We start from the raw sequence: 72,089 nt of genomic DNA on the forward strand, positions 1-72,089 counted from the left end.
TAAATTGCGTCTTCATGAACGAATCGTTGATAGCCAGTGGGTTTGCAAAGTGCCATCGTCTTAGAGAAATCAATTTCGTGTGAGCCAACCGCATTAAAGTAATGATCAGCCACGGCTGAAGTGTTGGTCCTACCGTGTTTCAAATCTGCATTATGCTCACGAACACGGTCCCAGACATGTCGTTTGGTTTCCCCAATGTAACTGCTGCCGCAGATACAGCTTAGTTTGTAGACGCCGTGATATTGCATGTCAGGGATCTTGTCCTTCACAGAATGGATCAGATCACGAATTTTACACAGTACATACAATTCGTGATCTGATCTGCTGACACTTGGGCTACGCCCATTTTAAACATTTATAAACAGTTTGCCTTTAGAGGCTAACCCCTATTTTTTCCTCCACCTGATGACCGCTTGTGTTGCGATCGAAACGTCATAGTTTTTGCCATTTTTTGGAACTTATCTACGTGACTTTACCGAAAGACCCAAAGAATATGAATTCCTGCGGTCACGAAAGCCAAGATTTGTTCCAGGTTGTTTTGTGTTCAATTTGAGCGTGAAGACACCGGGGATTTCAATAATATATCGTCTCTACAATCCAAGGCTGCTGACGTGTCTATCCATTGCACAGTGCTGCAGGCTCTCGGGTTTCAACACCCGATGGAAGTCGAGCACATTAGTTCATTAGAAGTGGGCTATGCCTTGTAATTGTTTAACAAGGGATCGCCTGATCAATTGTCTAAGTGGATGTGTTGGACAAAGGGCTAATCCGCTCATGCATACAGGTTGCAGGGAATTCAGAATAATATTTAATGCTGGAGGAATCCGATGAACTATAAAGCTCTTTTTCGCAGATGTTCAGTAGGGGCGGATCAGAACGTCACAATGTTCTGGTGAGCATCACAGCTTTCACACAAATCATATTTACAACTTTATCAAAATCCTAGGCTCCATTCTCAAACACAAATGTCAAGAATAAACACAATGTAAAGTTATAACATTCAATAAAATCCTTCATTACTTTGGTTGCCAGCATCAGTGGCAAGGTCAAGAGGCATACTACACATCTCCCCATTTTCCAACATGCCTTAGAATTCAACTCGGTCATCTGCGATTTCTTTTTCGTGTGTATGTAGAACTTATTTCGCATCGTACGTAGCCAACCGTGCTAATGGGAGGTGCGGTGGAAGGACAACAAACTAAACACAAAAAGTAAAAAAAAAGTTTTATACATTTTTAAAGCATGGTTAAGCTTGTACATTTTGTACCTGTTGGCCAACGTTAAACCCTCAAAACAGCTGCACTTATAGCAGGACAGACACATGCAGTGCTTCCATACTACAAGCTGCTGACAAGTATCGTCTTAAGCTCCATCTGCCTAACAACTAAATTCAACATTTCTATCAATGCCAGGTTAATCTGTTTAAACAGCAGCAGCAATAATGAGATTGGTCATGTGTGGTCACATTAACAATCACATTAGGGTTCGATTCCTCAACACAACCATTCTCTAGCTTCACCAACTGGAATTGGTGCTCTCCAATGCAGCCGCTTGACTTCTCTGGCTCGTAGTCCACCGTATAAAAACAAATCTACTGCCGGCTACGTGCTCCGTAAATGGATGGCATGTACGGCTTTCTTGCTCCTCCACCTCCGTGTCCTTGCTCTCCCGATAAGAGGCGTGGGTCGTGTGAACGCATGCAGAAAAGTCACATCGTCTCCACGAGTCAGGGGGGCACCAAAATGAATTAAACAAAACGCGAACGAAAGAAAACCTTCTGTTTTTCAAGTACTCCGCACATTGACGACCGCTTGTGTTGCGATCGAAACGTCGTGATATTTTTTATTCACTTTATTTTAATTTTTATTTGAATTATTTTTTTTATCTACGTGACTTTACCGAAAGAACCATAGAATATACATCGATTGGGTTGGAGTTTTAGGCACGAAATTAAATCACGAATTAAATACCACAGATGCCCTTCAATAGTAAAGTAGGGTGGTTATTTTTGTTGAAGCCTTATTGTTAAACGCATGAACAAAACACATTAAAGCAAATGATCGGTTTACTTAACTACCCACACTGACCAGCGTGGTGAAATACGGTCACACAAGCATAGCGAGGCCTTCATCTAGAACTGGCATTAACAAAGGGCCAATTGTATTTATATTTATATATTTTTTAGGTAATGGGTTGTCACTTGACCAATCACATCTCAACCAGCCATGGGGTCTTGAACGATCACGCGCGCCTCCGTTCGATCGTTACTGAAAACTACACCGGATTCAATTATTGATGCTGCGACTTTTCTGGAATCGACGATAAGATTGTGACGTTCCACTACAATAAACCATTCATGGACTTCTCCGCGATCCACTTCCACGAAACATTTTTCTTGCAAAGAGGGCGAGACCCTCAAACGAATGTGCACACGCAGTGAAGACAGAGCTAAGTAAACCCTGATGCTACGTTTAAAACTCTTGACCTGGTTACCAATGACTATCGAATACGTTGTGCATCAGAAACTTTCAATTCAAAACTGCTTTGACCAAGAGAAATCCCATTGAGGTGTATTCCTACGAGGCAATTATCGCTCATCATCAGCCATTGTCAGTCCACTGCTGGATGAAGGCCTTCCCTCCCCAAGCCACTTCCCTTCCATCTCTCACGAACCTGCGATGTAAGGTATAGCCATGTAGGTGTTTTATATAGTCAATTATTTTAAACTGCAGCCAGTTCCAAAATGTAGTATTGGACCAACACGATGAGCTCAGTGTTTTTCTGAAAATCCCAGCCGCTGGCTGATTTACTGTCCACTTCACATCAGACGGTGCGCTCTGAAATGGTAGAAACTGCGCCAACTGCACACGATGGGGAAAACCACCAACCACTTGGTAAGTATTCCTAGACGACAAATGGCAAGCGATGTTCTTAGGTTTTTTCGGTACCTACGCGACTTTACCGAAAAAACCTAAGAATATGAATCCTTGCAGTCACGAAAGCTTCAAATCTAGAATTAATGGCAAGCGATGTTTGCTTGCTACTTGTATTAAGAACTTTTTGTAATCATGTTGAACTTCTATCGCACCGTACGTAGCCAATCGTGCCAATCGTAGGTGCTTTTGCCTATCACCCCCTGCAAAGCAACCGATTTACTAACCTTAACCAAATGCTAGCGGCAACTTTAACAGGAAGAACCCCAGAACTTAAACCAGACCCTCCAGTCTATCACCAGTGACAAATTACGCAATAATTGGAACTTACATAAAAGTTTTATTTTTAGAACACATTCTTTATATATTCTTGCACTGCAAAGATATAACTGATTTTGTAATGCAACTAAACGGCAATCTGCATGCGTGACGGCGCGTACAACAGCACGGATTCCTCAGCTTTGGGACTTTGCCCCGGTGTGGAGGGATGCCTGCTTAGCCTCACATAAAGGCATGTGCGGAACTCAGCAGGGCTGGACTGCAGCGATGGTTCCGAATATAACAAAAGCAATAAATGTCACGTTCATTTAATTGCGCAAAATTAAAATTAATAGAGGCCCCCAACCGTAGTGTAATTACAATCACTACTGGTTTATATGGTATAGCATTATAGGGTTTTTGTTGTTGTTGTTGTGGTCTAAATGTCATATATTTGACATGCAACTTGTTTGCGATGCACGTTTTGGATGGTGCACTCATTATTTTAGGCTTTCCCATGAGTTGCAGTGGCCTTACGTTTTGTAAAAAAAAAAAGTGAGGCTATTTGTTCATTGTTAGTTTATTTTGTCGCCTATAAACTGGAGGGTTTGCTTCATGTTATTACTCTACAGAAGTGATAAAAAAACGGAAAAAGGAGCAATAATAAAGGTTCACTTCTGTTCCTTAAACAAAAACACAATGCACACTAATACTTGGCAGACTTTAAGGTTAATTGTTCATTTTTTTCTCTCTCTCCATTGTTCTATAAAGTTAATATTTACAACAAAAAAGGTAAATTTTTGCTTTGAACGTAGCAGATTCTGACGATTCTATGCGCAGACGTGCGTCTTCCCCTTGGTAAGCGCCCCTTGAACAAATCACAGACATCGCATTGGACGTTCATCCATGACTGGCAACTCAGTAATTTTGACGTCTCAAAAATGCATTTCTATATTAATATCACAAACTCCAGGGATGAACGACTTGGCCACGCTATCTTAGGATGGAAGAGTCATAAATTGTTTAAACGAAAATAACTCGTTAATTAAAATATAGTTAATTCCCACCCCCTCCCCCCCCCAATTCTCCTTGAGCAGGAAAACATTGCAAATATTGAAATCGAACGTAATTATTGTACGGTAATTCTCTTGTTTTCCATTTATATCTGTATATGGACAGGCAGTCAGCATTATTGGACAATGAGACAACAATATTATACCATCCCAATATTAGGCTTATCAATGAGTCAGTTTTCAACTACCAATAATCGATGCGACATCACGACGAAGATCAGACAAAAATATAATCACTTTGGTTATTTTTTTTTTTAGACCAGATAGCATAAATGCAGAGAATGTTTTAACAGACGTGCTGCTTACCTCATATGTTTTTATTGTATTTAAATGTTTTTATTTTAGAACACTTAAGGGTCAGCCATGCAAGAGGCAATTTCCAATCACATTTAAACTCCGGTCACCGAGCTAAACACTCCGTTGCATAATAATGCCTGGGAAATGGTTCATCTGCACCACAGTCGAGACACGAATCACTCTTTACTTTGCCTCGTTTTCTTTTTAAACCGTGACGTTACATCGAGTTTTTACCCACCATGGTGGTGGTGGGTGTGACACGAGGCTAAATCCAGAATCGGAAAGTCCGGTATTACCACGGCGATTAAAACAAGTACTGTCGAAAGGCAACAGTACTTGTACCATTCTGGAAAGAAAAAAAACCAGTATAACTTATTTACCTACCCTTGCATTGATAACGGGGATAATACACGTAGACACGTTGTTGTCAAAAAAAAAGTTGCATCTCACCGTCTCCTGGTCAGACTCAAAACAAGTAACTGTGCCTCGATTACTTAGCGTTATATATTACACGAAAAACCATAAACCCATGACTTAAGGACACGCGCGACCTCTCAATAGGTCACACTGGTCCAATATGCACATATCGCCATCCTTCAATGCATTTCTGTGTTTTTTGTTTTTGTACATCACACAAATCTATTCCACTTTATTATAAACGGTCACTCCGGTTGAACAAATGCCATGTCCAGAGGTGCCAGGTTGCATGCTTCCGAGAAGGGATGCAAAGGAGGAGAAAAAAAAAACTGGAAATGCAGAGACGCACGTGTACATTTAATTTCCCAAATTGTCTCACTCAATCAAGAGCAGAATTGTAGAAACCGTTCAGGTGTTTTTTTGTAACCAGCCGCAAGCCATTATTAGTGACCTGCTTTGTAATATAATGCCGTACAAAAACACTTGCGTTTGTATTGGATTACTCGATTAAAGCTGTGTGATTTGTTATCGCGTCAACGCCACGTGTGTCCTAGAATACACACGCGCACACACACTGGCTCTCAATGTGGCAAGTGCGTGAACATCTCGTATTTCTACCCAAGCAGCACATTCAACGTTGACCATTCAAAAGTGGCCAATACGATTCTGTTAATTAAAAAGGAAGCGTTGCTGCACACGTGATGGAAATTACAAATTCAGACGTACTTAAAAAAACATTAAATGACTAGTACCCAGGATGTGCGCACTGGTGGGGACATTTTGTTATCGGTCAGCTCTGCGTTGAATATTATTGCAATTATTGAGAGCCGACTTGTGTGTTTAAAAACAAGCTCATGGAAGGATGCACATGGAGCATACACCGAGAAGCAAACGTCTTGGTGTGATGTGCAAATGCAAAACTGATGTGCAACAATAGCTGCAACCAGGTCTGACCATTACGAGGGATAATGCGGGTGGACCATGAGAGTACACACAAGACCATCAGGAGTGGCATCAACAATTGGACGAACCACACATCTCTTGTTCCGAGGTGCTGTGATCCACGAAACCTGACCCTCTTTTTTGTTTCAAACTCCGTTCACGTGGATATTTATTTACTTCTTACAACAGTAACTACAATTAAATAAATTAAACTCAAAATATGTTAAGCAGCTAAATCTTCAAATAAAATCAACTTAATAACATCGCCTCCCATAAAGAAGAGGAGGGGGGGGGGGCTCAAAAACACTGTCTTCGCTTTCCGTCGAGGAAATAGAAATGAGGGCAAGAAAGGGGGCAAAAGCATAAACGTTGACGAAGCACCGTCGTAGTCACCGCCGTAACCGCGCCGTGTCCTGCGCGATTATCATATCGTCGGCAAAGTGCATAGACATCACACACAGCCCATATGACAAACCACTGTGGGGACACGGCACCAACTTTGCAGATCCTGGAGAGGAGTTTCATGGCCACTTCTGCTACCCCCCCCCCCTCCCTTTGCCCACTGACACGTTCCCGAGTAGCGCCATTTCGAGTGCAGAAACCTCGCGGGTGCCGTGACGTTCCGCCGGCAATTTCCCGCTTCGAGGTCCTGAATTGCATCGCTGGCCTAACAGCAACACATTCGGGTGGGTGAGGGGCTATAACGACGCATTCCGTCGCATGCGACGTCGGTCGGTAAAAACTCAGTAAGCGTCATCCCGTCATTGACACACGTTTCACGTTATGAATGACATTGTGTGTGACACATACTTAAAATCAGTGAGAGACTTCAACGGCACGGCTCGGATTCTGCTGCTGTGAAAACAAAAAAAAACAATCTGGTGCCTCCTGACCTGCGACGGCCTGGCTTGGCCTGGCCCCGCTGTGGTTTGGATGTTCCAGTGGAAAAGGAATACATGTACGAGTAGGTACCTGGAGGGGTAAGGGAGATATTTTGGTTTTACCCCCGCCAATTAAAAACGAGTTGTGTCACGCATTAGTGTGAGTAATGGAGCAGTGAGTAAAACATTGATGGCATGCAGAGTTTGAAGCTTCGATTTAAGAAGTCCTCTCATTCCACATTTTAGCTTGAGAGCAAATGAAAATCACATAATTCCCCAATATAGCCATTCAGCTTATCATTTACAAGAACATATCTTGGGTACCAAGGTTTATGACACGGATGGATTTTTGTCCATTCACCACAACAGATATGCGATTAGTTCCAGCCATGACATTGCACTGCAACAGAAGCTGAAACTCGTTTCAGATGTATTTTAAAAAGTGGCCTCAAAAACGCGTCTCCTGAAACTGTTCAAAACTGCAGTTCAAGTAAAAGTGGCACCGTGTTCCCAGGGCTTCGATTTAATACGACATAAAAAAAAACTTTCAGTGCTTAAACCATTAAAACATTCGCTAAACACACTCAAGTCTGCAATGCGTTTAGAGAAAATAGCTACAAAACAATTATGGAAGAAAAAAATAAACACACGCGGAAACCACCATCTCAATGTTGGTCTGGTTATGAAAATGGACAGTTTTTTTTGCCGTCGGTATTCAGCACCCATTTCCATGCTGCTAAATAGGATTAAAACAGTGAATTTTGTTGAAATTAAATAACATTCCTTTCCAGCTCACCACTCAAGTTGGCCAGAAGAGTTCCAAAAAGCGGGCTGGTTTGGGAACAGCAGAACGATGAAAAGAAACCACGTCTATTGAAATAGTGTGGAGGTTTTTGTTCCTCCCATTTTTGGGATCCAAAGAGTTAAGGTGTGACCCACTAATACCGCAGACCAGAGATACAAACCAAACACATTGGTGCCACTAAGCCCATTTTCCCGCTAGGGGCTTTAGCACTTTTTGCTTCATTTGAATTTGTTTTTGGAACGTTTTTAAGCCAATTACATGTTATCGTTCTTAACACATCATACATTTTCATGAGGGTAGCAGCAGTTGTTCCTTATCACGTAAGCCATCTGATCATCTGACACCGAGCAATGTGGATTTTCAAGCCAATCCATAGCTTAGTTGAAATGACTTGAATAAACACATCCTTGCTGACAGACTCCTGCAGCCGTATCTTGCTGTGCAGATGAATTCAAATACTTCCTTACAGTAAAAGTGAGAGCACGTGCCTCCTAGAAAACATGTAGAGGTCTTGTGTCCCGATGTTTCGAGGCCTTATTACAAAGCTGCAGGCTTTGGCGGAGCACTCAAAAAGCTGTCCGTCTTAATCATTTTCGGCATCTTCATTTCTTCATGCCAATGCCCAAGAGGGACACCTCTGATCAAACAATATGAACGGGTCGCAGAATAAGGAGCGCCAGGAGCAAGAAGACCATCGGCCGCATCGAAGGTGGTGAAAAGTAGGAGAGATGCGTGCAAGTTGCTGCTTGTCAGCAGTAGCGTCGTAAGGGGTGGGGGGGCAAACAAGAAAGCTCATATTTGTCGCGTTACATCCCCCTCCGTCGAGTCCTCGGACAGCATTCACGGCCCCAGGATCTTGATGTTGTCATCATGCAAGTGGTGAAAGCCCATCATTTTCAGGGGAGGAGGGGGGGGTGCCCTTACGACAGTTAATAAAAGCTCTTGCAACTCATTGCTATACCTTAGCTTCTGATAAATGATGCCCGATCTGACAAAAGACCCCGCCGCCCACCCCCCTTCTGATGCACGGAAGGGAAATAGGTGGAAACTTTATAAAGTTCTGCACAGAGAACCCCCCCTCAACCCCCCCCCAAGAGATTGCAGTTTTGCACTGAAAACTGAAGCAATAAAAAAAATTTAAATAGAAATGATCCCACTTAAGATGCCACTGTTTGAAAGGGCGGTGGAGTAGGGCGTGGAGGGGGGGGGGCAGGCGGAGGGGATCAGGGCTGGGCGGCCGTGGCAGCTGGGACCGGTGCTCCGATGGGGTTCCCCGCTGGGGACAGCACAGGCGAGGCCGCCATGGGCCCCATCGGAGACGACACGGCTACCGACGTCATTCCTGCGCGCACACGAACAAGAGGCAAAGGAATCCACCATCTACCCATGTAGCCGTACAGATTTTGTGACAGGGCAAGTGCTGTTATCAAGCGCCTGTCAATGCCACCGAAAAGCAACCAGGTGGTGACGTGGCCAGCACCATGCCCCGACCGCCTTTGTTTTCCCCAGTGCTCCCAGTAGTGCTTTTGTTTACGTATTGCACCACGCGCTCACTGAAGGTCGAATAGACATGTAAAGGCAAGCGACTTTCTAGGAATGTAAATTATGCGCCCACCGCTGCACATATTACCGATTGAGACTTGCTGTTTGTTGCTCGTTAAATAATTGCATATTCTTCTTGGTTCTTTCGGTAAAGTCACGTAGAATGGAAATAATAAAATAATAAAACATAATAAAATAATTCTCACGACGTTTCGGCCACAACGCAAGCAGCCGTCCTCAGGTGGAGAGCAGGTCTGTCTACGTGACTTTACCGAAAGAACCAAGAAGATGAATCCCTGCAGTCACGAAAGCTTTAAATCGAAATTTAATTGCATATTGTTCACAGGCTTTTCTCAACCCCCCCCTACTGCTGAATGAAGGCCTTCCCCTCGCCGTGCCTGTCACAGGGGTTGCTCGACTTCACCACGCTGGTCAGGGCGGGTTCGTGAAAGGGTGGCCCAGAAGGCCGTTTCAGATTATTACAAGTGAAGCTAGCCATGGCCTGAAATCAAACAAGCCACCAGGTTTGTAGAGCAATGCAATAATATGCCACAGCTCAAATATGCCTGACACGCAAGAACACATAAACACACGCATATGACATCTACCGTATGCCACGAGATGGCAGTGGTTTCACTATTATGATTGTGCCAGGCTAGGTGCAAGTTAAGACCAATTGCAGTAAGTGAAATCTTGCTGCCAGAAATTGTGGGCCAGAGCCAGGTAAGAAATCTATTAAAAAAAATGAACGAATTGTTTGTGGTAATTATTTCCTTGCATACATTTCCAATATGATATCCACGCACAACGCAAAACATTTTTCAACTCCGAAACGCACAATGAAATTAACAGCAAGTATCGCTGACAACCATCACATCACATGCCCGTCAAATTTTATCTGAAGGCATAAAACTCACTACAACATTAGAACGATAAAAGGAAGACCTCTCGACTCACCGGAGATCATGTTGGAACTGTTCACCGGTGCGGTGGAGTTGTTAGGAAGACTATTTGTGCCTATACGGCCTTGCTCCTTCACAATTGGGTCTAAACAACAAAACACAAAGACATTCAATTAAGTCTGAGTAATCACAACAGCTCTTTGTCAAAACCATGTTCTCCAGTCTTCACCACGGCAGTCACTGTGTGCCATTGATGAAGGTTCAGATACCGCACGCCACGAATGTCAGCCATGGCGGGGAATCCGACTCGGGTCGCTGAGTATTTAGCGCACTGTGCCAACCACTGTACCGCCGCTCCACCCAGTTGGTACAGGTGTTATGCAAATTGCACTGTGTACAGAATTTCTTTGACAAACGGATGCCTTAAATACAGTTTTAGGATCTCTTACAGATGGCTTGCTCGTTGGGAAACTTTGAGCATCTTATATAATTTTACTTTTCACGACTCTTAAAGGATTTGACTATATATATAACATAAATTCGCTGCTTTACTACGTGACGACACCTTGTAATGTGCATTTTGATTGGCTGGGATTGAGGTCACATGAACTCCGTTGTGCAGCCCCAAATTTAACGTACTTGCGATGTGTAGCTACATGCTGCCTCTGACGAGCTATTGTGACGTGAGCGGCTGGATATGGGAGGCTGCACATTTGCTTCTCTCGTGTTAAATAAATCAAGAACTGAAGAACATACGCCACCACCTGTCATACAAGTTCCATTTACAGTGCCTAATTTTAATGGGGATGCAGTTGGGGGACAAGCCGGCTAGTGGCCGAGGTAGCCAAGGGAGACAACGGTAAGGCAGAGTGTGACCGAAGACGTTTCAAAGGTATGCAGAGGAGAAAAGGAACCTCTCTAGCCTGAAATGGCTGTGGAGAAGCAGCGACCTCCTATTGAGCGGAGGTTAATTGGTGGTTGACGGAAAACGTTGATTGCTGGAGCAGACAGCATGTCAAAGGGAGTGGAGCAAGATGACACGGAGGGGGGGGGGGGCAAGAGGAAGGCCAGCTGTGTCCATGAATCATTGACACAGTAAGGGAAATCTTATAGTAAATCTAGATTTGGAGCTAGCGGAGGGGATCCAAGCAGCGGGGTGATGCGGTCTCATGTACGGGTACAAGGTGTGAAGTCTGCACTTCCTAGTGCACTGCCGAGCGCTTGGGCGCTGGAGGCGGCTCACAGAAGTAGGGGTGCTCCATGGCCTCGCGAGCCGTGAGCCGCGTCTGGTGGTCGTAGCGGAGCAGCTTGTCCAGGAAGTCGAGCGCCTCGGGGCTCACCAGGTGCTGGTTCTCGCTGTGCACGAACCGCTCCCAGCGCTTGCGCGAGTGCCTGCAGGTTCACGGCGTACACACACACACACACACGCGCACGGACGCAAGCCAGCACAGAACCACGCAGGGGGGAAAACAAAGGAGATGCACAGCTGCACTTAGCGAACACACGCACACGCGTAAAAATGTATGTGCGCATATCCACATACATGCAGCCAGGTGCCAACTACGTGCATGCATGTATGGTATAAACATCCCCTGTATAGCCTTTAACAGACTATTGGGGAAAGAGCTTTTTGTGGGCAATTATTAAGGCCAGCATGGCGCATAGAGGGGGTGGTGTGGCAAAAAACACCTGGTCGAAGTTTGTCCTTTTCAAGCGCTGTAGCTTAAAACACACCGCACCGGGTACTCACTGAAGGGCGAGTCGACATGTGCACGCATCCCGCTCACACATGCAGGTACGGTGTCTGATTACATTAAGCAATACACAGGCAATTACCAAGGATGGCAGGCAGCACACGTGCACAATCGTTGAAGGCAAATATGCTTGTAACCATAAATATGCACATAACACCCAAACATACGTGGGGGAAATGCATGCACGCACAATTGAGACGAGCACACGTGAACGAACACAAGGTGGTTACGAAAGAGACCGAGACTGATCCTGCAACCGAACTTTACCGCAATCATCTCTGCCATTAAGTCCGGTGATGATGACTAATTATTTCGACATCTTATTGAGATTTATATAGTGCCTTATTCCAAAGTGCAACAGAATAGATGCACTGCCTCATTGTTTAAAATTGATTCTTAAGTTCATGATCCATACATGGATTCACGAAGCACAAGAACGACATTATTCGTGATTTCGGAAAACTGTATGTAAATGATATGGGCCTATGTATGTTGAACTTCTTTCGCACTGTACCGTACTAATTAGAGGTGCTCATACTACATTCAGGCTAGGCAAAAGAGAAAACAGGAACCGAGCCAGAAAAGATTAGGTGAAAAAAAATCTAATCGCAACCCTGAATTGTCAGAAATCATTGCACCACTGCTTTTGGAGGGTGGCAGGCGTGGATTTCTGGATGCCGAAACAATCCACGTCGACTTGTGTCACAAATTCATCCCAGCTGTGTTGTCAGTCAGGGCGTCAAGAAGTTAAATTGCATCTATTAAAACTCACCACATTCAGCAAGTGCGTTATTACTACGTCCGATAGCTCCTGCAATGGGTCTATTTTCTCCGTACCAACAGATGGCAAGAAAGAAACTTGGTTTGAGCAGTTACAAGAATAGTTTGAAGTATTTTGTTTTCGAATATTCTTTTTTTCTCACCAAATTATTCCATTTGTGCCATCGGTATCAAGTCATGTGATGAAGGGTCCATTTTAGACATCGTGCAGAGCAGTAGACTTTATGTTTTGTGGACAATGGATGCGCAAGATATTTTTCATAGCAAATTTTTAATAATCGAGGTGGTACAATTATCTTTTACACAAAAAGCAAGGAGTTAAATTTCCTCACACACTCCGCTATGAGATCGTCGCATGATAGTCCAGTGGTTATTTCACAGTTGGGAGTTTCACCAAATGTAATAAACAAAAAAGATGTTTTCGTGCAGTTATTTGTGACCACACAGAGACCATGAACTCACTCCACCTGAGAAGCCAGTTTAATCAACAGGCAGCAACACAAATTTGAACCCAGAGTCTCAATGGCACCGCCTCAGTGCTCTGACCTCTGAATGACCCCCCGGCGACCCAAGTATGTTTATTTATTTTCTTCTACACATTCTTTGAATGGTCAATTTTGACATTCATTCAATAAATTCAGAGCGGAAAATTAAAAATCATCATACAAAAAAGGTTTCAGCTCATGGCGTTGCCGTGACAATGAGACGAAAGCAAAAAAATGTTATTAAACCAGCCCACACAGGGAACATACAAAGAAACTATGGGGGAAGCCAAAGAAATTCAGGATGTTAAATCGTTCTGAGATTTTTACATAAATGAAAGGCGATGTCATTTTTTGTTTACGTTTCATTTTAAAAAACACGAACTCCCACACATTTCGGGTGTGTTCAAATGAGGAAATGGAAAATTCAATTATTGAGCTCAACCTGACCCCTCCCGTGACCTTAAACAATGACATTCAAGATATCCAGCACCAAACTCTAGCAAAGGTCAGATGTTGTATTTAAAATGAACATGCCAAATATTCAAGAAACCCACACCGTGTAACCCACCTAGACCCCTCGGTCCCAAACAATTCGTAATAAACACACTGCACCTCTGCAGTAAATTAAAAACTACAAGTAAGAGCAATCAATATTTATTTCATAATAATAATAATCTGTAACCATTTGTCAATCCACGACTGAATGAAGAACTCCCCATGCTGTCTGCCACAGGGAATGCTGGACCATACTTCACCATGCTGGTCAGTGTGTTTTAGTGAAGGAAGGGCTCAGAACAAATTCAGATATCAATTGGCACAATCTGGCTGTCACCTGATGCTAGTTGTAATTACTTGCGAAACGTCGTTCTCGAATTGTAAATGTTGTGGGTTTACTCTCCAACACACCGATGTGCTGTAATCGGAACGAATTGGCATGTTTTGTTCACATGACAAACATTACTCATTGGCTGTGTCGGGTGGTGGTGGGTTTAATGACACATTTATATTTACGCGATCCAACCCAAAAACCTCTATTATGGATATGAATTGCCACATATTAGATTTGACCAGGACATTAACTAATATTGCAGTGCACAAACTAGGGCATCTCCATGAACCGTCAAACACAGCGAGTTGGGAACGGATGCTCCACTCCAGATATGACAGCTTTCCAACTTTAGCGAAATTTGTGCTTTGCATTGTAGTATTAACTGTTCAGAGCGAAAGATGGCTTTGGTGTGCAAAAAAACAAGCTTTTTCGATGCCTGCTTAAGCAAGATGATTAGTAATAGTCAGTCTATGACAGCTCAGATGAGATTGTCATTGTCTAAGATTAATGGTTTAACTGTGGCCGAGAATAATATTGTTAAATATTATGAGAATCCTCTATTCACAAAGCTAAAACGGCTGAAATTAGTGTGGTGCCAATGTATTTGGCGATCTGAACAAACCATGTGGGGAAAGAGGTACAAGTGTGGACAGTGCCTCATTGACGATGAAAAATGAAAAATGCACATCGACGACTTAAACAAAGATCAACATCAACGAATCAACAGATCATTGCAGCTCTAACAGTCAGCACATGTAAACATAAGAGGGTGTTTCAAGAAGTAAAAAGATTTATATTAACTCTGTGATTTTTGTAAACACCGATTGGTGCGACAGGACATAACACTGGGTACTTAAGCACAACAATTATTATCTGCATATTTTTCCACTGGACTGCTGTGGTGAGATGTTAACGACCTGACCTGGTATACAGGAGGTCGTGGGTTCGATCCCGACCCTAACACCTGCTGTATATTTGGAGTTTGCGGTGTCTCTCATCATCATCACGGTGGCTCTCTCATCATCATCATCATCACAGTGGCGAGGAGATGTTGACCACCTCGCCTGGTATACAGGAGGTCGTGGGTTCGATCCCGACCCTGACACCTGCTGTATACTTGGAGTTTGCGGTGTCTCTCTCATCATCATCACGGTGGCTCTCTCATCATCATCATCACGGTGGCAAGATGTTGACCACCTCGCCTGGTATACAGGAGGTCGTGGGTTCGATCCCGACCCTGACACCTGCTGTATATTTGGAGTTTGCGGTGTCTCTCTCATCATCATCACGGTGGCTCTCTCATTATCATCACGGTGGCTAGGAGATGTTGACCACCTCGCCTGGTATACAGGAAGACGTGGCTTGGATCCCGACCCTGGGTCCTCCAATTTTTCCCTCCACATTTAGAAACAACACGCGTTTAGAGTATTTGGCTGCTATAAATTTCCACATGATAGGTCACTTCGTAGAACTATCATTTGTGGCCAGGTCGCTTCTGAAAAAGAGCTATATAGCTCAGTGGGCCTTACCTGGTAAAATAAAAATAGTTCAGTATATCAAGTGACAAATGCCGGCAGGACCCTTCGACAACTACACATTCCAGTGAGACGTTTCCTTTTGTTCCCTAAGGACGAGTGGAATTTACAGAAGAATGCCGTGAAAGTATTTTGACAATTCTATGAATCGTGGAAATGTTTACAATTGGGTGGAACGGCTGCATCCAGGGAGTGACCATGCTGACAATGGCAATAGAAGTATTATTCATGTTGAGACAATTAATTTGGATGAGAGGTGAGTAGCAATCATGAAAGTTCTCAAGTGCAGAAAAAAATCAAGATCTAACCTGCCAGCAGAAAGGAAATGAAGAATCTACCACAAGGCTTTGTGGATAATATGCACAAGAATGGTGATGTCATCATGACATGCAACGCATGCTGGGACTCCTATTTTGGTTTTTGAAGACTCACTTTTGCACACATCTCATCACTGTCCAAATAATCACATTCATCCCACCGTTCACCTCCTAAACGATTGAAAAAATCTCCACGTGGTGGTTACCCTATTAACACCCCAATGAGACTATCGGGCAACCATTGCTAATCTCATTGTTAACTTTCGTCTCTTTTCTTATTGAAACACCTTCCAAACACAAACGACAAACGCACGAGAACACAACAAAAAAGACAAAACGAACGCACACACACACACACACCCTCGCTTACACACACCCTCGCTCACACACATGAGTACAATCAATGAGCCGTATCGTTGAAGCCCTGCTCACTTCCCACTGCAGGCCGGGACTACAAGAGGCTGCGGTTTTGGAGGCCCACACCTGCCGAGGATGTCGTTGAACCGGGGGTCGAGCTCTATGTTGTACTTGTCAATGTAATCGTACAGGTCTTCCGTCCCCAGTACTTTGGCAATCCGCACCAGCTGCACGCATTGAACAGAACGGGTCCTTTCCACATCACCGGCGGTCATCACACTTACAGAGACCGACCGCAGGACATGCTTTGTTTTCCAATACTCTCCTCGTGCTTGGCTTATATCTGTGTGTGTGAAGTCTGAGTGTTCTCCTCCCGTATGTAGTTTTTTTTTTTAAATGGGTAATCAAGTTTTCTCCCTTACACAAGGATACTTACCTTCCTGTAAGATTTTAAAATGTTATTTGTATTACATCACTGTTTTTAAAGTTGATATTTGCTTTTGACTTGTTGGACCTCAAACTGTTGGAATACTGGCACATAATAACGTTTTTTTTATTATTATGGAACCTTCTTTGATAACAAATCGACTGCAAAATGCCTGATCTGATCAGTTCCCGCTAACTGGGGATGTGCATGGATAGTGCTTGGATGGGCAAACCACCACGCACAAAACAGGTTGTTATAGGCTGCTGTGATGCTACGTCGTCAGTAGAGGGTAGTGCAGAAAAACAATGTTGTACTGTACTATGTCCCAACGTCTATGTTCCCCACTTTCACGCTGGCTAGCGTGTTGAATAATGTTCAAATAATGTTCAAATAACCCCCTTGTTTGACATGGCATGGAGAGGCCCTTATCCAGCGCTTAATGAAAGAAAGAAAACCAGGCTATACATGGTGTGATTACAGAAGAGCTGTAAGTCACATCAACCACATGGAAACACCAGGATGAGGGAGGGTCAGACAGGGTAAAAAAACTGGAGTATCTATATGTGTACATACAACCCACGACAACGATAATGAACATTTTAGTAATTAAGTTGTGTGTGTGTATTTTAAACATGGTCCAGAACACTTGTAAATTACGTCAAAAGCTTTTAGCATGGAATTTTTTCAAATGATGGTACGCTTTGACAGTCTTAAATAAATTACAGTGCAGCTGCCAGAATCAAACTTATTCAGCTCCCTGTAAGCAAGACTCGTACTTTACAATATCTCATTAGGAGGACCAATGTTTACGAGCACCATTTGCTTAAACTTGCAAACTCTCAGCTGGTTTTACCTCCTCGGCTTGATCAGCAAAGGCAGGAATAATATAAAATTTTTACATGGACATATGGAAAAGGAAGATAATTTATTTAGTACGTTAAGAGCTCTATTCAATATACCCATGTCATCTTGTCAGGACCCCATTGTAAATTAGATATGAATCTCCAGGGCCAATGTTGATTAAATATTCATAAATAAATACAACTACAAAGGAATACCAAATGTATCTGTTCTTTTTCCGCCAATTGTAGATGCTTTATATTTGGCAAGTCAAAAAAAAGTTTAACCGGTATGTCACGTTTCTGTGCATCACAGCGAGACATACTAGACTGCACTAAATCACACCACTCTGAACTACAGCACACAATCTTAACCTAATCGACACTAGAAGTAGCCATATAACTCTAGACTGCACGCTGCAAGCACACCACACGGGACTACACCACAGTAGGCCACAATAGGCTAATACACGCCACTACATGGCCATCACCTGGTCATAGTTGTCATGTCCGTGGAAGAAAGGTTCCTTGCGGAAGATCATGGAAGCCAGCATGCAGCCAAGACTCCACAGGTCGAGGCTGTAGTCGTACATCTGCTTGGCGACAACACGGCAATCACTGCACAATCCAGACACACAGCGCGCAGGCCGCACGAGCGTAGGGCATGCCTAGAATTGTGTGGCTGTTTAATAATGATAATAATTTACACTTATAAAGTGCCTTGCACTTGGAGGTGACGAGGTACCGTACAACACACACACACACATGAAGGATTACACCGAACAACTAAGTGATTTCATTCCCTAAGCTGAACACTGCTTTTTATGACAAAATAGGGTCAAAATTCTTCACAAGTTGTTTTATGTGTAAATGGATCGCAGAATTCAGGGTGTCTGGTGTTGGCCAAGTATTCATATGCGGTATCCTCAAAACTGTCTTCAGCCCAAGTGAGGCTTTCCTGGATCAATAAAATAGTTTTCATTACAAGCTTTCACACCACTTAGCCCCATTGGCCGACACAGCCGATCAACGAAACGACGGGTCACGACCCCGTTTAACGAAACATGTGTCCCTAAAACGAATATTCCACGATTGCATTTGTCTCAAATGCACACAAGCAGAGCTTTAAAAACTAAAATTCAGCAGAACCAAAGGATAGAACGATCAATGTGGTTTAAATTAAAAGATACGATCACTTGATAAGATGCCATACAGTAATAGGTTTCTACCCTTTCAACTGGTACAAAACTGACACCTTTATACAAGGCATCATGTTTGCAATAACCACAACACAAGCAGTCAAAATGCAAACAAAAAGAAACAACTCTGATGATGATGATATGCACTGTCCTTGAAGTTGATTGGTTCACACCAGAGACAGCTCATAGTGTAAATGCTTACCCCGAGCTCTCAATACTCTGATAGTGCGTTGTCTTTGAGTTGTACGCCTTTTGGCGTCATCTGGTCCAACACGAATGGAGACTAGGCTCTAAGAAAAGCTGTCTCGGGTGTGGACCAATCAACTTCAAGGACAGTGCATATCATTATCATCATCAGAGTTGTTTCTTTTTGTTTGCATTTTGACTACTTGTGTTGTGGTTATTGCAAACATGATCCCTTGTATAAAGGTGTCAGTTTTCGTACCAGTTGAAAGGGTAAAAACCTATTACTATATTTTGCCACTGGTAAAGGGGGGTCTCATAGTGTAAGATGCCGTACGTTCAGCCCGTCAAACCGCGCCAGCGTGGAGCACTCCACCTGATAGTCGACGAGCAGCTCGGGGCCCTTGAAGTAGCGAGAGGCGACGCGCACGTTGTACTCCTGCCCCGGGTGGTAGAACTCAGCCAGGCCCCAGTCTATGAGCCGCAGCTGTCGGTGCAATCGGAGAAAGCTAACATTAAGCATGACTGGTGAATTATTGCGCATTTCTAATTTACCCCCCCCCCCGGCAGCATAACAAAAGGCTGATCTTCTTGGTTCTTTCGGTAAAGTCACGTAGAAGGGAAGTAATAAAATAATAAAAATAAAACATAACAAAGTAATTCTCACGACGTTTCGGCCACAACGCAAGCAGCCGTCTTCAGGTGGAAAACAGGTCTGTCGAGAAGGCAGAGTCTGAATGGCACACCCCAGGCTTGGAGCGACTATTTATGCTGGGATGGAGGGGGGGAGAGCGCCTTGACAAAATAATTTGCATATCTTATCTTCTTCCGCCCCCTGCATCACAAAGCTTCAGTTTGAACTCCATGCGTTGCCTCCCAGCGCCCCCCCCCCCGTGCCTCACTACGTTGCCTCTTCGGTCCACAGCCCACCCACACACTCACCATGGCCCCTCCCCTCCCTCAATCCCCCGCGACTATATAATTCGTCACAGCCAGCTCTTAGACACACTTAAGCGGTTGTGCTTTCGCTACGTTGTCCCCACCTGAAGGACGCTTGTGTTGCGCCCGAAACGTCGTGATTTAATGTAGTTGTTTAAATTTTTTTTATTTAATTTTTTACCTACGTGACTTTACCGAAAAAACCAAAGAGCATGAATCCTTGCAGTCACGAAAGCTTCAAATCTAGAATTATGGTGAATTATTGGCCAGCACCAACTGCTGATCTGGAGTTCAATCCCATGGAAAAACATCACTCTCACTGTCAATAAGGCAATCATCATCATCACTTAACATTCATACTCCACCTACCACCCAGCACATCTCAAAGTAGGGCACCCCCGGTGGCAGCTATCCCTGTGAGGCAGGTCAACGCAGCACTGTCCATAAATTGGGCATATGTCTACGGGTAGTAGTTTACGAGTAATTTATCTATTTCGATTTATTTATCTAATTTGGCATAATTGGTCTATGACTTCGGCACCCTTTGCCTACTCTTTTTTTAAATAATGCCATGGGATCTTCATCGTTCACTGTTGAGTAGGTGGCGTGTACCTACTTTTTATCATGAATATAATCACGATATTAACCAGGATGGCTGCTGGGCTTGCACCGAGAACCTCTGCAACAGGCGGCTAAGACGCTACTGCTGGACAATGTCATCGCCCATGAATATAGCTCCATTTGGTTTCTTACAGCATAAACAAATAGAGTGGAATCTTCCATAATACAATGGTTTTCCAATGTTATCTTGTAAGCTTACAATGAATCATCACCTCCACAACAAAGAAATTTCACAATTCAGGGTCAGAATTAAATCCCACAATCGATTCTACTTTGTGCTTGTGGTGCCATGTGGAATCCATACAAACTATAGGGTTTTAACAACCCCGTAGGGTGTTTATGAATCAATAATATATAAATATATGACGTTGAAATAATTCATGTTCACACACACACAATTTCATACATATATTTATAACATACGAATTGTTTTTAATTGATGAATCATTCCATTACTCAGAACAGAGTACTTTCCCAAAAGCCACTATTTCCTCAGTCAATTTCACACAACTGCCAAGTCATACCTACAGCGCATGCATCACCACCAACATCATTATCATCATCATAATAAACGTCCACTGTTTATCCACTGCTGCATTAAGGCTTCCCCACAATGTCACTTACGGTCCTGTGATACCATAATAACCATCATACATAGTGACTCACACCTGCCTGCCAGGCACTACATAGGTTTTGAGGGTTTTGACATTGAAACCCCACACACGGGAAACAGCAAAACCCAACATCACAAAAAGCATCAACAAACATTCAATACATAACTGAAAGATCTTTCATCAAAGACAGATTTAACAGGTTTGTCATTTAAAGGCAAGTCTGAATTGTGACACCATTCAGACAGAAACCAAACGTTCTGGAAATGAATTACACAGTTGAGAACAAATGCTCAAAAACTCTATCGTCATCAGCCATGGTGGTCACTCCGTTGCTGGAACTCCGACCACCACCCAAAGCTGCCCGACACCGCTCACAATCCTGCGATGCAACGATCCATCTATCACCTGCACACAAACCGATTTAATTGCTCCATCTCCTTGGTTATCGTACATTCTTCAACTTCTACAATGAGGCTACAAAGGGGTGAGTTTTTCTATTTTTCTGGAGTATAAACATTAAATGAATCTGTCAAGACAGCCAGGCATCATGTTATTAAGGCCCTTATCGGTAAACAAATTCACGTCTCTTACAGATAGGAAGCCAATGCAAATCCTTCAGAAGTGGCTTGGAGACATTATCCTGTTATTTGCATAAAAAAGTTGAGATTCTGAGTTTTGCATTTGGAACGCAGACAAACCAGTGTCGAGTGCATTACTGCTATCGATTAGTGATAATACCAAACTATGAATAAGATAGTTGAGAGAAAAGTCCTTGGTTCAATTCCCGACTGGGGTGACTTTCTGTGTGGAATTTGTAATTACTTCCCCCGGCCTGCATGGGTTTCCTCTGGGTTCTCCGCTTTCCTCCCATAGCTAGAAACAAAAATGTAATTTAACTGGAAATGGGCAAACATCCCAGTGATTCAACATTACCTGCAAATTGCTCAATTAGGATTACATATAACAACATCGTCCTCTACTGGGAAAACTTGTCGACACCCTCCTGGATAGTCTTGAGACTCAGCGAGGCTTTCCTGGGTAAACGTGCGGAACAAACAATTAAGCGTGACGTTACATTTTTTTTTAGAGGTTCAACTGCATTTGCAGTATTGTTCTTGAAAACACCTTTGCACCAAGTTCCACCAATCGAACTGTAAAGACTTTGCAAATGCACTAATGTGCTGCTGACCACTTGGGATAGCCATTCACCTTAAAGTAATGCACTCCGAACAAAAATTATATGAAAGCACAATATAATACGACACGCTGAATATTTAACAGCTGCAGCGTCTCGCACGGCCCACCCAATTGGAATGGTTACCTTTCTGTTCTCGTGGTCGATCATGACGTTGTGTGGTTTTACGTCTCTGTGCATGATGCCCATGCTGTGGCAGTAATCCAGGGCCTATGGGAGTGACACAGTGATACACAGGAAATTCCATACGTGTGCGCGCAAGTAGTCCTCATGAAAACTTTCTTCACATCCTATCGAACGCCAAGTGCATGCATCTCTCTCCAAAACATCCCATCAGGGATAGCAGTCGGTCAAAAGGTATACCCTGCTCCACAAAAGATGATCTTAATAAGCAATGCAATCTAAAACACTAAAATTAGCATTTTTGCTCCCAAACACATTCAAAGTTCTCAAAGTGTGCAATGTCAAAGAACTGCCCTGGAAGACGTCATAGCTAATTCTGACATCACTTTAACATGTTTCCCTTTTTCAACATCATAAGCACACCTTGTACATGCCATGCCATACAATACAATTTGAACTTGTAAAGCATATCAATGTGGCTGCATTTCAACATACTGTATAAAAACGTTGATCTTTGCATTTCACACGTTACCGCAGTAAGTAAACCACGTGTTTTACCAATGATTTGTGTGGTGGGTTTGCGTTTTCACACTCTCATATGCTAAAATGTCTGAACGCCACCTAACTAATGTGCCTTCATACACCGTTAATGTGAAAAGTACAACATATATGGAAGTGATAAGGACTAGAAAAAAAAAATCCCAGGCCTATTTAAAGCCCCATTGAATTACTCAGCTGTGTTTGTCCATGCAACCTTTAAGTCATTCAAGGTTGAAATGAGCAATGAAATTTGTAATATTTTCATTATGAATGACATCTAAGGCCATGGAACAATAGATATACATCAGTAGCTAGAGGAGTATGTTACTGCTATGTGCGCTTGTTATGTTGGAGTCCTAAGTGGCCCTTTGAATCATTTGTGGATAGTTGGAAAATGCATGACTGGCTGCTTGCTATCATGCAACAAGATTTCTCACATTCCTTAACAGATTGAAAATGCAATAGTTTGTTTAAACCACACAGCACACTCTTCCGTAATGGGTTGTCTATTCTTGCCCTTGCAGATTACTGTGGCCATCCAAAGCTTACAGATGAATATTAAAACAGTCTCACAAGATATACGGTTGTAGAGTAACCTAAATATTATTATAATTGTATGGTTTTGAAGTTTTACTGGAGAATAATAACTTGTGTACAGGGACCTTGGTTGAAGAAACATGCCTCTAAAGAAGTAAAGTCGATTGATTGATGTGTTTTATTTGATACTTTTATGCTGTGTACACCAAGAAAGCATGCAAAACATGGCCACAAATGCAGAGCAGGTAGGACTGAATGTGTTCAGAACTCACTATTAAAAGTACATAAAAAAATGTAAGTCCCATTACACAATAAGAATATCTAATTTTAAACTCTGAATTTTCGTTTTTTATTAATATTATGGTACTATGGTCTATAACAGTTGATTCCCACTTGAAATTAATGAGAACCATTTAATTGTAATGCACAACATAATTGCCTAATGTGTGCAATTAAGACACATGAATAAATAAACGTGTCCTGTTTGACCTAGTAATGCAAATATTGATTGAATCCCAAATATCCATTATTGCATAAGGATACTGTTCAACGTATGATTTTGTTGGTCTTTATTAAGAGTTAAATGGCAATCGTAAAAAAAAACACAACCTTGTAACTCACCCGTAAGATTTCGTACATGTAGAACCGAATGTCGTAGTCTGTGAGGGTTTGGTAGAGTTGCTGTCACAGGAGTAAAATACAAGCACAAAGGGACCATTTATATTGTTGTGAAATAAAAAAAAAACGTACATGAAGATGCAAAAAAAAGAGCACTTTTTATCAGATCCCAAATATTGTTAAGTTGATGGTATATTTATTTTAAGAATATATAAACATACTCTTTGGTTCTTTCGGTAAAGTCACGTAGGTATAAAATAAAATAGATCACGACGTTTCGGGCGCAACACAAGCGTCCGTCATCAGGTGGGAAAGCATGACGGACGTTTGTGTTGCACCCAAAACGTCGTGATCTATTTTATTTTATACCTACGTGACTTTACCGAAAGAACCAAAGAGTATAGATTCCTGCAGTCACGAAAGCTTCAAATCAATATATAAACAGCCCAGTGCTTGCACGATTTGTGTGACGAATTAACAAAGCTAACCAGATGGTGTGAAGGAGATATTTAAAGACCCACTGACAATTTGAAAATGTAGGCCACTATGTGGCATGGTACAGTTTTGGAACATTCTGCAACATTTACCCAATTAGTAGATCACGACGTTTCGATCGTAACACAAGCAACCGTCATCAGGTGAAACAAACAGCAGGATAACTGCTGATGACGGTTGTTTGTGTTGCGATCGAAACGTCGTGATATATTTTCTACCTACGTGACTTTACCGAAAAAACCTAAGAGTATGAATCTTTGCAGTCACGAAAGCTTCAAATCTAGAACTAAGAGTATTGCCCACATTTATTCCATATTGTAGCACTCACTGCCCTTGCTGGGAATGCATGCCGCCGAAGTGATGAGACATCTTAATAGAGCTATCCAGTTTAACACGTGGCAGGCTTTCGCGACCAATATTATTCATAATCAACGTTTTTGGGTTTAGATCGCGTTATTTATAAATGTGTCGTAACCCTCCACCACCCGACACGGCCAATCAGTAAAAAAAGTGTGACGTTGACAAAAGACCAATAGTTCACTGATTTAGCCCACCGGTGTGTTGAAGCGTGAAACCACAACATTTACAATTTGAGTACGACGTTTCGCTGGTAATTGCATCCAGCATCATCGGGCAATTCGCCAGAATGGTGCTATCCAGCAGTAGGAGAATGTTTGAAAGTACTCCATATTAAACCTCCACATCCTTTGGACATGATTGTCTGTTCATAAATCCCTCCCCTCCCGCCAGCCAGCCAGTCAGACAGTAAAACTTTTACCAGGTAAGGCCCATCGAGCTATAGAGCTCTGTTTCAGAAGTGACCTGGCCACAAATGATAGCTCAACGAAGTGGCTTACAATGTGGAAATTTATAGCAGCCAAATACTCTTAAGAGCATGTTTTTTAAATGTGGCAGGAAAAACCAGAGGGCCTGGAGAAAAATCCATGCAACCACGGGGAGAGAGACAGAGAGCACGGAACATGCAGACTCCAAATATACAGGCGTCAGGGTCGGGATCGAACCCACGACCTTCTGTATACCAGACTAGGTAGTTAACATCTCGCCACTGCTCCAACCAGGCATTTAAACATCATAACTTAATTATACTGAACTATTCAGGTTAAGCTCCAGCCAAACACAAATGTATGTACTCATCCACAGAACAGAATGTGCTAGCACTTCAAATCCAGTTAAATAGCACATATTAATTAACACATGACAGTTAACACATTTTATATTTGCATGCATATGCACACGGAGAGATATTGAAAGTGCAACATCTTCCGACCCCCTCCCCTGCCCCACGCTCCACTTATAGATAGCAATGCTTAATTACTTAAGGAACGAGTTGTTAACCGTGCGTCACCCACCTTGAAGTCTGTGTTGTTAACATGTTCAAAGACGAGTGCAGGAGTTCTCGACTGCAGAAAGAGAAAAACAAATGTCAAGGATATAAACACACCATAATCATAGGCTATTACAGTGGTCCTCAACATTTTTTGTGAATGAAGTCCCCTTATCAAGGTTAAATTAAAATTAAACAAGCTGATGCATTAGTGTTGTAACACATCGACGAGAATCACGAAACTATTTTCTTAAGTCGCAAGGGCAAGGAGATGTGTTGTTGCTATTACGTGGATTGCAATTCAAGACCAAATCAAGGACTGAACATCCACCAGAAATGCCAATAATAAAGTTGGCATTTCTATCAAATCCACACTACACATCAATTTATGTGCTTCACCATAAATGGCCAACTTGACATTCTTAGCTCAGTGTCATGTTCCCATGACACTGAGCTAAGAAATAATGCCTCAAATATCACGTGAAGCAGTGACAGATTCACACTGGAAGGTGGGAGCGGAGCCTATGCATGTCACCATCATCAGTGATGTCTACATGCTGACCTCAAGACTACAAGGAGGAAAAGGTAGATGATGTTTACAACCACCTAGAGGAAGTGAGAGGGAAAGAAAGGGAATCCACATTCATATCCAGGTCTCCCATTCCATTACCTCCAAATATCACATTTGCCAAATACTTAATGTGCCTCCATATCTTGCAAGCTCCATGTTCATGTCTCGATCACAACATGCCCCATGTCTTGTCCGCCCCATATCGATCTCTCCCCATGCCTTGTGTCTCACTCGACCCCCTTGCTTCCATGGCACTGTGCCCCCGTCTCACCATCCCCATGCCCCATCAGCTGCCTCCCTTTCTGTCCTTCGTGCTGTTGAGCCGGGTGCTAAATAATTAATAATCAACTCTTTGATAGCAAAAAATGGGGCATCTTGGCACCATTACCATAAGACCCCCCCCCCCACGGCTTTAGTGTTCCTGAGATTCTAAATGTCAATCCCAACGTAAAAACAGGTGCTCTCAGCAGCCTCAACCTCCTCATCAATAACTGCACTTAATTGTTCATTCTGTCTCATTTGTTTAGAACTGCTTTTATGTCTTTAGTATGTTGGCCCTTCCTCCGCACCTCCGATTAGCACGGATGGCTATGTACTTACGAAAGTAGTTCAACATACATAAGTACGTGCATGTAGCTCCGTAACGAAGACTAAACTCGCAGCACAACGCAGGGGAGGGCGTGTGGCACGCGTGTGGCACGCGTGTGGCACGCGTGTGGCACGCGTGTGGCACGCGTGTGGCACGCGTGTGCGCTTCCACCCGCTCAGCGCATACGCGTGCCCCGTGGCCAGGGTGGCGCATGTGAAGCTCGCACTCCCACATGCACCCCCCCCCTGCACTATGCGCCGCGAGCAACGCGATAGCCATGCAGCAATGTTTTCTGCGGAAATCAGAACAAATTCACCCCATCGACTCTTATAATCTGCAAAAATGTGAATAAGATCCTGTTCTGCAATGAACTAGAGGGGGGGAGGGGTGAAGGACTTTTAGCCTGTTCCACCAACTAGTATGTTTAGTATGTATAAAAAAAAGCTTCCTGAACATGCAGAATGGAGGGCATTATTTATTTGTGTTGTTCTTTCCAAAACAATTTTCTTACGTGACAGTGTTTAGAGTGTTTACGTGATGGATATGGAGTTTTTCTTCGAGCCTAGACACCACTAACTCAATTGGGATATAATTGGTGATAAAATATCCCCTACCCCCCCAAACACATACAAACGGTAGCCTATAAAGTACCTAAACAAGAAAGAAAAATCGTGCACACTTGTTGATTCTGTACCGCTTACAAAAATAGGGTTTTACCGTAAGTACGTCATGAACGTGTGACATCATTGCATTGGCCAAAAAGGCTTACTCGCTATCGATGGATTTTTCAAGTTTTGTGAAACCCTTTGACCATTTTGCCCAGTTTTCTCTCGGGTAATTCAATAACAGCAACAAAACTTTCTACAAACATTGAATTTACATTCGCTTATCTTCACGAGCGTCATCGCGACCCCGTGTTTCAGAGACAGACGGACACGGCTAATGCATGAATGCTTCCAACATTACTTTAAAATGTAGCGTTACAAACATAGCCATCGATCATTTGGAGGTTTTTAACATACGTAACACTGTGTAACACGATTTTTGTCCATGGGTAGTAAGTGTTATTTTTTAATTGCTTATGCCTAAAAAGTATAGAAAGTAGCTATTATTCCCCACAAACTTTGCTTTTGTGACCTGGATATTATGTGATGGAATGACACAAACGCACACGTTTTCTCATTGAAAAAAGGTACATTTCAAAATATCACTGTCCTGGTCACAAAAGCAAAGTTTGTGGGGAATAATAGCCATTTTCTGTACTTTTGAGGCATAAGCAATTAGGAAATAAGACTTACTACCCAGGGACAATTTTTTTTGTTACACAGTGTAATAACCTTATCCACGGCCTTGGCAACCTTTAGAATCAATGATAAACAATTAGCGCAGATAAGCAGCCAATGCATTAAGCCTCGCATGCTCTGAATGATGCACATGTTCTTAATTGGTTGTGGTGATGGCAGGGCCAAGGTTCATGCAGATCAATCGCAGTGCAGCAAACCAAGCATGGGTGCTATTATTTAACATCCGTGAAGCGATCACTCTGAAAGCTGCCAGTTCACCCTTACAATTAACCTATGATCAAAATATTTATGTACATTGTTTCCATACATTTATATTTTCGTCAGATTATGAAAATGTGCAACCAGTGGGTTGACAGCATGGACGCATTACAAAAAGCGAAAATTGTTCCACGTTGCCCCACGCCCACAGCGCACTCCCCCCAACATGTGAAACGCCACATTTCCAGAGACGCAATCAAAAGCTAAAGGTGCAGCCCCCGCAATGGTTTGCTCACGCGACTACCGACAGGAACGCCTGCCACAACGCGGAGCTCGGGACAGAGGGTACTTCTGCCTACTCTTTTACGCTGGCCAAACATCTTGATACTTTGATACTGGCAAAAAGGTCCCATTAATATAGCCGCTCACCCAAAGCTATTAATGCTCTGATACATGCATTGTCCTTGTTCACCTTTTGGCATTCTTTGGTCCGACACTGGTGAGACGAGGCCATAAAGAAGGCTGTCTCTGGTGCAGGCCAACCAGTTTCAAGGACAATGCATATATTTCGAATTAAAGCTTTCGTGACTGCACTGATTCATCTTCTTGGTTCTTTCGGTAAAGTCACGTAGAAGGAAAATAATAAAAAAAAATTCTCACGACGTTTCGGCCACAACGCAAGCAGCCGTCCTCAGGTGGAGAACAGGTCTGTCGAGAAGGCAGAGTCTGACTCTGACAGCATGGAGTCTGACTCTGCCATCTCGACAGACCTGTTCTCCACCTGAAGACGGCTGCTTGCGTTGTGGCCGAAATGTCGTGAGAATTATTTTATTATGTTTTATTTTTATTATTTTCCTTCTACGTGACTTTACCGAAAGAACCAAGAAGATGAATGCATATATTGTGAGAGTATGCTTGTTTGCATGTTTAACCATGTGGTTAGTGCAAACTTGATCCCTTGCAATGTGTATATCTATTTGGTGTTTGAACATATTAATACCAGTTTTATTGCCAAAAATGGTAAAACCTATTATTATTTTTCATGTCTTGAAAGAGGTTGGAACATTCAAACTTTTCCCCACCAAATGTGGTCTTCTGATCGACTAACTGTGGTGTACCCATTTAGACTGCCGAGTGAAAAGAGATTTTAAGAAACTTGTCCATTGCTTTGACTCAATTGCACATCTTGAATTCTGGGCCATACCCTAGTTCCGTACTAGCCTGCCTCTCCTATTGTGGACCACTCCACTATGCGAACATCAGCTGTGATGAAACGTGCTCCCCCTCTGGATGGAATGCATTTGGACAAACAGCCAGAAAAACTTCTGCCCTATTTTCCACAAACAAGCTGACATTTCACCTCCAATACGTTACATACACGATTTGTTCTTACTTGTAAAATAAAATACATTCTGACAATCTTAAAATATAAATAATACTGCAAACTGTAAAACCCAATGCAATAGTTGCATTCCTGGACATCTGTGAAAAAAAAGCTTTATAACTCATCAGATTTGTCCAGGATAAATAAAGATCCTGATACTCACATCATACTGTCGATACCATTTTTACTTAACAGAAGGCAAGTAACGATTTACACACTCTCCCCCTTCCCCAATCAAGATGAGTTTGCGATTCGATTCAAGAATTGATCCTTGTCTTATTTCTACCATCTTGGTTGTATTTTATTTCCTTTTTAAGGCTCCGTTAGCCTAAATGTAACATTGGCACAATTTGCACATTGTGATTTAAAGTATAAATAACTGATTCTCACACAGGTGATTAGATGTATGCATTGAGCATTGAAATGTATAAAGTGAGGCATAGTTTCATGCCTACATAATGTCCAAACAAATTAATTTCAGAGATAAAATCTTGAAGCTTCATTGCCTGAAACACAGGTTTTCAGGACACATCACTAAAACCCACATTAAAACATTCCTTGAAGAAAGTGTGAAAAAGCATCCTTCTCTTTCCTGGGTTTTATTTATCTCAACTACCCTTAAGCTAAGCCAATAGTCTTAAAAGTCGTGGCTAAAATGTGAAAACAGCGATGGAAATTGGTTCGGAACTCACCACAGGGTCTTTTACTACATCAAGCAGGGTGATGATATTGGGTCCGCCGCGTAAGTTTTCTAATATTTTTATTTCTCTCTTGATTTTCTTCTTTTTAACAGGCTGTTAAGGGAAACAAAAACGCAGCAACACGTACAACAAACAGTTAAAATGAATTAATCAAGCAACCCTTTATGTACAACCAGATGATAGGCTGATGAGATGTCTCTAACGAGATACATCAGTTTTAAAACCGGCCATTACAATTACAGCACAGGTCCATCATTAGTTTAAATGACACAACGAAAAATTAACACGACGCATTCACATGTGTGTCAGAATCTGAATATTTCTTTATACTGGAGGAATCAGATGAGCTATACAGCACTTTTCCACAGATGTCCAGTAGGGGCAGGATCAGAATGATACAACAAACAATGCAAAAATACAATAGGAGTGCAAAGTATAGGAAAGGTAAGCAAATCACTTTAAAAAAATGTACAAATAAAACTAAACTATTTTTTTATCTTACCAGGTAACACTCATTGAGCTATGAGCTTCTTTTTCAGAAGCGACCTCGCCACAAAATGATACCATGAGCAAAATAAAGAGCAAACGTGCGCAAAGGAATAGCATATGAAAGGGAAGTACTAAAACAAAATAAATGAAAAGTAAAGAAGATAGTTTTTTATTAAAAAAAACATTTTTATGGGAAGGCAAGTCTTGCACAGACCACGGAATTCAGAGACACCTGACGCATTTTGTATGTCTGGCGGCAGGGTGTTCCAGATTTTTTTTAAACTAAACTCATTTTTATTTTACCAGGTAAGGCCCACTGAGCTATACAGCTCTTTTTCAGAAGCGACCTGGCCACAAATGATAGCTAAATGAAGTGGCTTTATCACGTGGAAATGTACAGCAGCCAAACATCTAAATGCATGTTGATTCTAAATGAGGAGGGGAAAACCGGAGGACCCAGAGAAAAACCCACGCAACCATCGGGAGAACATGCAAACTCCAAATATAGTTAATGTTTGAAACTGTGCTCAAGAAGGATCGTCGCTCCAGCGTCGTATGATGGACTCGGTGAGATACAGAAGTGGGCGGTACAAGATAAAAAAAGACTCTCTCTTTCCGACATCACTTTTGCACACCATCATGTGCAAATGAATTAGACTGAACACTCAGCCAGAAGCGATGCTGGTTGTCACATGGCCAAGATTGGAGGCAAAGTCATTGTCCTCTCATGTGAATGGACAAAAACGGGAGGTGATATTGGCCCCTGACCAGGGTCAATGTAGCCGACATTAACTTCATCAACCATACTTTATCATTTATGCTGTGCGCCCCTAATGCCGTACACCTCTCGGCATCAGGTAGAGACTACCAACGAAATACAATGTCAAAAAACAACACTGCCAACAACCAAACAAGAAAAAATAAAACTGTAAATTGAGGTCCCATGATGTGGTTGAGACTAATGTCTTTTTTGTCCACTTTATTCGAGTTATTCATACGCTATCTAAAATGTATTGTATTTAATTTAGTCTTAAAATTATTATGGGTGCGTTAATTATATTTTCGGGTAAGCTGTTCCGCAACTTTGGTGCAAAAATACGAACTGCTCATTCAGCAATGCATAATTTTATCTGCCATTATTTTAATACAAAAGATGCACCACTGGATAGTAATTTGTTTGAAACGTAACTTGGCAATGTTTCTGCTAAATACAGTGGCCCAAGCTTGTTTGACAACTTGAAAGTGATCGTTAAAAGATAAATTTACACCTTCCAGTTCCTGGCAGTCTACGTAGTTCGGGTAGTCGAGGAGTGAATTTATGAGTAATTTTTATTGTAAGACAAGTCTGGCTGCAGCATATTGAACACTATACTAAGCCCTATGAGAAAGTGCACAGTGTTTTGAAATGCATGAAAAGCTTGAAAACACAGATTGATAAAAAAAAATTATAGATTTGAAGTTTTCGTGACTGCAAGGATCCATACTCTTTGTTTTTTTTTGGTAAAGTCACTTGATACAGTAATTTTGCTGTGACGGTTCCACCTGAAGACGGAAGCTTGTGTTGCCTCCGAAACGTCGTGATTAGATTTATTTGTTTTCTTTTTTAACCTACGTGACTTTACCGAAAAAACCAAAGAGTATAAAAAATGTATCATAAAATTTCTCCAACATCTATTAATCTAAATTTTAAAGACCCCAGCAGTAACACCGTACTCACCGGCTGCCTTATGCATGAAGGTGGTTGGAAGGTAGTGCTATAATTTTTAGAGGGATAGGTTTATTATGCAAGCCAGGGAACGTGTTTACCAGAATTCTAAAAGGCTAAACAACCGTTGTAAAGTGTGCTTAACAAAAATTCGTTGTCAGTTCAGAGGATTTTCAGTGATTGGATGTTGACTCTGTAAGGCAGTTAAGAGAAGAACTGAGAATATCAGTAAGATCTTTGGATGTTTAAATAGATCTTAAACGCATGTTTCTGTTTAGAACAAGATATATCGGAACTTCTAGGTTTGGAGGGTATGAGAGATAAAATAATCTGAACATTTAAACACTCATATGGTGGACTCTGTAAGATACGTACGAATAGTGAGGTAATAACCAGTGGCTGGTATTAGGTGATTTTTGTCACACACGTTGTTTAAAAACATTCAAATTTTGTTTACTACCCAATGTGTTTTCACGTTGTACCAAAGGTTCCAGTACAATCCGAAAACACATCGGAGCACAATGGAAAAAAATACTTTTTGAATTTCAGTCTTGATTTGAAATTTTCACCACGCCCGACCACCTTTGTCTCCCAAGTGGCGATGTTCACACACCACACCAGTTACTCGTTTGAGGATGAGTCGACCTAGAGGAGGCCCAGGACCGGTTGAAATAATCGTCACCGGTGGTGGCCGTGAGCGGGAATCGAACTCGGGTCGCCGGGTTCATAGAGCGGCGCGCTAAGCACTACGCATGCGCGGGTGACATGACAGATGTGACGTCACAGCTCACTTGCCGTGCAAAAAATATGAATTAATGCGCCCCACCCCCCCCCCCCAAAATGACCAAAGTCATTTATAATTTTATAATTTAGAATTTTTGCATGGTGTACAGTCTGGAAAGAACCCACATGGCAAATTTCAAGTTTGTTGCATGTCGGGAAGTACACTAAACATTTTGAACAGACACAAATATTCACAAATTTCCCTTTTATAGAGAAGAAAAGGTGTAATATTAGTGACAAATTTATGCAAAATACTTAGAATTTGTAATACTAATTCAATCGAAAACGTGTTTAAATTGGAAAAAGACCTGTAAGTCCTAACTTTAAATCTACTCTGAAAAAATCCCAAGAAATGTGTCGCCTAAGGTTTACAATGCAAACCTTAGGCGACACATTTTGTTTCACAGTTGCATAGAGAATGAGTTCATTTTACATTGTTGTTGCTGTATTTTATCAACAAAGTTAACCAATATGCTGGAATTGGTGCAATTTTTTATATATATATAGGACAATTCATTTTGTTGGTGAATGGCTTTCGCTTCATTGATGTGCCCCTAGCTATTTAGACCTCAACCAATTCCATTTAATCTATGCTGATTTTATTTAATTAATCTCTTAAACCTTTTTTATGTATGTCCTGGAGGCCTATTGACTGAAATGCCAACTTTCCCCTCTCTTGCTATACCTTCCTCATTCCCAAAGTATTTTAAAGATTCTCTGTTTGGGTTGATATCGATTTGTGTGCATGTTTGCATGGGGGAGCAAACGTTTGGTATTAAGCGCACTGCTCTGCAATGTCTGTGACCAGGATTTGATTCCTGGCCATGCGCATAAGTGGCAAGTTGGTATCTAAACCTGTTCTAGGTCAACTGGGCCTTAAACGAATACCCGTTGAATAAACTAAACCTCAGCATTGGAGACAACAAGGCGACCGGGCGTGGTCATGGCCACACGACCCCCTTGTGTGGTGTGCCAGCCATAACGGATGCTCATGATCAGATCATGTCCCTGTGGCGTGTAATGCTAAACGGGGATCTTTTTTTTATTAGTGCATTTGTTCATGCTCATAAATAACACCAATGGAAATTGGTATTTGAAACTGGTCTGGGCTTTTCCTAGGCCAAACTTGACTAAAAAACAAGTCCCTATCATATAATTATCTTTTAAACTGAAGACCAAAATACAGATCGACACTTCTGCTGACAAAAGAGAACGGATACGCAAGTATAAAAATATGTAACAACAATAATACTAATTGGGCCTATTGGTGAATGAGTTAATACTGGTAGGAACCCACTGGTTCCACCAGCCCACAGGGGATTATTGTGTCCGTCCGTCCGTCGTGCAGGGAGGGGCTGGGTGGGGAGGGGCTGGGTGGGGAGGGGCTGGGTGGGGAGGGTGGGGCTGGGTGGGGGGTGGGAGGGGTGGGGCTGGGTGGGGAGGGGCTGGTCACCCCGTGGTGCCCTTATAAAACTCAACGTTTAACCTACTCACGCCGGCTTGTGCCCGCCCTCACAGTCGGGCATATTTGCGGAATACACCACGCCGCCGTTGACCCTGGCCATTGACTGAGCAACCCAACGTTCCTACCAGCTCCCTCCACAGGAATGTGTAACTGTGCTACTCAAAGTCCTGAGCCAGCACCACTGAAATCCTCAGTTTACTTTCTGAGGTTTCAACAAAGATAAAACAAGGTTTATGAAATGTAGTGAGATTGATAGTTTCCAACTCAATTATAAACCACAAAAGCCATGTAAACAAAAGGCCAAATTAATCAGTTAATTTGCTCATTTGGCATAGTTAATGCCTGAGGGATGAAGTGTTCCTTTATGGCCTGAGGATGATAATTAAGGTAAAATGTGGAGATAATGGGAAAGTGACGATGCAGTGATTGAATAGTGCATTGGCTACCTGAGTACAATTTCTGGACATGACTATTATAACATGAATAAACACATAAATATGCATACATGCATGCATGGAACGCACAAGCCACACAGAACAACAACAGCCGCCACTCGCTACATAGTGGTAGTGGTCACCTCGGCGATTGTGCCAGGCTAGGTGCACTTCGAGGCTACATGAAGTGTGAAAGGCTCCCTGGCAGGTCACGGGACAGACCCCAGTGGAATGGGTTGATTGAGACCACTGGCACACATATATGCATACATATACACAAAGACACACCATATATCCTTTAACATATGTACGTATATATATGTGTGTGCTGTTGGCAGGCACTTATTAAGGCTAGAGCAGTACACGAGGGGGTGGGTGGCCAGCAGCATGCCTAGCCACCTTTGTCTCCAACATGACTGATGTTTACACTCCGTACCAGGTACTCATTTAAGGCTGAGTCGACCTAGGGGAGGCCCAAGGGATGGCTCAGATATACAACACCAATGTTGGCAATAAGCGGGAATTTAAATCAGGTCAATGGGTTCAAAGCGGTGTGCTAACCGCTGCATTACCGCTCCCACACTGGCCTACATCAGCACACACACAGATTCATGCAGGGATATGTATATATGGGTTTTATTTTTGTGTCACTGAGGAAAAAAAAAAACCTTGACAGGCCGATTGACTTTCATGTAATGCTGAGATTTACACTGATTCACTTATAGACAGTGAAACATCGATCTATTGTTCGTTAGCGGACCGGACATTTCCAACACTATATCAAGGGGGAATTTGGAGCAGGGAATGCTCTTTTTACTTTGTTTGTGGTACCCTTTTCCTCATATTCCCACTGGATCTCTGATCCTGTATATCTCTATTTAATGCATATCTCTCACTCTAGATCTCACGTGCTGTGTGTGTCTCTGCTTCTCTAGTTACAGGCATTTCCAGCCTATCACTACTCTACACGTGTTAAGAGAAGAGGAAGAAAATGAATGCCAAACGTATGCTAGAAACAGAATGTTTGACTACCGATACGGGAAAACATTCGTTTGGGGGACACTTGTAAAGGGAAAAAATAGACATTGTGTCAACGGAGATATGTGGGACCTAAAACATGAGATGGCACATGCAGGAAAACACAAGAAACAGGAATTAAATAACGAGGTTACACTTCGGTAAGGATGGCTGGGGTCGGGTTGGGTTAATGCCATTGATGCAGTATCATTGGCAGAGGATCATGGGCAATGCCAGAATGGGTGGGGTTAGTAGTCTCTCTTCAATGCAATGCATCTTCAGAGTATGATGTAATTTAAAGACATTTGGTAGGTTAACAGTAAGCTGATTGTCTCGCTGAATTATGACAGATCTCCGGTCGGGGACAATTCTGAAGGCATTTATGAAGTGAACAATTGGCTGAATGTGACAATCTTGACAGAATGTATTATTATGATGACAAAGTGGTCATGGGGCACTTTGTATGAAGTATAAGTACCATGGTATCTTGCAGAACATTACCAGAATAAATGTAGCAAGGTGAAAGCAGCATATGTTAGCATTACCAACTTAAATGCTGCCCCAGGTCTGTGTACCTTGAGTATTTTGACGACGACCTTCTCGTTGTTGGTGATGTTGATGGCTTCAAACACCTCGCTGTATTTGCCCCGGCCCAGCTTGCGCACCAACTGATAGTCATCCTGGTTCCTAGACAAAAGAGCAAGGCAGCCCCGCTTTTATTAAAGCTGAATTCAACATGATGCACATTTCACTTAAGCGCACATTTTAGCCATATGCTATTCTAGTACAAATGTCGTATTATAAAATAATAATTTAGTCTTTTTTCAATCCGCTGTTGACGGAAAATCTCCATGTCATGTTCATCATGGGGATGGTTTTTCCATACTACACCACACTGGTTAGTGTGGGTTGTGGCTAAAATAGAATTCTCCACACGTCACTCATAGCAACGGTGTTAGCCATTTCTGGGATTCAAACTCAAGATTGCCGGGTTCATACCATATCATTTTAAACACTATTCCACTGCATTATGATGCTGTTTAATAATAAAGCTTTGAAGAAATCCAACGATTGAATATTAAGCAATTTGCTTATATGACCAAATGGGTGGGTTGACCCCTTCTTAATTAGCATTCCTGAACAATGGCAGAAGTTTTATTTCCCCACGGCAAGTAACAGTCTGCCATAAAAACATCTCTACTGTCTCCCAGGTATTAATATAAGTGGAATTGATTACATCATTTTGACCCAGTTATTTAATGTAAAAACAAACTACAATTCCTGGACTTCAGTCTTACAAAGCCAAGCAAACAAACGTTTCTTCTAATAAACGAGCTAGGGGTGTATTGGATTAAAAAAGTCTAGGTATGAGACCTCGCTGAGAAACTCCAGGACCTGAGGAGATAGGATGGGCTGGATAATGTGCCAAGGCGAGAACAACACAAGTTGTCCATGTGGCCACAACACTTCACAGTCTCATCAGCTCAAATCTCTGATGCTAAGTAGGATCAGGCATATGATAACATGTATGGATGAGGTAACTGCACGTCATGACATTGGCAGCTTCGAGAACACATTCCTGCGGAGGGAGCTGGTAGGAACGTTGGGTTGCTCGGTCAATGGCCAGGGTCAACGGCGGCGTGGTGTATTCCGCAAATATGCCCGACTGTGAGGGCGGGCACAAGCCGGCGTGAGTAGGTTAAACGTTGAGTTTTATAAGGGCACCACGGGGTGACCAGCCCCTCCCCACCCAGCCCCACTCCTCCCACCCTCCCCACCCAGCCCCTCCCCACCCAGCCCCACCCCTCCCATTTTTGGATGCACGACAGATGGACATAATAATCCCCCGTGGGCTGGTGTAACCAGGAGGTTCCTACCAGTAAAACACTCTTGTCTGGCCCTAACATGAGCCATTCTCAATTTGGGCAACAATAAAATGGATTTTCTCTCATCCCCACTAGCAACAAGTCAGCAGCAAGTGGTGATCACATGTTGTATGTGTTCAGAATATGGACAGTTGTTGAGGGAGGAACCAGTGGGGATTTGGAAGGCTGCCCCACTCCTCCCCATCAAATCAATAATAAATAATTGATCAAATAATTAATACTGCCATAATGAAGGAGTACCACTATCTGGCAGGTGATTCACGGATAATCTGTTTCCCATCAGCATCGTCAACAGACATGGGCACTGCCCAGGGCTCACTAATACAGGGGGTTACTTTTCTGTCTGATACCATTAAGATACCTCTCATATCTGGCTTCATGGGGAAGCATTGTGCTCACATGGACAGTGAATAAATAATGTGTACGCAGCATGAACACTTTCATATGTAAGTTTTATCCACTTCATGTAGGGCTCGTGGGTTAAATATAAGAATAACAGTACATTTCTAAGCACAAGTACAGAGAAAACAAGAGTTTCGCCTAAGAAGAGGGAACTGTACAAAACACGCTTTTGAATAAAATTTAGTGTTTTGCTCCATATACGAGAACTTGGAATTATAAATTAGACTAGACAGGTAGGCTCAGGGGGCTAATGCACGTGTCAGGATACTGAGCAAGCACTTACAAGCCTCTGGATCTAAGCTCTAGGACTGACAAGCAAAAAAAACAGGAGTTGTTTTGTTCAGTTCAGAAATGCAGTGGGTTACAAGATTTCGGCAAAGTGGCTGAATACCATCTATTATGCAACCCATATCCCCACTGTATAATGCAATACTCCATGTGTTAAGGCTTTTCAAATAAAACACAATAAACTAAATATGTAATAATAATTAATTAACATTCTGTTATTTCTATAACATTATTGTATTGTGTATTTTTCTCCCTTTTATATATTTACAAAATGTATTCCAGCTGGTTTATCAGCATCCAGCCAAATCACTTTCTGAATACTGCATGGCAGCAGAGGCAGGCAGAAATGTGCCGGAAGCTACAAATTAAGGCGTTCACCCACTATTCTTAAAAGGTTAATATTGCACACTCGCAAGATTTACTCTCTCTTCAGCTAAGCAGATAACCTGAGCGGTTTCCTCTATGCTAATCTACTTAACAAACTCTCAAGAGTTGGACTTTACTAAAGCTGTTATTGTTCAGTTATTTTTTGAAACCATGAGCCGAGCCAGCTCAATCCATATGAAAACTTAGGTTACATCTCAGGAGGCAGAACAGTGATTTAGTCCTTAATTTCAGTGGAGCTATGTCAGACATTTTTAGAGGGCACAGGATTAGCTGCATGATCCACACAACACATTTTAATTTATATATCACTTAAAACCACAAAAACAAATATCTTTCACAAATGTCTTCTCCATCCTCCCTCCCTCCCCCTATGACCCTTTCAATAACATCTTCTGTGATCCTTGAATTAGGTTTGTCCCCCTTCGTGTTTCCAGTCGCCATATCTTCCACAATGCCTGTTCATATGCTCCTTTTCTCCTGCATGGCTTCCCCCTGTGCTCACCACTCAGCATGAATGATGAGGTCGGTGGTCCTTGCTGTACAGCACAACTCGATAAAACCCCTGAGGTGCCAATGTGGTGCAAATACAAACTGAAAGCAACCCAGAGTTGGCTAAAAAAAACACACACACATGCCAAGTGTACACACAGGCATAGCACACACACGCACTTTTAGCCTATACCATTGTGGTAAATGGTGAGAGCAAGCACCGAGTATGAACAGAACGGCAAAGATGAAGGCAGTGGGGCTGACACCATTACTTTGTCTTACCAGTTCTGATGTCAATAACACATTGCGCGAAGGACTCACAGATTGACTCAACCAAGAGGAAGTTGAGGATATTTTAATGTACATACACCAATTGTCAAAGGGCTTTAGAGCCAAGAAGCAATCCCTGGATGCTGAGATTGCAAGGTAGTGCGTGAAACCACTATGCAATTTCTTTATACAAGCATATGCACTCATAAATATGGTATTTTTTTTACTATTGACCACATACCTACAATCATTCAGATTCTAAAAAAAGCAATATCACATACATTATGCCTGGCTTTTGCATACTCTAAAAAATAATTGGTTTCAAAGAAAACGAATGCAGTCATCTAAGCTTTCATCTAAGCCTTGATACGGAAAAACATATTGAAATTAATGAAACCGTTTATATACATGAAACAGCTATACTGAGATGAAAAAATACAATATAATACATCAACAGAGGAGTCCAGGCAAGGAAATATGTTCTCAGTAAGGCTATTCTGACAAATTATATGCAAAAAAACTCGACTGGAGATAAAAATGCATAAAACAAATAGGAGCAAAAAGTATTACCATCTCAGATTTACTGATAACAGTCATTACAACAACCGACAGAAATGAACTACAGGAAATGAATGAAAAAATAGTGAAGGCAGAACAGGATCAAAATGACAAACTAGAGAGATCAGCAAAAGCAAGGTGGAGTGCAATGATAAAACTATGGAAAGCAACATTCCAATACGAAGAACGTTTTAATTGGGTCCATATTGCTTGCTATGACATATGGATCAGAAATATGAGCACTAATAAAGACAACGAAACAAATGCCACCGAGATAAATCGTATTGATTTTTAAGAAACGTAAGAAGACTTATTCTTGGTTCTTTCGGTCACCTAGAAGGGAAATGATAAAATAAAAAAAATTAAACATAAGATAAAATTCTCACGACGTTTTGGACACAACGCAAGCAGCCGTCCTCAGGTGAAGAACAGGGCTGTCGGAAAGACAGCGTCCTAATGACAGCCCTGTTCTTCACCTGAGGACGGCTGCTTGCGTTGTGGCCGAAACGTCGCTGTCTTTCCGACAGCCCTGTTTTTCACCTGAGGACGGCTGCTTGCTTGTGGCCAAAACGTCGTGAGAATTTTATCTTATGATGTTTTATTTGTATTATTTTATTATTTCCCTTCTACGTGACTTTACCGAAAGAACCAAGAATATGAATCCATGCAGTCACGAAAGCTTTAAATCGAAAAGTAAGAAGACTTGGCAGGACACGTCACTTTAAGGAGCAATGGCCGACGGACGAGACTGGCAAAGGAATGGTAGGCAAAGGAGGGAACACGCCCAAGAGGAAGACGACCATGAAGATGGAGCGGATGAGATCAGCTCATGTGCGGAAGCGAGACGAATTATGACACCGCAAGACTGTAGGAAGGGGACCGTGTTGGATAAAGGTCTTCATCCAGCAGTATAACGATTATGGCTATTGATGAAGATTTATTTTACGGGCTGAAGCACTTGTGCAGTGGTGAGTAGAATGCCACCTGAGGTTGTGTTTGGCCACGGCCAACATCAGTGGCGAGTGATATAAGAACCGCTCCTGTATGCATCCCTTCCACAACCCTCGTTGACTGGCTGTTTAGGGTGAAATGGTCATGGTGAAGCAACACTATACCCACCCCCCCACCACTTTCTCATAATAAATGTTGAATATGTTTACGAGTGTGGTGCCAGAGATGTTTTCTCTTAGAAGAAAACTATATTAATAAGGCTTTGTAAAGGTAAACAACACTCAACTCTTTCCTTTTATTTACTTACCTAACAGCACAGGATTATTATTTATTCATAGGCCATGCAGATGCCTTTCCTTACCAAGATCCACTGCCATGCTGTCTGGGCATAGCAGCCCAGGCAAGATGGGAGGGCAGAGCGGGGTTTGGGCCCCTCAGGCTTTACTTAATGACTGAAAACATGGGCCATAATAGACCACAATTGCTAAGTAATGAATGTGTAACTTTGTTGGAAAACAGGAGGGGATTTAATGAATGGGACATGGAATGCTGTCCACACTTGAAGAAAACGACGAAGTTGCATGCATAAAAACTGCATTAACCTCAGCATCTGATTCACAAGGGGTTGTCAGTAATTGTACCGGTGATTATTTTTTTTGGGAAAAGCCTTTTAAACAAACACCTATGCGATTTCATTCTTGAAGTCAAAGGATGAAAGTAATTGACAGGTTGGCTCCGATCCAGTGAGAAATGTAGCATGGAATAGAAAACTACATACATGCCATGACGAATTTAAACCAGTGAAATCTATAAATAGTTTCTCCATAATCAAAAATTAGAAAGACTGTATAGGTTATGAGCTCTGCATGTAGGTGTTCATTCATATGGATGATTAAAAGTAAGCCCAGTAATGAGATGCTGCTGTGTCAGCTACTGTATTATAAAAAAAAAATGTGTGATGAAATGGCTCTATAGTGGTACGTTTGTTAACAAGGGATTGTAAACAAACGTACCACTATAGTCCGTTTATTTCTTGTGGACTGTTCCTTCCTCACAGCTACCTGGTATTTTTTGCAAAAAATTACCAAAGCAGTTGTTTAAAAAAACCCTCTGACATCATTCAGTAAAGTACACAGTGTAAGAGCTTGAGTCATAAATTAGAACACTATTTTTATCTAATGCACTGTAAAGAGAGAGTCACCGTCTCTAAATAACCAGCTATTGTGAGTATGTATATGGCCAAAACTCAAGATTTCCTAATTAAACTTGAGTCTCACTGCCAAGAGGCATTCAATAACAAAAAAAAACTGTTTAAATTAGTTAAAAAATATGATTTGGGTCACTGAATGAGAAATGCAATTATCATTACAGAAGAAGATGGGTTAATAAAAAAAAAACAATTATAATCTACAACATTTTTTCAATAAACATATGCATTATATTTAGCAGGGCAAAATACAATTTTAGTTATGTCAAAGAGTGTGTTATACCTTTGAAAATCACAGCCTGGAGGCAGTGGTGGAAATGTAACCTTCCCATGGCAAGGGCCTGCTGCAGTGTACAGCACCCACCATTGCAAAGAAACGACAGTGCTAATATAGCGCTGCACTGTATTTTCTACAGGGCATTATAACCGAGGCACACAGGCCCTTGTTAAAAAAAGAAACCTACTGTCATTGGTAAACACAATTTTCTGCCGGTGTATGGTATTCCACTTTTTTAAATGTCCTACAATTCATTCCACCACGGATCATCATTCAGATTTCCCTTCCGTTTGAGATGTGGTCTTCTCAATGGGCTCCTTTATTTTACTAAATACATAATAATTGGTGTATTTTTCTTCTTGGTTCTTTCGGTAAAGTCACGTAGAATGGAAATAATAAAATAAAACATCATATAATAATTCTCACGACGTTTCGGCCACAACGCAAGCAGCCGTCCTCAGGTCTGTCGGGGAGACAGCGTCTTTATTCAGACGCTATCTCCCTGACGTCGTGAGAATTATTTTATTCTGTTTTATTTTATTATTTTATTATTTCCATTCTACGTGACTTTACCGAAAGAACCAAGAAGATGAATCCCTGCAGTCACTAAAGCTTTAAATCGAAAAATTGGTGTATTATAGAGATCAGTTTATAAGTTATATATCGTGCTTGTTATGAACGTAAGAAATGTTGACTGATCCTTCCTAAAAAACATATTACAGGACTATGCTTTTAAGTGACACATCTGTGAGTTTATGTTAGTCGTACTTAACAGCTACAAAGTGTACATTTAAAGTTGCCTTGCGACAACTCTGATGGAATTTTTGAAAATAGAAATGCAGATTAAAATAGGCTTTTTTAATATTTGGCTTTGTAAATATTTCAGTCGGTGCAGCCAAAATCTTGGACTACATATCAAGTATCATGTTGTCAAGGGAAATACTGTGCAATGTTAATGAGTTTAAAACCGGCACTCCTAAAATCCTGGGTATGATTTCCAGGCTCATACCAGAGCTAAAACCAGGCGCCCAAACTGTGCAAGTGATAATGATCTCATAGACAACCCTTTTATCACCCCAACAACACTGGATAAAGAGCCTTCCCACACCATTCAAGTAGTAGTCGGGGTTATTTGATGATACTTCACCATGCTGATCAAGTGTAGGTTGAAGGCAGGACGCATTGATGGAAGCACGTGGTAGAGTCCAACAATACATTTCCCTGCACAGCCAGCCCCCTCTGCTGACAATGGTCTCACCGTTCGCTGACTGCACAGAAACCCATCATTAAAATTTTCGTTTTGCACTTAAGTCAACTGGGAAGACAGGCAAGTAGTCAATAAAGACTTTAAAACGTTCAATACACTAATACTAGCAGATGCCAAGCAATGAGTGTAGTGGTGTACATCTACGATCCACAACTTTGGTTGGTGGTGGACTGAAGTTCATGTCATCAATATACAGAACTCAAGTAGATTTTGCATTCATCTGTGAGAATATTTGCATGTTATTTACAACCATGTACGAGCTGTCACCAAATACCCAAGGTTCCTCTGACGTGTAAAATATGAAGGAATTGGTCAAACATCATAAGCAAAGATCCTCCTAAATAGTCATGAGACTACTTACCTGAAAAAACACATGATAAGAAGGATAAATGCAAACATTGCTTCACTATTCACACATTGTTATAGCAGACTGAGGTGCAGATGCACACTATAATTCACAGATTTATGTCCAAACAATCAGTCATCCCAAGCGAGTTAGCAGTGTCAAGCATTAACTTCAAACTTCTGCAAAGTAAATTATGTGGTCAATTTCAAAAGCAAACAGTCGATATCAGAGCAGGAATAATAATACATTCTTATGCGGAAAGATATGAAACAATCATAACTTTTATTAATAAATCAATGATTAAAAAACCCATTCGTAATCAACCCTATGTAACCACTGGTAACAGAGTGTACATGAGAAAAAAAAAACTCAGTTAAATAAAGGACAATGAATTTAAAGCTGACAAATAAGAGAACGCAAAATTCCAAATTCTCGACCTTAATACTTATAAATTATGGAGTATCATGTAACACCACTCTGCGCTGTGCACCTGTTATGCAAGATTTGTAAATGTGCCAAATATCAAGCAGCATCACAGCTGCCAAACCAAACTCTCATTGCTGTTAGTTTGCAATGGAGGATCTTTGCTGCAGTTAAACTGTTTATGGAGTCAGTTTAGCACGTAGGCTTTCGCGACCAATATTATCCATACGATGTTTTTTGGGTGATAACTCATAAAAATAAATGTCGTTAAACTCGCCACCACCCGACACAGCCAATCAGTAAGGTTTGTCACGTAAACAGAACATGCCAATTGTGGTTACTAATACAGCACACCGGTGTGTTTGAGAGTAAACCCACATTTACAATTTGAGTACAACGTTTCACCAGTAATTACAACTAGCATCATCAGGCGACAGCCAGATTTGTGGAGAAGTCTGTTTCGTTCCTTATATAGAGGCGTAGACGTGGTGACCACGTTTCTGCGCTCTTGCGCAAAGTGGGGGGGGGGGGGGGGATTGCTGAGTCAACGTACATTATGTATGTGCATTATGCGAGCCCTTTGATCTTGTCCTTCCTGTCTATTGTGTGTATTAAAATAGCCTACCAACGGTAATCTCTATAGAAGTATGCTGTGGCGACAGACAGATTTGTGGCTGTCACCTGATGATGCTAGTTGTAATTACTGGCGAAACGTCGAACTCAAATTGTAAATGTTGTGGGTTTGCTCTCAAACACACCGGTGTGCTGTACTAGTAACGAATAGGCATGTTCTGTTTACGTCACAAACCTTACTAATTAGCCGAGTCGGGTGGTTCCGGGTTTAATGACACATTTATATTTATGCGATCTAACCCAAAAAAAACTCTATTATGGATTTTATGGCGTCATTATTTTTTGTTTATATTAATTGTTAGGCAAACAGCTATACAGAGAAATAGCTGTCCCCAACACAAACTGCTGTATTTGCATAACTTCACACATCTCATCTCCATTCGTAAAAAAAAAACCTCTTGGACAATTCTGCACCCCATAGAATTCAGAACGTATTAAAAGTTTCCACAATTGCTACTTTGCATATAAATGGGAAGCATATTCCAATGTAATGCTTGTAAATGTTTAAAAATTCAAAAAGCGCACATAAATTATAGATTGTTCATACCGACAAGGGAAAATAAAAAGTTAAGGTTGCAGTTAGTCTCTGGGAAGAGGGGGCTTCAACTAGAGAGAAGTCAAGAATACCTCTTCAGAGGGTATTTGGCCTACTCTTCCACACTGGCCAGATGTCTTTAAAGAGGTGGAAGTGCCCACACTTTATCCCACCACATGTACCCTGCCAATCAACTAAATGTGTGATGTACCCATTTATACTGCTGTGTAGACAGAGGTGGGGGATGATTAAAAAATGACGTGCCTATTATTTGCTGGGAGCTTGAACAGGAGATTTCTGAATTGCAAGTGGAGTGTTCTGACCATTACACAGCAGCAACCCACTGAGAAGTATCTGGGCCTGAACCCGAGGCTCTTTGTGAAATGTAAAAAAATCATTGACAATCTGGTTAAAAACGACAAGAGTCAAACTGGGTTTTCTGTATAGATATAGGAAGTGGTTTGTTAAACCTGCTCCGAAGACATTCATTGTTATACCTAATCTGCCTATAATATATCTTCCACTATTATCACCAGCCTGGTTCCAATCTATAACAGTGGGCATCAGGATTCGCGTATGGCTGACCATTTTGAGAACGTAATTGTAACATAAACACGAATACTAATGCTGCATTAAAAGTATTTAATACGAGTAAATTAGTACGTGGCAAAATGAATGGATGCCCGCTGAGGTGAAAAACAGGAGCTCCAAAGCTGATGCGACTGTCGGCAATAGTGGAGAGTCGTGAATAACAAAGATACAGCACATGGACGCTTGTGCACAAATGGAGGCTCCGGGACACTCGTGAACAAATGTCCACTGTACTCAACATCCCCAGAAACATCTCTGAAATTCACATGACATCTCCGGAAGCTCTTGTTACTTGATATATAAATAAACGTTACAAATATATTGCTATCCCTCCACATGACACAATAATAATCATTTGGAAAGTCAATGTTAATTGCACTGCCTCGTTTTTATCCAGGTGTATATGGCACATTGCCTCCATATTTCTGTTCTTACCTGGCTCACATGAATTGTAAGCATGCTATAAGCTCAGAGACATTTCTCATGCGAAAGACTCCCTGTCAGCTCTGTCTTGCACCACAAAGCTTTCCCTTACTCAGCACTATCCGAATGGAACCAATGAGATCCCAATAGCAGACTGAATCCAGTTACGTCTTAAATGTAAAATAATATATTACTACAAGGTTTAAAACGTATACATTGTTCCATTAGATTATTTTCTTCCATGTCATACATTGTCCATGAATATGAATATTTTTAAAATATTATTGAGTACCAATGTATATTATTTTCATATTTTCCTTTGTCTGTTATTAATTGTTTGCTGTGAAACTGATATCAGTACTGCTGCCATCTTGCCAGGAAATCCTTGGAATGGGATGTAAATCTCAAGGGTGTTTATCCTGGTTAAAGATTCATATACGTATAAATAAAATGAAAACTTAAAGTGAATGCAGGAAAAATTTATGTGAATGAACTGTAAGAATGTCTAAATTATTTAGAAAAAATAAGCAAGTGCTGCTTGTCTAATTGCTTACAACAATGTGCAGAAAAAAAGACAAATTTGAGATAATATACATATTTAAATTCAAACCATCTTCGTAATGTGTTCGTGACCATACGTTTACAGATAAATTTAATGTAGAATGTGTATATGTATATATTTTAATACAAGCTACTGCTCATTTTAATTAATAAAAATGTGAAATATGGTCATACTGGAAACAGCGTGAAAATTAAGAGCCTTACACCTCTGACCTTCAAGTAATATTAATGACAAGCCATTGCATCAACCAACTTTGAATAATACAACATAGAATTTTGTGCACCATAGAGTCTACATTTGAAGTTAAAGAGGAGACTGCTAGAGGCCACTACATTCACCACAATGTTAAGAATGGATTTTTGAATCGAATCATGTCCCTGAATCGGGCGGCAAGGTTAATCACTGAAACACCGATAACCGCTGTACAATGCTTCCATAGAGCTGACCTTTTACTTGGATGAACTATTTGATAAAATTCTAATGAATATAATAACAATAATATAATAATTCTGCATGGGAATTATAAGAGCTACTATATGACTGTATTTAATTAAACCAAGGCCCTCCTTGGAAAGTGTGGCCTTTTTGGTCTCGATGGCCTCATCATCATCATCAGCAGCCATTCTTTCTACTGGTGGATGAAGACCTCCCCACAAGCTGTCACATCCCCGAGTCTTGCGATGCTATGAATTCCATCTTAATCCTGCACATGAACTTATCCAATTGCTCCATCTCCATGGTGGTCATCTTCTCGGGGGGAGCATTCTCTCCTTTGGCTGCCATTCTAGCACCAGTTTTATCCATCACCCATTATCATCATCATGCATCCTGTGCAAGTCCACTTACTTTCCTTAATAGTCAATATTATACATGGGATTTGTGTTTGATTCATGTGGTCCTCTTTCTGTCTCTCAGTGCAATTCCAAGTGTGCATTTTCATGTGCTTCTTTTTGCACTTTTAACATGCTCTTTGTGTTTTTTTGTCAGTGTCCATTTTCAGACCCACATCATAGTGGGTATTTGCCCTGACTGAAAATGTTCAACTTCAAGTAAATTCACGTGTAGTTTTTAATTATTAAATCCAGCTTTGCAAAAGTTATCTACCTCTGTATTTTATGATTTTTATCCCAATTTACCTTCAATAAATTGCCTAGGTATACATATTCTGCTGTGTTTTTTCCAGCTGTCTGGCTTTTTTATACTTACACAGAAATTAAATATCTGAATCGTGAAATGATTCCTCAATGTATTGTTGCCCGACTATCCATAATAACCAGCCAAAAGGAAACAAATGTATTAATATAAATGGTAGTTCAAGATGAATATTAATAAAAAGCTAAATAAATTTCAAACATGAGTAGTAAGTATAAAAAACTAATATTGATATTATTCCAATGTATGCTGCATCTATAAAGGTTCCAGTGACATATTGCTTCAGAACTAAATGTCTTATCTTACGTTTTGGTATACAGGAGTTGTAATATTAAAAACATTTATATACAACTCTGGACATCATAAATATGCAAACTATTGACACATAAAACCACGCATCTTAACAGATTACTAAGATTACCCAGACGTATTTGCTTGCAATGTTAACATGAAGCAGTAGGGATTCCAAAGTAATGACAACAAAGTCAAGAGATATTTGCATCACCAACAGATAAACATGTCGTTGCATGTTGCTGAAGGCTGTCTCAGCCGTGAGTAGTTTTCCCCAAATTGCCACATGTTTTCAAGAGTAATTGTAATTAAATCAATAAGAAATGCAACACTGGAATAATGTTATAGTGAATGACTGGTTATTACAGTAGAGTTGTTCTGGAGTCAAGGATGTGTATTTGTGCGTGTTTAACAATCATTACCACTTTAAGAGGCAGTACACAGATATTTAAAATACTGTGAACAAAAAAAGTCATTATCTCCCAGCCAAAATGAGCATGAGGCAGTGCTCTTCCTCAATTATTGGCCCAAAGCCAAAGGGCAACCACAATTTGCCTTTCCATAAAGTGGGAATCCCATAAGAGAAAATACGTAAGAATTATTTTTATTTTTCAATTAAAACGTCAATTTAAGAAGTTGTTCGGCACGATGTCCGTTTAGCACGGTTGGCTACGTACGGTGCTAAAGAAGTTCAACATACGGTACACACAAGATAAGGATTACACGAAATGAAATATAACAACACTGACAAAAAAATTGTGTATTTAATAAAAAAAACATAACTCGATTCCCAGCCACAGCTGGAGTAACATCTGAACAAATCCTCGGCCTGTCAATGCAGTATCAATATTGTTGTATGTCACAAGACAATTGTGGTTGCTGTGTGATCCAGAGGCAAGGCGGCAGGGTAAGGGGGTGACACATGAAGGGACGGATGGATGATGGTGGTTGATGGTGGTGATGATGATACGATCTGGTACTCACCCCCACTCCACCACGTGTGACTCATAGTCCCAGTACTCGCGCGGGCGATGCGTGTTCACGTCCGTGTATACACGCGCTCGGCTCGCCACGGGCGCAGACATCGCTCGCCCACTGTGACCTGGACTGGTACATTGGCAAAAAACATTGATAATCAACTGCCATACACAGTACCTCTATTGCATAGACTAATTTTTTCGAGGTAGTCCTGTAATAGCTCTCTTTCGGATTGTTACCCAGTGCTTTCTTCGGCATGATGTCCGACGTTTCGCTCCCATGTGTTTGGGAGCTTCTTTGGGACCTTACAGTATAATTATAGAGCGAAACACGAAGAAGCTCACAGCACGTGGAGTGAAACGTCAAGGCAATTCCGAACGACACGTGGGTACAACCTGAAAACACATCGTGCAGGTATAATAATTATAATGATCGGTCATGATCAGTCCATTGCTGGATTAAGATCTCCCCTTGGCAACAAACAATCCGTACTCTTCTAACAAATTGGATTTATATGGTTTGCAAAGTCACGAATTACAAAGTAAACAAAACTTCAAATAATCGAATAGAATGTGTAAATTATGTTACTCTGCTGAGTGGTAACATAACTTCAGGTTTGTACATCTTGTAAATGGTTCATCAGACACTGTTTGTAACTTTACTAATTCAATAAATGCAGTCTCTGCTGAAATGGCCATCCATAGCACAAGTTGTGGTCCTGATCCACTGATTGAACTTCCAACATTCCCATGGAAGGAGACCCCTGTCTCAATGAGACGACTACCACTGTTGTTGACGTTCCACTTATAATAGTGGTACGCATTTTACCAATACCGAAAGTAATCACTGACGTTGTATAGCCGCAACCCAGATTTAAACTCGCAACCTATCAATTTAAGGCAAGCGTTTATAATCAATACAACCTTCCTCTATAAATACAAAAACTATTATAAAATAGCGTTGCGCTCCTCATAATAATAACATACAAACCTAGCTAACGATAGTATACAAACACTGCTGCAATTCGCCGTCATTCAACAGCAGACACCACGCGACCTTAAAAAAACTATACAGTACACCTCGAACTAAAACGCATTTACAACACACATCCAACTTATCTTTATCCACGCTAACTGGCTACGACCAATTGAACAAAGATAACAACATCCAAACATTTTCCCACCGTCTTTAAGTGTGCTTTTAGGAGCGCCAAGTCCTCCTCTTCACCAAAATATCCCCGGCGCGGCCTAGCCGAGACGCGAGCGCTCCGCGGACCCCCCGTCCTCGACTAGAATCGCGCGCCGGCTCCCCTCGCTCCAAAGCCGGGAAGGTCCGCGAGGCCCTACCACCCTCCCGCCCGCCCCTCGCGAGGTGCCCGAGTCGCGCGCCAAAGAGAAGCGACGGGGCGCTGGGTCTCTGCGTGGCGTGTGTGGCGTGGCGCGGCGTCCCGCCTGAGCCTAGGGCGTTTAGTGAATCGAAACGGGTTGCGAGGCACACGGAGGGCCCGTTACTGACCGTGGCCGGCAGGGCGAGGGAAGGCCGTGGTGGTGGTGGTGCGGTGGGGGTGGAGGGGGGGGGCGGTGCGGTGGAGGGGGGGGTGGAGGGGGGTGATGGGGGGGTGAGGCGCGGTGGGGGGGTAAGGCGCGGTGGGGGGGGGGTGATGGTGGTGGGGGGTGATGGTGGGGGGGGTGAGGCGCGGTGGGGGGGGTGATGGGGGTGGGGGCGCTGGGGGGGGTTGAGGCGCGGTGGGGGGGGGGGATAGTGGGGGGGGGAGGGTGAGGCGCGGTGGGGGGGGGATGGTGGTGGGGGGGTGATGGTGGTGGGGGGGGTGCGCGGTGGGGGGGGGGGCGGTGGCGGGAAACGAAGGAGCGCGCGCCACAATATGGCGGAGAGGGCTCTCTGGAACCCCCCCTTGCCCGCCCACACACCACCAGAGTTGATGCTGCACAACCACGCCGGTGGCAGAGGAGATTCCCACGGCTATCTCACACGCTTGGACAGGGCTCCACGTCCCCAGGCGCACCATGGTGCTGGGTTTTTTAAGTTAATAAAAATAATAATAAAATCGCCTCACGAAGTGACGACCCCCCCCCCCCGTCCGTGTGCGTGGGCGGTTTTTGTCGTGATCTCCTCAGTCAGTGGATGTGGTTATTAATTTTACCTCAGCCACATCTTCTCCAATAGAACCGAATAAAAAGTGTCACCCACCGTCTAGAATGGCGATCTCCTCAGTGGCCCCGGTGTAAAAACATCTTAACCACTTGGAACACCTCCAATATTTAACGCCCCACAAAGTCTCGTTTTTTTAGCTCCTTTGTGACCACCGTGTAAAACGCCTCCAACTTCACAATCACCTCCAACTAAGGTTCACCACCTTTTTGTCCACTATACAGAGTGGCCCCAGATGTCTTGTGACACCCACCCCTTCCCCCCATTTAATTCTCTGCAACTAAATATGTTTTAAGTAAAGTTTCTTAAAAAAATTAAAAAAATGTAAAGGGGTCAATTAATTGGGGGTCACAAGCCAGCTGGACCACCCTCTGGACCAAACCCAGGCATATCTCAGTCAACCTGGGTCAAAGGGCGTCGTGGTGGCGAGATTTTAATTACCTCGCATGGTTCATGGATTTTTCTCCAGGTCCTCTGGTTTTTCCCTCCACATTTATAAACATGCGCTTCGAGTATATGGCTGCTATATATTTCCACATGATAAGCGACTTCATTGGGCTATCATTTATGGCCAGGTTTCTTCTGAAAAGAGCGATATAGCTCAGTGGGCCTTATCTGGTTAAATAAAAAAATATATAGTTTTTTGCGTGTATTTATAGTGTTTTATCAAAAACCGTACAGTATACTGCAATTGAAGCTCAGCACAATTCTACCAAATCTCCGTTCAAATCAATTACTTGCATCCAAATGAAAACGAACATCGGGGTCAATTCCCAGACTTGTGGGTCAAACCCAGACAAGGTGGAAACCCTACCAAAAAAAATCTCCTCAAACATGTTTTTCTCTCTTTAAATCCCCGTAAGTGCCCTCCATATTTTTGTGTGAAGGTGACGGTGCCACCCGACAATTTCCTATTCACACCAACTGTTGGCAGAAGGACCTCCATCAGAGGTGATTTTTTGCCTCGTCTTCCACAATGGCCAGACGGTCGTGGTGGGTTGTTTAACCATACTTCAGCACGCTAGTCAGTGTGGCCTCGTGGAGGGAGAGAACCAAGTCCAATTTAGATTTGACACACGACTCATATTCGCTTTGGCTGTGGATCAGACTTAGAACATCGAGTTCTTAGCACAGCACGCTAACCACTCCACCACCAACATGTGAATTTTATTTACAGCAGGAGAGAGCCCACTGAGTGAACATTTGATAAATAACTCCACTTATATATGAATTACAATGGTGTCTGATTAATTGACCAAATCACTCAAAATGTGACTTATCTTGTCACGTTATTTGTGAATGATGGGACATCCGTAAATTAAATTATCCCATACAAGTTTAACACTTAGGCTTTCGCGACCAATATCAGCCATAATAGAGGGCTTTTAGGTTAGATCGCATACATATATAAATGTGTCGTTAAAACCCGCCACCACCCGACACAGCCAACTAGTAAGGGTTGTCACGTAATAAGAACATGCCAATTCGTCACTAGTACAGCACACCGTGTGTTGGAGAGCCAAGCCACGACATTTACAATCTAAGTACGACGTTTCGCCAATAATTACAACTAGCTTCATCAGGCGACAGCCAGATTTGTGGAAAAGTCTAACTGTTTCGTTCCTTATATAGAGGCGTAGATGTGGTGACCACACTTCTGCACAAAACATATTTCTCCTTATTCAATCCTCAGTGCAGTTCTGAAAATCACGAAACATATTATTGCTGATTTAGAGTCATTCACTGAGTTTTAAAATGTTCATTTTTGCACATGTAAGAATTGTGTATTTGAATATGATAGGCTGTGAAAATTGGTTCTAAAAGAACATTCCTTTCAAAACTATAACATAGAGTATTTATACCTCCGTAATTATTCAATAAAGGTGAATACGAATGACACGTAATTTATATTCATGAAAGCGGTGTAGATTATCCTACTCTGCGACTGACGTAGAAAATGCACTGAATTGCTGAAATTACTCCACTTATACCAATTAAAGTTAATTATACTTTTCAGTCACTGTGTCCTAAATGCATTAATTAAACAAATAAACAGTTGTAAACATTTTTCATGAGGCAGATTTCATTAAAGACCTTGAATATAAGTTTCAATATGGTTTGTCTGTTAGGCATTAAAAGATAAAAGGCATGAAAAGGTTTGTTTTAACGCAATTGGCCATTAAGATATCATTTTTGGAACTGTCTAATCAACTCCCATTTTTTCTTGAATAAATATGCTGTACTTTCGTAATAAATTGGTGTATAACGATTCGTACTGTAATATAAATTACTCAACATTTTTTTTTCAGTTTGCTCTAAATGCATTTATTCAAACACCAAATTGTTAAGTTTGAATGCATTTCTTGATTAAATGGTTTTAAATGTGGGTGCTAAGGTGGCAAATGTTGACTATCTCGCCTGCTATACAGGAGGTTGTGGGTTCGATCCCAACCCTGATGCCTGCTGTATATTTGGAGTTTGTGTGTCTCTCTCCCCGTGGTCGTGTGAATTTTTCTCAGCGTTTTCCGGGTTTCCCCTTCACATTTAGAAACATACATTTAGAGTATTTGCTGCTATAAATGTCCACATGATAAGCGACTTCGTTGAGCTATAATTTGTAGCCAGGTCGCTTCTGAAAAAGCGCTATATAGCTCAGTTTGGCTATGCCTGGTAAAATAAAAATAGTTTCGTTTAAATTCAGTAAAAAATGTAATCTCCATGACATCGATAACATGGATAACCGAACATATACGTGCATGGCACTCCACAACAATAAAACAAAATTCACTTAATTCCTCTAAAAAGTACAGCAAAATAAAATACTCCATGAAATTTTTTTTTTCTTTTTCGTGGCACGAAAAAATATAATTCAGTAGTCCCTCGGTCAACGTTTTTAATCCGTGCCACGAAAACTATTGAAAAACCGAAATAACTATCCATCGTATTTCGGAATTATTACACGAGTCTCAAAGAGAGCTGTTTTCACTGGAAAAACAGAAAACGTCACGTAGGTACAAAATAAATTAAATCATGACGTTTCGGGCACAACACAATTGCCCGTCATCAGAAAGAAACAACCACAGCAATAAACGGTGCGAAAGAAGTTCAGCATACGCACATACAGTACGTACGTTATCAGCCAATTAATGAGTGTTTATACATGTGCGCAGAAACCGGAGTGCCTGGAGAAAACCCATACAGATGGAACAGATGGAGTCCACTTTTGCTGTACCGCCTACTGCCAAGCTAGGGTATAGCACCTCAATGCCCACAGTTTCACAACATTGGTGTTATCCACCAATCCTCGCCTCGACAGTTCTGGATTACATGCGGACATAGCCACCACCGCCAGGCTATACTGTCTAATAATTTGAATGAATGTATAATAATTTACAGCCCTTTTTTATTCCATAGTTTTGTCAGTCACGGCGATGTTTAACCATATTTCACCACGCTGGTCAATGTGGGCTGATGAAGAGGTTTCCCAGGGCTGGTGCAAATATCACTCAATGCTAATGATAGCTGTGGCTGGGACTCAAACTCACATCATATGTAATTGTCCATAGCAAAACAGCTTGTGAAAATAAATGTGGCGTCACCTAGTTAAGTTAACGAAGGGCGTTGAAATAAAATACATATTTTACAACTATGTAAGACGTTCTGAGAAGCAAGTTAAATATATATCTTGCAACGTGGTACTATGATACATATTCAAACAATTCCGTTGTTTGTGGTACACATTGCCTCATTATCGTTTTGTAAACAGTATTCTAACGCTGACAGTGGTGAGGCATTCCGATTCAAGATATCACTGACTATTAATTGTTTAATAAAGTGACATACTCTCGTGTATTAGCAGCAAACAATATGAACTTGTTACTTGAGTGAAAAAGGCAAATCCGAGCGAGACACGGCATCTCATGCTTTTTAATTTGTCTTCACATCAAGAGACACAACCAACCGTGCAAGAAGTGATCAGCCAAGTGCACAAGAGAAGTCAGTGGGTAAACAAGTCGTGTTTCACAAGTTGTCACGGTCAATCACTCCTATGGCCTGCAGCTGCAGGAAATGACAGAATGTGTGTATTCTTGGACCACTGGTTAGTTTGGATCATGACCACAGTTCTCGAATAAAGCGGTGAATTATTGCAGGGATGATTACTTTTGGAAGATGAATTCATCATGAATAACACATCGGCCCTCGCACACAAACGTCAGCAGACACACTGATCAGAAATTTGGTCTCTCCTGACAGCGACGTAGTTGATTAGAACAAAATACTGAAAGCTTTAGTATAGAAGACAATGTGCAGGTGGCGAGATGTTAACTACCTCGCCGAGTATACAGGAGATCGTGGGTTCGATCCCGACCCTGACTATGCCTGTATATTTTGAGTTTCCATGTTTTCCCCCGTGGTCCTCCGTTTTTGCCTCCACATTTAGAAACATGCGTTTAGAGTACTGTATTTGTCTGCTGGGAATTTCCACGTGATAAGCCACTTCGTTGAGAATCATTCGTGGATAGGCCGCTTCTGAAAAAAGAGTTTTACATACTGCACATCAGAAACAAGCGATTAAAATGGATGAATTGGAGAACAGACAGGACGGGCAAAAGGACGTTATTCGAAGAGCTGACAAATGATTGATTAAATTAGTGATACAGTGGCAGCCAAGAGAGGGGGCACACGGAGAGAAATAGGGAAAGGAAGGCTGGAGCGAGCGAGCGAGCGAGCGATAAGAATGAGGTTACACATTGGGGCAGGATGGGTTGTGGCTCGGGTTCAATGACTCTTAATACAGTTCTCATTTGCGTTTTTTTTATTTGATGAGTTCCTTACGCATGATACAAATGTAAACACGCAAAAGCACGTGCAATATTAAACATGGGAGGTGTGGGTGGTATGATTGATGTAGACGTATTTACATAAGGGTTTTTCATGCATAATATTTCAACTTTAGTATCTCATTTGCGAATCATGTCACCAGTGTTTTAAAGCCAAATCTACAGGAGTTGGTGCCACGCGTTGGTGATTTCCGGCAAAAAACATCAAACATCTGCCAGATCATAACCTTGTGAACAATTGCAAACAATTGGAAATCATGCTGACTGCCGCTAAGCTAGACAGCTTCCTGTCCAGATGTCTGAAAGCGTAAGTGATGAAGGCGTTGAGGAACAATGATTTATGCTCGAGCGGGATTACAACGTACAACGTATAAACAACTTTCAACTCGTGGCGTCCCAGAGTATTCACTCACCCTGGAAGAGAGAGAACCACTCAATGGCGCGAGGAGGAACTACAGACGAGCAGGGAAGACAGCGACGCAGTGAGACAGCACCAACAATTTCCAAAGCTCTGCGGTCCTCTACATGTTCAGGTTTTTATCGGCCTATTAATGAGTGTTTACACCCAGAGAAAACCCCACGCGTGCGAGGGTGAAACGCTTAATCCCATATAGATTGAACACAATTTTGATGTATTGGCTGTCCGCCTGATGATGCTAGTTGTACTTACTGGCGAAACGTCATGGTACTGTACTTGAATTGTAAATGTTGTTGTGGGTTTACTCTCCAACACACCGGTGTGCTGAACTAGTCACGAATTTTAAGTGACAAACTTTACTCATTGGCTGTGTCGAGTGGTGGCGGGTTTAACGACACATTTATATTTACACGATCTAACCCAAAAACCTCTATTTTGAATAATATTGGTCGCGAAAGCCTTTCAACGTGGTTAACTGAATAATGTAATGGTGTTTGAATTTTGACCAATGATAGCCACCAGGGCGCGCCATTGCACCATTAATATCATCATCATCTATACATATAAACGCACAACTTTATCTGTGATGAACGCTACACTTTCTGTCTTTTTCATGCAGGGAGCGCTGCAAACCTACGCGCCCCCTGCATGAACGACGGAGGCGCAGGGACAGATGTTCGATTACGTTGAAATCGATCTGCCGACGGCGGTCTTCTCGCACGGCCAGCTCTGTCGCCTTATCTCGATCCCGCAATCCCAAACGGGTGAAAGTCCGCATCGAACCAAACCCCCAGCAAGGCCATCTACTTAACGACGAGAGAAAATTCTAAGGAAATTTCGTTTTCAATGAAGTTTTCCAGATGTAAAATAATATAAGCTTGCAATGAAGAAAAAAAAACAATACAATTCAAAGATGTTTAATTTTTAAACTTCAAAACGTAGCATCGGATGCTTGCGTGAATACGTCGTTCGTGTGCAATTTTTTTGTGACTTTCCTGCCCGAAGGCCGTAAATAATCCACAACAAAAATCTCAACATTGGTCAACAACACTCCCTTAAAGCAACGACATATAATCGTCGACGTTTCGTGCAATGTTCCAACTTCATATAATTAATTAAATGTGATGTGCTATGAAGTACGGCCTTTGCTAAAAACGTAACCTATGAAATATTTATTTTATTTTAAGGCAGTGTTATAATAGTGATAAATAATGTTCAGTAATTCTCAAACTGTTTTGGAGAGGTCTGCACTGGGATTTTAGACAATTCCGTGAATGTTTGGCACTGTTATAAAACAGTAAGTAGTACTTTACAATTACAGGGACTCCTCTACTTACGAACAAGTTAGGTTCCAGAGGTCTGTTCGTAAGTCGATTTGTTCGGAAGTACAATTTTACTCTCGTAGATTCCAAACATGTTGTACGGCGTGTGCACTAAACACGGGGAATGGCTTTAACACATTCCTGCGGAGGGAGCTGGTAGGAACGTTGGGTTGCTCGGTCAATGGCCAGGGTCAACGGCGGCGTGGTGTATTCCGCAAATATTCCCGACTGTGAGGGCGGGCACAAGCCGGCGTGAGTAGGTTAAACGTTGAGTTTTATAAGGGCACCACGGGGTGACCAGCCCCTCCCCACCCAGCCCTACCCCACCCCCCACCCAGCCCCTCCCCACCCAGCCCCACCCTCGCCACCCAGCCCCTCCCCACCCTCCCTTCCCCACCCAGCCCCTCCCTCCCCACCCAGCCCCTTTCTGCACGACGGACACAATAATCCCCTTTGGGCTGGTGTAACCAGGAGGTTCCTACCAGTAACAGTTGTATAATCTCCTGTCGATGTAGATGTCACTGGTTCTTCACGTTCTGCAGATGTAGATGCCACTGGTTCTTCACGTTCTGCAGATGTAGATGTCACTGGTTCTTCACGTTCTGCAGATGTAGATGTCACTGGTTCTTCACGTTCTGCAGATGTAGATGCCACTGGTTCTTCACGTTATGTAGATGTAGATGCCACTGGTTCTTCACGTTCTGCAGATGTAGATGTCACTGGTTCTTCATGTTCTGCAGATGTAGATGTCACTGGTTCTTCACGTTCTGCAGATGTAGATGCCACCACCGCCATTTATTGCGCGGTGGTTGAACTTACGACTCTCGGTCCGAATAGGCAACTGGACACACAGACAAGTTTGTTCATATTCTTGGTTCTTTCGGTAAAGCAGACGTCCTCAGGTGAAGAACAGAGCTGTCGGAAAGACAGCTCTGTTCTTCACCTGAGGACGGCTGCTTGCGTTGTGGCCGAAACGTCGTGAGAATTTTTTTTTCTCCCTTCTACGTGACTTTACCGAAAGAACCAAGAATATTGAATCCCTGCAGTCACGAAAGCTTTAAATCGGAAGTTTGTTCATACCTCTGAAGCTTCGTAAGTAGAGGAGTCCCTGTACCCATTACTTTAGTTTGGAATTATTTACCGATGCGTGTATTACTCTATTACAGAGTTGTAGACTGTAATTTGTGCAATGGAACTGAGAATTGAAGCATTAAGTACATGTACAGCAATGTGTAATAATTCAACATTTCGCATGTATTGAATGTTGCAGTGATTGTGACGGCCGTGGGAAGCCCAAAGGGCAGGGAGTGACCTTTAACTATGTGATAGCCCAGCAAACATGCAAAATAAATGTTATAAGACGAACCATCACGCACTGACCAGTTTGGTGAAGTATGGTGAAAAATCCCCAATTGTTGACCCGGTGTGGTGAGGCCTTCATGCATTGGTGGATTTGGCAATGGGGCTGGAATTATTATTAAACAGCTGCACATAAAGTGTGTGAATATTACACTGTAGAGTACTCCACAATATTTGTAGTTGACATAACTGTAAGTACAATACTGAATTTGAATTAATTGAATATGAAACACAAAGGATGGCTGAGTAACCCAGTGGTTAGTGTGTTCACATGTCAAGCCACTTTGCACGGGCAAGACGATTTAACAACATTCTGTATTTCTCCACGAAAGCCTGAGGTCTCACGACTTATTTTCAGCAGAGTTCTGGCATTGGGATATTTGGCCAATTCCCTTTAAAGGAGTTTTGTGAAGGTGTGTGTGTGTGGGGGAAAAAGACTGGAGCTAGAGAAAAGACAAACATACGTATGGAGGTTGGACTTCTTTCGCACCGTACATAGACAACCGTGCTAATCGGAGGTGCGGGGGAAAAACTATAAACTGAACATAAAAAAAGCAGTTTGCTTTTCGTGTTTCGTTTGTTGTCCTGAAGTTTGCTTTTTGTGTTCAGGAATAACAATGAGGGTGATTATAACACCTGAAGGTGCACACAACAGGAAATTACGCAAACCCCTTTGCTGTACTGTACATCTCCTGGCCACCTCACATACCAATGTTGTAGTTTCGTTCATCTGCTTGAGCCACCAACCCTGGCCTATAAACTTCTGCATCGCAGGCATGCAACCAACACCGCGCGCAGCTCGGTTTGATTTTTGTTTTTGAAGCCACAAAATGTCTCATGCCGCCATGGTGAGATGGTCAGCGGCAGTTCACTGAACTTACAATTCAGAGGGCTCCACTTGGATCCGATCTCCCGGCCCGGCAGTTGAAACGAAGATAAAGTTTTTTTTAAATCCTCCACCCACCCCCCGCTACCGCCACCACATTCCCAACCACCCCCTGCGCCTCCGTCCACCCAGCGGGGTAACCGGCTTCGCCGCGGTCGGGTGGCAGGTCGTGTACGGCAGAGGTCGCAAACGGGTTTTGATTCCTTACCCGTACCCGTACCCGGCCGCACCAGGGTCGCAAACGGGTACCCGTACCCGGCCGTACGGGTAGGGTACGGGTATCGGGTACCTGATTGCAACCTCTGGGATGAAGCCATGTTGCAGGCGCGGGTGGGTTGATTCTAGGAACTTGAATTGTGAGAAGAGACAAGACGTTGGGAAATGAGTGACAAACGGTTACTCACCAGTGACTCACGGCCTACCCGTACCCGTACCCGGCCGCACCAGGGTCGCAAACGGGTACCCGTACCCGGCCGGGTACGGGTAGCCGGGTATCGGGTAGGGTACGGGTATCGGGTACCCGGTTGCGACCTCTGGCTCAAAGACTTCAGTCACCCAAAGCTGCTGTCCATGTGGCTATTAGCGCAAGCGACGTAAACAAATTCTCCACATTGTTGGTGCACAATGCCCGCCCTTCTCGGCGGTCTTTTTTTTTGATTGCCTGCAAGTGGAGACAGCGAAATGAAAGCTCTGCTGAGTGATGAATATTTTTTCATTAAGAACGAGGCCAAGTGAGACGAGAACAAAGAGATCCGCTGTGAGGTTGGTTGGGTGAACATCTTTTAGTTTCGATTTAAAGCTTTCGTGACTGCATGGATTCATTTTCTTGGTTCTTTCGGTAAAGTCATCACGTAGAAGGGAAATAATAAAAATAAAACATAATAAAATAAATCTCACGACGTTTCGGCCACAACGCAAGCAGCCGTCCTCAGGTGAAGAACAGGTCTGTCGTGAAGACACCTCCTACGCATTTCACAAGTAGTAACTAATCCCATATCTGCATTTCCCATAAATATGCTAAATTACTCTTGATATGCAAATTATTTTGTCAAGGCTCTCTTCCCCCTCCAACCCAGCTTAAATATACGCTCCAAGCCTGTGGTGTTTCATTCAGACGCTGTCTCGAAACACTGCAGAAGTACGCGTGATGTACATACGTTGTCTTGAGTGGCGTTGTTATTCAAACAAGTGACAAAAAAACCGGCACCAAGTCCCAGCTCGAATCACACAGATAGCTGTGTCACACAGCGATCAGGCACTCACCGTTGAACAGATGTTTTTGCCTTCGAGTTGCCTGGTAAGGCCTCCAGAGAGGATGAAAGTTCGCCCATAGTTTATGAAGTGGCATCGGTGAGAAAGGACAATTTTTCGTGTCTTAGTCATCATCATCATCAGCCATTGTCATTCTACTGCCGGATAAAAAGCCTTCCGAAGCTCCAATCATGCCACGTGACTATGTAGGTTGGACAAGAAGATGCCTCGTGATTCTGCGATGTAACACGTGTGTCTTGGCTAAAATTACAAAATGTAAAATGACATGCTTGAGTACGGTGCATTGTAAAATAAACATTTGTTGTCCGCTTACTCCGACAACCCAGGTCTTCCTTTCAAATGGTGATAGCGTGAATCAAATGGTGACAACGTGAATCAATTGGTGATAACGTGAAGAAAGTGGTGATAACGTCAATGAAATTATGAGAGCGTTAATCAAATGGTGATAACGCGAATCAAATGGTGATAACGCGAATCAAACTGGGATAACGTGAATCAAACGGTGATAACGTGAATCAAACTGGGACAACGTGAATCAAATGGTGACAACGTGAATCAAACTGGGATAACGTGAATCAAACGTTGATAACGTGAATCAAATGGTAATAACATGAATCAAACTGGGATAACGTGAATCAAACGGTGATAACGTGAATCAAACTGGGACAACGTGAATCAAACGGTGATAACGTGAATCCAATGGTGATCACGTGAATCAAACTGGGATAACGTGAATCAAACGGTAATAACATGAATCAAACTGGGATAATGTGAATGAAATGGTGACGTGAATCAAACAGTGATAACGTGAATCAAATGGTAATAACGTGAACCAAACGGTGATAACGTGAATCAAATGGTGATCACCTGAATCAAACGGTGATGACGTGACTCAAACTGGGATAACGTGAATCAAACGATGACCACGTGAATCAAACAGGGATAATGTGAATCAAACGGGGATCGTTCGGCCTTTTGCTTGGTGTGAATCCAAGGGCATCGGATGGAACGGGACCTCCCACGTGTAAGGCGAGCCTCGGGTGCAAAGGCATTTTGGAAGCGAACAAAAATTAATGAGGAATTCCATTTTTTATGCTTGCAACTGCATTACCTGTCAACGGGTTGTCATTACGCCCTTGATATTGCTTTCGCGTTCTGCGCCAAAGAATGTTGAAAAAAAAAGACGTTGTTTACGTTCAGCGTAGGGTTGCAGCAATGTCAATGTTCACGATTCGATGCGGTGTATTTATGCAGAGAGTTTTGGTGATATGTGCCTAACGACTGACGCTCTTGCGTGCTGTGTGTGTGTGTGTAACGCTGGGTAGGCTTCGTGAAGCCAAGACAAGCTTCCCCATCATTCTCGCATTTGCTATCGTTGGCAATAAGTCACAAAGGACACACCGTTTGAGTGCCGATGGATTTCATCTCAACGTGACCTGTTGTTGGTCCACCACCCCCCCAATGGACAACTTTTATTATTACGTTTGCCTTGTCAAGGTGCAAAAATGCAACCGGCATCATCAAAGTTTCCGATTCAACAAAATTCATCGCAAGGAAAACTTTTGGGAGATGATCGTCAACTTTCACCGAATGTGATCATATATAGAGACTTTTTTTTTAATTACATAAATCCAATAATCTTTACATTTTATAATTTTTCATTACATTAATTTTTTATGAACCCGTCATATGACGGGCAATTACACTAGTTATATAAAACAATACAATGTGACGACTATTATGTCATGTCTTTTACACCGCATTATCTTATTTGTTTACGCTTTGCTGTACGATTGAAGGTTGCTTCACAGCGAGTCGATCGCTCTCCACTCAAAACGAGTCTGCCGTTCGTCTTCTGATCACTGCAACTTTACAACCTGTAACGCTTAAAATGCACAGACAACATCTTCTTGCCGTCGGTCACTCCGTCAATTACACTAGTCAACAAAAACTAAAACAAAATTTCTGGCCTGGACTTTTGCAGCTGTTTTAGACTTATTTCAGGGCGCTGATTCCAAATCTGATCTCAGATTTTCTCTATCACATCATTTTTATGCTATCGGCATACCCCATTTTCATTGATTTTACCCGAAATTAACTCTGTCACTTATGATTGAAAGTTGTTGCGAGTCAGTGACTGCTTTAGTGTTAAAATATGGTGCTGTATTTTTAGGATAGTGTGTTTATAATATCATTTTATGTAGATATCCACTTTTATTTAATATTTTTCTTCTGCAGTTTTTATTGAAAATGCAATATTTGATATCTCAAAAACCTGATGTGATATACAAAAACTGATTCCAGATTTGGAATCAGCACCCCAAAATTACCTTAAAACCTTTGGAATACCTTATGCCAGAAAAAGTGTGTTGACCAGTGTTATTTGACAAAGTACTAATTTAGTGCGCAATTGCTACTTTTTTACTTACTTATTTAACATGTAAATGATTATTATTGCGAACGTTTTTCTTCATTTCAGAAATATATTGTGAGGAAATCAAATGTTTAAGGAACATGTAATGATAAATTATCATCACGATATAACGATAATCTACAAAACAGACGATACTCATATCATGGATCTTTAATCATAATAATTTCAACCCAAAGATCCCCCGTATAGCCTGTAACAGACTGTTGGGGCAAAGTGCCGTTAGCGAGTAGCGCCTAATGAAAGCCGGCACGGCACACGAGGGGGTGGGTGGCCAGCACCACGCCCGGCCGCCTTTGTCTCCCCAGTGGCGATGTTTACACACCGCACCAGGTACTCATTCGAGGCCCAATCTACCTAGGGGAGGCCCCAAGACGAATAATTGTCACTGGTGTTGGCTTGTGAGCGGGACTCGATTTGCCTGTGTTTACGTTTTACGGTACGTCAAATACCTCCTTTTTAAAGTTGTTCAATATTCCTTAAGGACCTTTCCTCTACTAGTTCTCTGCAATATTAATGGTTTAATATTTTGTGTTTTTTGTTATTGTTGTTGATGCTGCTGCTACTGTTGTTATTGTTCTCACGCAGCATCACGCAGCATCTCCCGTGTAAAATAGCCGGGCAACTTGCTAAACGGCACCATCCGGGTAAACAAATCACATCAACTCACGGACACGTGAGTTTATGTGATTTGTTGAGTTTATGTGCCAAGGTATCCTCTACACCGCGGCTTTAAAACGTCTCGTTCCCCGCTAACCTACGCGCTTGTGACCGTTAAACTTTTCCTGCTGGCCAATTTATTAGCAAAAATAAAATGTTTCTTTGATGTTGACCGAGAAGGGTGACTGCACGGGTGGCAGGGCACATTATAAACGTGGCTTTTGTGCGTCGCACACAAAGCGCCTACTTATACCGCCGCCGTTACCTGATTCTCACTGAGATTATTGCCACCAGAGACGTGGGCTTTGTTGTTGTTGTTGTTGCTGCTGCTGTATATAAAGCGCACACTAACACACGAGAAGCTGCACAGCACACGAGGGGGGTGGTGTAACCATCACCACACCTGGCCGTCTTTGTCTCCCCCCGCCCCCACCTCCCCCACTTACTACAGCAGGTACTCTATGTATGTTGAACTTCTTTCGCACCGTACGTAGCCAACCGCGCAATTCGGAGATGCAGGGGCGAAGGACAACAAACTAAGCACATACATCAGTTCTAAAGAAATTCGCTTTCTCAGTAGATTCTTTCAAAGTCGTTTTAGGGCTGAGTCGACTTAGGAGAGAAACACGCCCCTGGTCAGGTTCACGTATATTCATTGTTTTTCACGGCTGGGAATTCATTTCAGGTTACTGGGTTTGAAACACAATGCATGGGGGCCACTTCCATGCCACTTCTCACATGCATGCATTATATATACACACACACACTCTCGTATGCAATTGCCGCAGCCACACTCTATAACTTCTGCAGGGGCAGGGGGGGATTACCAAAAGCACTCAAGCCTGATGCAAAATGCATGCGAAAGACCTCACTCACGCCATCGTTTTCACAGAACGAAGTCACCGTGTCAGCGGGGCCGTGGCTCATATTTGCAAGGTTTTTTTTTTAACAAATTACAGTCCTCGCCATTTATTTCACGAATGCAATTTGCTCACCGTCATGTTCCAGAAATAAAACACACTAAAATACCCCCAAGCTTCAAGCAGTTCACAAATAATAGAAGATGAAAAAACCCCCAAGAGAATATGTAGAATTGTAATGTATTACTTACTGTTAGTAACTCAGCTTATTGTAGAGTATATTTAGTATAATGATGATACTATGTAGTTTATACTTTAGTTGTTTACGTGGTGGTTTTAGTTACTGCAGCTACATACTATTAACACTTCTTCCCTTTATTAATGCTACCCCTATCCCCTCCCTGTGATGCTGATAATCCTGCATAATGTACGGACATAAGTAGTACTAATCACATACCTGCATTTCCCATATCCCCTCCCTTGGATGCTGCTAATCCTGCATAATGCACGGGCATAAGTAGTATTAATCACATACCTGCATTCCCCATAAATATTCTAAATTCCTCTTGATATGCAAATTATTTTGTCAAGGCGCCCTTTCCCCCCCCCCTTCCAACCCAGCTTATATATATGCTCCAAGCACGTGTGCTGTTTCATTCAGACGCTGTCGCCTCGACAGACCTGGTTTCACCTGAGGACGGCTGCTTGCGTTGTGGCCGAAACGTCGTGAGAATTATTTTATTATGTTTAATTTTTATTATTTTATTACTTCCCTTCTACGTGACTTTACCGAAAGAACCAAGAAGAGAAAAAAACAGTGGCACGTGCGCAAAACAGAAGCAGCAGATGATTCGTGTAAATGGTGCCTTGAAAATAAAATGACGTAAAGAGTATCGCATTCTTGTACACCATCATTGTCGCCAGTCATTGTCTATCAGCACTGCTGGACGAAGGCCATTCCACGTTGTCACCAATGCTCGTGGTCCCGCGATGCCACAATTCAATCTCGCTCCTGCGCATGAGCTGATTGCGTCGCCTCCATCTCTGTTCTTTCGGGTGCGATCTCTTCAATGGTGGCGAGGAGATGTTAACTACCTCGCCTGGTATGCAGGAGGTCGTGGCTTCGATTCCAACCCTGACGCCTACTGCTGTATATTTGGCATGTGTCTCTTTCCCAGTGGCCGCGTGGTATTTTTCTCTTTTTTATCCCACTACATTTAGAATAAACGTGCGTTTGACAGTATTTGGCTACTGCAATACATTTCCACATGATAAGAAATTACGTCGAGTTATCATTTGTGGCCAGGTCGCTTCTGAAAAAGAGCTATTTATGGCTCAGTGGGCCTTACCTGGTAAAATACAAATAATTTGTAGTACTTTGACTGCCATTCCTCCAACTGTCTATTCCATCAGCAAATCATCCCTTCCAGCCATGTTTTAATGACTTAATGAGATAAATTTACGATCCGTTCATGGGGGTAATTTTTGTCGTCAACATTTGCCGAAAAAACATTACATTGGTACAGAAAAAGATGACGGGAGATACCCAGAAAGATAATGTCATAGAACAAGTTTAAATACAAAATGTAAGTTCATAATCATGTAAGTTCAGCCTTTTGGCATTCTCTGGCCTGACACTGGTGAGACTAGACCAGGGGTCGGCAACCAAAATAACAAGAAGAGCCATTTCTTTCCAATTCGGTACAAAATTCAGTATTTCAAGAGCCGCAATGCATCTATGTACATACGTACATATCGTCAAGAAGCAGCCCGTAAAGAGCCGCATGCGGCTCCGGAGCCGTAGGTTGCCGACCCCTGGACTAGACCATGAAGAAGACTGTCTCTGGTGTAAAGTATCGTGCGTGGTTAATGCAGAGTTGATTCCTTGCAAAAGATTTCTATTTGGTGTTTGAGCATCGTAACACCTTCCTGTTTTATTGCCAGAAAGGGTAAAACCTATTCGTACTTTTTTTTCACAGTGTAAGTTCATGCAGACTACTCACCAGCAATGGTGGCGGAGATTGCGTTTAGAGGTCTGATGTGAGCTCAAGGGTAGTCGAGGAGTCACAGCGTTCCTCTTCGTTGCAAGGCCCACGGCCCCCTGGTGGCCTTTAGTGCGGCCACCGACAATACACGAATGGTGAACAGGTCCCTGCGGGGTGGGCTGGTAGGAACGAACAAATGAATGGCTATAATAAAATGAAATGGCGGGGGTACGATACGAAGGGAGAGTTTGAGGCCTAGTTCTAGGCTTTAGGCCTAGCTGTAGGCTTTAGGCCGCTGTGAGTTAATTTTGAATTTAAATCTTTTAATTAAAAACTATCTCAGGGAATTATAAGGAAATGTTACACTTGTTTAGCCAGGAAAGCCTCACTGAGTCTAAAGGTTTTTGTAGGGTCCTGCCAAGTGTTTGCAGTAGGGGGCGATGTTGCTACACCTAATCGGACATTGGACGGACGATATAATCTATTGTAGGCTGGTTCACTTCGTTCCTACCAGTAAAACACCCCCCTCCCCCTCCCCCCATTATAATCATCATTGCGCTGTCAAACCCCCAATGGTTTCAAGTAATGTGTGGCGGCCCTTAACATTGACGATGCCTTGTCGGCGAAAGTGCCCCCTTCCCCCACCCCGAAAATCAGTGACGAACACTGGGCTGGAGAATAGCGGTGATGATAATTGTTTTTTTACCCTTCTATCTGGCAACAAAACTGACACCTTTTTTACAAGGAGTCATGTTTGCATAGACCACAATACCTGCAGTCATAATGCAAACAAAAAACATAACTCTGATAATGTATGCACTGTCCTTGAAGTTGATTGGTCCACACCCGAGACAGGTTTCCTTAGAGCCTAGTCTCACATGGGTTGGACCAGATGACGCCAAAAGGCGCACAACTCAAAGACAATGCACCATCAGAGTATGAGAGCTCGGGGTAAACATTTACACCATTGGAATCTCATTTGCCAGTAAAAAACATGATAATCAACTTCAAGGACAGTGCATACATTATCAGAGTTATGTTTTTTTGTTTGCATTACGACTGCAGGTATTGTGGTCTATGCAAACATGACTCCTTGTAAAAAACAGGTGTCAGTTTTGTTTGCCAAATAGAAGGGTAAAAAAACAATTATCATATTTTCACTGGCAAATGAGGTTCCAATGGAATAGCGGTGATGTTGTAAACATTGAGACGTGAACGCCCGCTAGGGGACGCAGTAGCGCCTCGTCACGCACACGACGTTGTAGCGATTCAATGGATTGAAAATCTCATTACGTTCCCTCGTTCGTCGGCGACGACGTTATCGTGAAACGACGTAAATATGAATAACGGTAAGGAGAGGACCCACCGATATTGTGCATGCGCTGAATCAGGTTTTGTTCAGTCCACTCGATTGCTGTCAATGTTTCTGATCCACACGTGTCAGAGCGTTTCGCAGTGTCACGTGCACTGAAGGATGAGTACATTCTGTTTTCCGAAAGCACTTTATCCTGTTCACATTCACCTCTGTATCATATCATCTTGATTCCAACCTGCCTTCAATAATTCACCAAGGGATGCATCAGCTGCTGTTACCAGTGCTGGATTATACTAGTAGCAACTACATATGTAGCTACGGGCCCCGCACTTTCAAGGGCCCCGCGCTAAATGCTTTCAAGCTATCAATTCCGGTTCAGTGATTCTGCACTTGCTCTATTACTATAGTACTATACCGCCTTCAACTTTTATGAACGAGTGGGTGTTTAAGGTTAGCGATTTGTCGTATTATCTTGCTGTATAGCAAATGTAAAAATACAATAACTTTACTATGCAAGTAAAAAATTAGCGTTTAAATATTAAAGTTTTTTAAAATTTAGGGCCCCTTTATATCATATGCTGCAGGCCCCACATTAGCTTAATCACTAGCTGTCACCCACGTGATGCGTCTTGTTTGTATCCAGACGTCCAATTAATGGTACGAACGTCGCAGTAAGTGGGCGAGACAATTTCAAGCGAACGTTCATGAAACTAAATCCAAATAATAATATATTCCTGTGAAAGGCAATCACGAAATAACCAAATCCTTAAAAAAATTCGCGTAATAATATATTCATATTCAGGGCAATCACTAAATAATAATGAATGCGATGTATATGAAACGTGTGTGTGCTTGCCTGAATCACAACATTGAGTAATCTTCCCAAGGTTAATGAAAGTGGCTTGTGAGCTTTAAAAAAAAAAGAATGTGATGAGTGTTTTGATGACTTCACATTTTTCTTCGACGTAATATATTTTTTATTTCGTCCGCCCTTCTCCGCTTCCAGAAGTTTCCGTGCAAATGTTTACCAAGATGACCGGTGCCTTTATAAAGCCGTTTCAAAACGCTCGAGTTGAGTTAGTGTCTTGAGAAACCTGACCACTGCTGAAACAGAGCCAGTCCGGTGAAGAACTTAAAAAAAAAGAAGTCTCGATATCAAAACCCTCCCATCGATCTTCGGCCATGGCAAACAGGTAAGCAGTAGTGCGATGCTGGACCGCTGGACATTTAAACGTTGAGATGTACTTACGTGTTATGTAAGTCTTTGCCTAATGAACTAATTTCGTGAAGGTGACCGCCTAATCAGTGGTCGGAGCACAGGCAAGAGGAGGTGGACAACTACCTGCAGAATGTGTAATTCAAAACGTTTGAATATTGTTGCTCGTTCTTACGTTCTTATATCAGTTTTTGCATATATATATTTTAAATGTCTTCTGATGTGAATGTTTATACGCACGTGAACCAACTGTGCCCGGGTAAGAAAGAAACTTTGGCATAATGTTCTAACGAGAGGTGGTGCTCACCAACATTTTGGCAGATAAATTACCACGCTGCCACGATTGTCATTTGATCACGTGGCCGTTTTCCCACATAAAATTTTTTTTTTATGGCAGCTTCGGTGATTCCCCAACGTCAAGTGAACTAACCACATTGTCTGGACGGGTGTTACACTTAGCGATGCATTTACAAACGCGAGCTTTCCCTGTACGCCGATCAGTACAGCCGCAAGCCAACCTTTAACACGGACCAGTCTGACGAATGATTCATTGTACAGCTCTTCACAGTCCTACTGTGCTCGCGAGCTGATTTTGCTTCATCATTATCATCATCATCGTCGTCGTCATCATCCGCAATCATCTGTCCACTTCCCCCCAAAACCGCCACCATCTCTCAGGGACTCACAATGCGACAACGATCCCCACTTAGCGCCAAATTCATAATAAAGTTTTTTTGGGTTAGATCGCGTAAGTAAAAATGTGTCGTAACCATCCACCACCCGACACGGCCAATTAGTAAAGGATTTGCCACGTAAACGACGCGCCAATTAGTTACTACTTCAGCCCACCGGTGTGTTGGAGAGTAAATCCACAACATTTACAATTTGAGTAGCACGACGTTTCGCTGCCAGCATCATCGAACGATTTGTCAGACTACAAAAACCTTAATTCCGAATAATATCGGTCGCGAAAAGCCTCTCCGTGTTAACGCCCAGTGCTCCGTCGCTCCACGATCT

At 42.2% G+C, this 72,089-nt stretch overlaps 1 protein-coding gene across 5 annotated transcripts; it reads right to left on the minus strand.

Annotated features, from left to right (window-relative positions):
* Positions 1 to 8,752: 8,752 nt before the first annotated feature.
* Positions 8,753 to 51,917, minus strand: LOC144735209 (casein kinase II subunit alpha). Of its 5 annotated transcripts, none has more exons than XM_078617687.1 (13): positions 51,854 to 51,917; positions 50,345 to 50,467; positions 36,998 to 37,109; positions 30,521 to 30,622; positions 25,808 to 25,858; positions 23,946 to 24,005; positions 22,251 to 22,334; positions 19,132 to 19,242; positions 17,865 to 17,966; positions 16,234 to 16,334; positions 11,294 to 11,442; positions 10,106 to 10,195; positions 8,753 to 8,948 (listed from the first exon to the last, which is right to left on the minus strand). In XM_078617687.1, the coding sequence occupies exons 2-13, from the start codon at positions 50,443 to 50,445 to the stop codon at positions 8,830 to 8,832; spliced, it is 1,182 nt and encodes a 393-aa protein (XP_078473813.1). In that variant the 5' UTR covers positions 50,446 to 50,467; positions 51,854 to 51,917; the 3' UTR covers positions 8,753 to 8,829. The 5 variants fall into 5 exon arrangements, with proteins under 5 accessions (XP_078473813.1, XP_078473809.1, XP_078473810.1 ...); XM_078617683.1 differs by having other exon boundaries at positions 16,183 to 16,334; XM_078617684.1 differs by having other exon boundaries at positions 16,183 to 16,334; positions 51,522 to 51,911.
* Positions 51,918 to 72,089: the final 20,172 nt, after the last annotated feature.

Source organism: Lampetra planeri, chromosome 54, assembly GCF_965212315.1.
Source record: "Lampetra planeri chromosome 54, kcLamPlan1.2.h2, whole genome shotgun sequence".
NCBI classification, from domain to species: Eukaryota; Metazoa; Chordata; class Hyperoartia; order Petromyzontiformes; family Petromyzontidae; genus Lampetra; species Lampetra planeri.

Bases quoted from the DNA above. Each gene is read 5' to 3' on its own strand.
- LOC144735209 (XM_078617683.1), bottom strand. From the start codon at position 50,445: ATGTCTGCGCCCGTGGCGAGCCGAGCGCGTGTATACACGGACGTGAAC. The intron at 19,243-22,250 runs GTAACCATTCCA...TTGCACCGACAG, and splicing joins TCGACCACGAGAACAGAAAG to CTGCGGCTCATAGACTGGGG. The intron at 8,949-10,105 runs GTGAGTCGAGAG...GTGTGCGCGCAG, and splicing joins CAGTTCCAACATGATCTCCG to GAATGACGTCGGTAGCCGTG.